The 60,948-nt window shown below is 40.4% G+C and overlaps 1 protein-coding gene across 2 annotated transcripts; it reads right to left on the bottom strand.

Annotated features, from left to right (window-relative positions):
- Positions 1 to 5,747: 5,747 nt before the first annotated feature.
- ZNF507 (zinc finger protein 507) lies at positions 5,748 to 41,653 on the bottom strand. Of its 2 annotated transcripts, none has more exons than XM_010989095.3 (6): positions 41,486 to 41,653; positions 32,318 to 34,452; positions 30,618 to 30,735; positions 26,914 to 27,028; positions 9,746 to 9,880; positions 5,748 to 9,612 (listed from the first exon to the last, which is right to left on the bottom strand). In XM_010989095.3, the coding sequence occupies exons 1-6, from the start codon at positions 41,619 to 41,621 to the stop codon at positions 9,231 to 9,233; spliced, it is 3,021 nt and encodes a 1,006-aa protein (XP_010987397.3). In that variant the 5' UTR covers positions 41,622 to 41,653; the 3' UTR covers positions 5,748 to 9,230. The 2 variants fall into 2 exon arrangements, with proteins under 2 accessions (XP_010987397.3, XP_064345276.1); XM_064489206.1 differs by lacking the exon at positions 41,486 to 41,653 and adding an exon at positions 39,935 to 40,157.
- Between the last annotated feature and the right edge of the window lie 19,295 nt (positions 41,654 to 60,948).

Genomic DNA, 60,948 nt, shown 5'->3' with positions numbered 1-60,948 from the left:
GATGACACCTGCACCCCAATGTTCATAGCAGCACTATTTACAATAGCCAAAACATGGAAACAGCCTAAATGTCCATCAACAGGTGACTGGATAAAGAAGAAGTGGTATATTTATACAATGGAATACTACTCAGCCATAAAAACCGACAACATAATGCCATTTGCAGCAACATGGATGCTCCTGGAGAATGTCATTCTAAGTGAAGTAAGCCAGAAAGAGAAAGAAAAATACCGTATGAGATCGCTCATACGTGGAATCTAAAAAATAAAAACAAAAACAAACAAACAAACAAAAACAAAGCGTAAATACAGGACAGAAATAGACTCACAGACAGAGAATACAGACTTGTGGTTGCCAGGGGGGTGGAGGGTGGGAAGGGATAGACTGGGATTTCAAAATTGTAGAATAGATAAACAAGATTACACTGTATAGCACAGAGAAATATACACAAAATGTTATGATAACTCACAGAGAAAAAAATGTGACAATGAGTGTGTATATGTCCATGAATGACTGAAAAATTGTGCTGAACACTGGAATTTGGCACAACATTGTAAAATGATTATAAATCAATAAAAAATGTTAAAAAAAAAGTACTTTCTTTTGAGGGTTGAGGTTGAATGTGTATTGTTTCATGTAGACTATTAGTCTTGTGTCTTTGATGATCACAATCTCTGTAAGCACAGGCAGTATGAGAATTCTTGTATAAAGCTAGTGTGTGGAAATGGCTTACGACTCAGAACAAGAGTAATTCATAGTTACTAGTATTAGTAAAGGGTCCAAAAATCAATCTAAAAGATATCTGATTATCTGATTGTCTACTAAATGCGGATTTCCTAGTTGTAATCCCCACCCTCATTATGGAAAAACACAATTTCTTTAAAACTGGAAGTTTAATTTTCTTGGATAGGTTTTTCTAGAAAAGCTCATTCGAGGGCATTTAGAAACTCAGTAAAAAGATGTTTATTAAGTATTTAAGTAAATCAGCTGACAAATGCTATGTAAAAGCCAGTCGCTGTGTAGGTAGGATCTGGTGTCTTCTTGAATTTCAAAAACAAACTCTTAGCATATCTAAAACTGGGTATGGGTGCAGCTACAGTTCAATTCTGGCACTTCTGTTTACAAAAAAAGAATGTAACTGTTTTAAGATTTTGTTTTGTTTTAATTAGAAATTATGTCCTTTGTATCTTACTTCCATACGTATCCTTTTTTGTTTTGTAAGGTGTGACTTATAGCTGGAAATATGGCTACTAAGCTCTCTTGTTCCAATCAGTCTTTGAAGAGTAAGTTGCATCAGTGGATGATGGTTAAACACAAGTGCTGACTTGGTTTTATCTTTGCCCCTTCTGACATTTTCCTACCTGATCGTAAGTCGGCTTGGTGGATCTAAGTCATTAGTCTGCTCTCCAGACCCACAGGACAGCATCCCACATGAAGAGGATGTTTTGGGGGCTGACCTGCAGATACACTTCAGAATTAGGACTGCCCTGAACCAGAGTCCTCTAGGTGAAACTGTCCTTGTGAGATGGTTGAAAGACTGACTTCTGTGTGAGAGGCTCGTGTGGTCTGAGACAGGCCATTTCTCACCTTCTCCTCTCCCTCGTAGCCCATTGGCTGTTTCACTGAGTGCATGCAATTCGAAGTACCATTCTCTCTCCTTCGGCCTAAGTTCTGCCAATGCTGCCAGCTCATCGGCTTCTTTAGGGAGAGGCCCATTCTCACACGGTGAGACCTAATGTCAGTTTATAGGTGTGAGAAAATGAGTGTAAGCACTTAACATGATGGTAACAGGGCAGTGTTCTAACACTTTCTCCCACCAAGTGTTATCTTTTTAGATGTGATGTGAATTGCATACAATATTCTAGGTACTAATGAACCAGGTTTGTCTTTTTTTATATCTTTTAAAGGATAGGGTATTTTGTTTGGTTTTGAGTATCCTTCCTGAGAACACAAACCAGCATGGTTCTTAGGTTCCTTGCCAAGGCTGTAACAAGAAGCTTTGATACCACGATTTATAAGAGCATTTGATTCCCCCCACCTCCACCCTACACATGCACACACACAGTGAACGCGCAAATCGTGACAGGAACTGCTGAACACCCAGATGGCCAGGCCCTTTAGACACACGGTTGCTGATCTTCACAACAACTCTGCAAGGTGTAAGTGTTACCGTCTGTTTTACTGATGAAGAAACTGAGGCTCCAAAAAAGGTTGAATGCCTTATTCAAGGGCACATGGCTTGGGACCAAGCACTGTTCAGAACTGTCAGAACTCGACCAAGTGTTTTATAGATGGTTTCATTTAATGCACATACCTCTCTGAAGTGGGTATTACACTGTCAACTTTACATTTCAGAAAACAGAAGAGGTTATAAGAGGTTAACAAAGGTAAAGCCAAACTATATTCCAAACCAGCTGAGGTAGCAATACCCACTCCGCGTGCAGGCTGGCGGGCGGTCCACCACACATGTCCTCCCCTCGCTTCGGAGGGGTCATGGTGACTGCTTTTCCATTAGGACAATGCATGCTTCCGTTTTTCCTGTGATTACAAGGCAAGTTTTAAAAAGTGTCACAGTACCCTGGAACCTTTTTCAGCACTTGTACACTGAGTACAGGGTTGCTCCAGCTGGGTGCAGATTCTAAAGAGCCTCATTTTGGAGTTTTTGACCTGAACAGTGACACCCTGCAAGGACTCCAGTCTCAGCATTGTGGAAAGGCACTGTGCCTCACCGACTGTGTCCTCATGCTTCATCTGGAGAAGGGCTTAGCAGGTGAAGACAACCTTGAAACCACTGGTTTCCTACAGTTACTTTTTTCAGCAGAACTATTTTTTGTAGAACGTTAGCTGTAGAGGATCAGAAATAAACACAGCTTAAGATACGAACCCTACCCTGCTGTACTCTTTCTCATAAACCTGAAATAGATTTTTCTAACACCTTTTGTGGTTGGAAATACAGAATTTAAATAGGATTGCAGATATAAACAAAAAGAGCAAGATGTAGATTGATGTGTCTATTTCAGTAAAACGCAGCCACATTTTTGCAGAAGTATGGATACTAAAATTAATAAAATGACAAGTAGAAAAACCAGAAATCTGGAGATGTGCTCAGTAGTGACAATAAGCCTTTAAATAACACTATTAGGTACTAATAAAAGACCTGAACAGTGAAAAACGTGGGTCTCTTCAGGTCACAGTTTTCTGTTATGTACGTATTTAGGATGACATACTTCATAATAATTAAAAAAAATTTTTTTTTACTATTTCTGATCTCAGTGGCAATGGATAGTTATTCCCTTTTACCTTTTAACAAAGGATAAAGCTGAGAAATCAGAAACATTGAAACAGTTGGGTCTGAGCTCATGGTCAAGGATTCATTATTTTCTGATATGTGTAAATGAAACTCCGTCCACCTAACTTGTAGTGTCCTTTCCAACAAAGGCCCCACGTACCTCAGAATTAATGACCTGCCTTTGCACTTAGTTTTGCAGACTTACTGAATGGCGCCTTTACTAGCTGGATTAAGTGGCACAACCGGCGTAAATGTGGCTGAGTCAGGAACCAGACCACCACCACCATCTGATGATTTTGTTCTATACTGATAGGAATTTATATTAGATGCCTAAAATTAAACTTGTTAATTCAGAGGAGAATCTACTATAGTCAACTTTTGTAAGACAAGCAGTTTAAACAGTAATTACTCATACAGGGAAAATAATTCCGTAGATAAAAAACCAAGTATGTCATAATCTTACACTTCATGATTGAAATGAGAAAACTAGATACAGTATATGTCTTAATGTACCAGCAGGAAAATGAGGTCTACAGTCCTTCAACACAACATACAAACTGGATTTTGCTGCCCGTGTCGGATTCTGGAAATGGTTTAAGTGTCTTACAGTCATTTGGATTCCAAGATATAAACCAAAATATACTACCTACTGTGTGGCACCAATTAAGAACAGAAAATTCTCTGAGAATTTATAGGGCCAAAAATGTTCATTTTACATCTTTGCTGCTTGATTTGGAAGAATCTATGTAGGCGAATGCTGTGACTTTCTCTTAGGCCTGCCCATTTGGTCAAGAGTTCTCCATCAAAGCCAACTACAGCCTCCACCCGACCCCTGAATTCAGGTTTAGACTCAGACAAGCTGTTCATCACGGAGAGGTGCATCTAAGACTCTTCTTTACATCCTGGATTAGGCCAGTCAAGTGTCACCGCAGTGGAGAGGATTAGCTGCCACGGTTACCTTCCACCACGGTTGGACATGCCCGTGGGGTGAGCACGTCTGCAGCTGTAGCGCCCACAGCACTGAAAGGGTGCAGGGTACCACCAACACTGGAGGGTTGTCAGGAGGAAAAAGCACCATCATTTAATCTAGTATATGTGTGTTGTTATTTTCAGCAAATTGTGTTTGGCTTTAAGGAGCAGAGGTGACGAAATAGCGAGTGAGGCTGAAGTCGTAAACGATGGATGGGGCTGTATAAAAATTACACAGGGAGAAATGTAATTTAGTTATAAAACAGCACGCTAGAAGTCGCTTCTTTGTAAGAAGTTTTTTTTTTTTCTTTCTGGGAATTTTACAGCACTGATCATACCACTGTTCTAGTTCAGAGGTCAGCAAACTTTTTCTATCAAACTATTTCCTTAAAGCAGTAAATGATTCGGGCTTTGCGGTCCTTGCGGTCTCTGTAACAACTACTCGGCGCTGCAGTTGGACCGTGAAGACAGCCATATGTGACACGAAAACAAATAGGCATGGCTGTGTTCTAGTAAGACTTCACATACAAAAATGGGTGGCAGCCCAGATTCGAGGGGCTGTAAGTTTACTAATCCCTCTTCTACTGTCAAACAGAAATACTACGTGAGCCATGTAGGCAACGAAAAATTTCCTAGTAGCTGCATTAAAAAATAAAAACAGGTAAAATTAATTTTAATAGTAGTGTATTTTATTTAACCTAAAATATCCCAAATGTCATCGTTTCAACAAGTAATCCATATAAAAAACTACCTAATGAGGTAGTTTACATTTTTTGAACTGTGTCTGCAGAGCTGCTGTGTGTTGCACACTTAGCATCCTAGTCATATTTCAGGTGCTGAATAACCAGCGGCTACCGAATTGCACCGTATGTTCTGTACAACTATCTGGAGTTTAGTGGGCACACAATGTTGGGATTTGGCTCTTGAAAGATAGGGGGTATAACTTTGTCGCCCTTAGGGAGACAGGACAAGGAATTGTAGCTTTTGGGAAGAAATATCTGGACTCGAGACACTTGCAGCTGAGGTAGCCCAGGATTCTGGGGCACAAATGTGCAAGCAGACCAGTGATAACAATCAAACGGTGGCAGCTTCGCTTGCCAGTGCAACAAGTCTGTGCAAGTACAGAATGCTAACTGTCATGAACAGAGCTGGTCTTTAGCACTATGACTGTATCAGAATTTAAAGCATTTAATATAAGGAGTGATTTGGAAGATAAAATGAAGAACTGTGGAGCAAGGAAAAAAAAACTTTAAAGTAGACTGAATTTTTAAAATGAGTAAAACAATTTAAATACTTTTAAAATTATCTTTGTGGAACACAGTTAAATGCTGGTCAGCAATAGTTTAATGCGTTACCAAACGTTAATCATAAGCCTGTTTAACCCTTGGGAAGTGCTTCATTATTTAAACCCAACTTTCTAAGTGATTAAATCACCATTTTCAAGGCAAGATGGATATGACTTTTTGTTAATAAAACTTAGAGGCAAGTGTTTTTAACAAAAAATTTATTACCAAAATACAATATTAAAGTCAATACATGACAAACTCCTGTAAAGCAAAATAAATTATTCTAACATTGTACAGTATTTCCAAAGGTAGTTAAAGAAGCGCTGTAGACCTGGCTTCACTGTTTGCTGAACAGATAAACTGTTCTACCATGAACACAATCCTAGAGTTTTAGGCTTTAAGGCATGCAGCTCGATGTGCAGGATAATTTTACAAAATGCAAATCATCCTATTTTAATGATACAGTGTCAGAATTAACTGTAGTCTTTACATGTCAGTGTTCCAGAAATTTTTAGACTTTGGCTATAGAAGCAATGCCATAGTGTTACACAATAGTTATTTCTTAAAAAAATACATGTATTCATGTCCATGAATATCAAACTCAAATTTCTATTAAATATATTTTATAGAATATTACTTAGAGCACCTTGCTGTACAATAAAAAAAGATTAAATAAGTGTCTATGAAAACTAAAAATATAGTAAGTCTCAATAGAGAAGCCTGCTTATCTTTGTCAAGCCAAGTACACTGCGGGAAGATACAATGTAAACATAGGTGCCCACCAGGTCGTTGTGAGAGACGACAAAGAAAATAGTAACGAAGCCACTGATAACTACCTCGAAGATGTTAAAGATCTAGAACAAAGGCTTCAGTCAGTGTCACGACATTGCACCAGCTGGACACAGAGCTTGAAGTCGACAGATCAACTGGAATATAGGCATGGTACTGTCAGAACACTGGGGATACCAACCATATTCTGGACTATTAGAGAAAGAGAGAAAATGATAGAGCCCTGAAAAGTATTACTTATAATGATCAGAAAGCATCATCTTCCCCCTCCCCACCTTTGCCTTTATCCAGTAAGTTTGTTTTAAAAATTATTTTCACTATCAAATCCTAGAATTGTTAAGTGTTCAGAATGGAAAAGAAATACTTTGAGCTCTGTATGGCAAAAGACCTAGTACCAGTAAGTAAAATGTTATTCCTATAAAGGGAATTTCTGCTGATTATTTTAATACCTATCTCTTCTATAATTCAAATTGCATATTTAGTCTTCATTATTATGTTTAGAAATACTCAATTTTCTTGGTAGAGACACTGTTAACTTAAGGCTTGCCACAAAACCACAATGGGAAGGTCCTTCGTATATGGTTCCTCCTGTGGACAGGATGAAGCTTTTGGAGATAACTTTGGCTAGAATTAGATGAACACTTAAAGACTTTTGAACTTCTGGGTTAACTTTTTCCCATGAGCTAGGGGAACTTTAAATTCATGATTCCAAATGGAAAATTTAAGTAACAATAGAAGTGGTTTAAGAAAACAAAGAAAAGTAACTTAAAAATTCACTGCTAAAATTTTGGGAATGTTTCCTGGTTATTAGTATTTTCCAAACGATTACATAAAATCAAAGCCAAGGAAAGTTTATAAAATGAATTTCTTCTAAGGTTGTTAATTTTCAGAACAATAGATTTTTATAAAGAGACATTGAGTCCCAGCTACCAGTAATGAAGAAATTGACTGGGTGGCAATAATTTAATAATAAAAATGGAACCATTTAAAATATTTTATTTGAATTTGAAATGAAATATAATTGTATTTTAATTCTGAGAAGGGGAGAAATGAGAAAATCCACTGCATGTGGATTTGGGAATATAGTTTAGTATATATAAATTCATTTTATCTTTTAAAAACCACATATCAGAAATGGATTAACTTTCACAAATAAATTAAAGCTACCTAAATTAAAGAGTTGCAAAGTTACAATCGTTTAAATAGCATCACCAAAATGAGACTAAAAAAACAAATCAGACAACGTTTCAAGATGCCTGGCCCCACTTAAATAGTTCTTAATGCAATCTTAAAAATGTTAATTCATTCAACACATACCTGGACTTTGGGAAGAGAACTGTTTGCTAAAATGTGTCTACAGAGTATCCTATTCAAAAAATTCTGTTTTTGATGTTTTCTAAGCTTTTGAGAGTCACAGCCTCAGCCCTACAGGATGTCAGAAGTCAAATTCAGAGAGAGCTCCACGAAGATGGCGCACTGCATGGCGCACCGGCTGCCTTTTGACTTTGTAGGCAGAATTTACATGAACAAAACAACACATAAATAAATGATCAGAACTATTAAAGCAAAATAAAAAATAAAAAACCCTGTTCTCTTCACCCTCTGAAATACATTATACAAAATGGGTAATTAATGAGATTGTATCTATTTGATGGTGAGTTTTAATGCAAAAGTACTGTTAGTTGGTTTTCCAAATGTCCCATTGCACACTAACAAAATGGAATTTCCTAGATAGGAGAAACCCTGTAGACTTGCCAAATGTTGTTTGTTGGTTATTAAAAGTTTTAGAAACAATCTGAAGTTTTACTACATTTTAGCCACGTTTGGTTACACCTCTGATGCTAAGTATAACTAGATAAACCCCAGGGAGTAACATCTCAATAGCAGTACTCATTTTAAGGGGCTTCTGAATTTCATGCCTCTTCCCCCAAATGATTTTTATTTAACAGCTCACACTAACCCTAAGGTCTGATGAGCAAATGCAAACTTTCCTTCTTTGCTATTTAATAGACTCTTTCAGGTAACAACCTTGGTTTAGTTCAGAAGAGAGCTTTAGAAGGCCTATATAACCATTAAGAAAATTGGGGTGCTCCATCAAACACTCTGAAAAGAACCTCTGAGAAGTGCACTGTGCTCAACCAGCACCATTTCCATGAACCTTGAGATTTGGTTTGAGGCTGGTGGGAATTCACTTCTTTCCTCCTTTGCCCACAAGACATTCACTGTAAATTGAAGATAATAATTTACTTTGTAAATGCCTATTTACAATCAAGATTTGGATTTAGAGGTCTCTTTTCTTTCTTTCTTTTTAAAGAGTAAAGCAATGTATCTCAGACTGAGTATATGATTTGTTCCTATCAGTCTGGGTAAAGGTTTTAGTTTGATCATCTCAAAGGCCTCTAGTGATGTTTTCCCTGTTGACACCGAGAAACTCTCCGACACCTGCTTCCCATTTCTCACAAGAGGCCTGTCATTCATGTCAAAACTGAAAATGAAGAAAACTAAGCTCCATCTAAGACTGTGACACTCTCGTAACAAAGTTTTAGAATAGTTCCTGGAAAGCCCTTTCTTAACTCTTTTGCTTGCATTTCTACACTATAATAAGCTTTTAATAAATACACTCAAACTAAGAAGAGGTAACAGAGGGTTATTGTAAGATTACATCTTTGTTGCCTCCTCAACCCACTTTCCCTCTCTCAAAATATTTAAATATTTTTACCCCCTTATCCATTCAGAATTCCTTTCATTACATTACAAATTTGGTTCCAAAGTCACAGCTGTCATTTCCTCAAAAATCACACCAACTGGTTCTTCTGTGTCTAGTAAGCTACTGGGCAGCGCAAAGGTGAAACTGTGGTTCCAAGGATTCCCCTTCCACCGTCTCCCTCGTCAGGTCATTACTGCATCTGATTTGTGGGCAGAGCTGAGTTGTGGTCCTTATTCAGGATGATGTTTACGATTTCACCCTCGTGCTCTTTCATATGATCCAAGAGATTTTCTTTGCTGGTAGATTCGAAACCACAAATACAACAACAGAAGAGTAAAACGCAATACTCCATACCAGGAGGGGCCAGACTGGAGTTTTTTTCTAAATTATATGAGGTATTACTTGTAGGGCTCAGTTTCCCATTCTCGTTGGGACCTACAACTTCGCTGGGAGCCTGGGAAATCAGCTCTGAGGATGAGGATGACACCAAATTTTCTGAGCTTCCGGTGAGAGAATCGGCGCTTTCTTCGCTGCTGTTTAATAGAGACTTTCCTGGGGATTTCCCCAGGACTCTTAAAAACAAAACAAAACACATCAAACCTTGAGTTGGTTATAATGTGGACTAGTAGATTTAATCCTAACGCTTTAATTTATATATAATTATAAATAGCAATAATTTATTTATATAACAGTAAGATCAAATACCTGCCGCTTTGTGAGATTGCATCATTAATCGCCTTGTTCACTTGTTCGTAGTTGTAATTTTGGTCACTGGCATGCTTCCACATGTGAGACTTCAAAGAAGGAGGATGGCTGCACACATACCCACACAAAGAGCATCTGAAAGGCAGACATGACGGAAATTGGGATGATCCCATAATATCACCTTCAGTAATTGCAACGATTCCGTAACAATGATTAAATATGTTTTCCTGAAGACTTACTAGACATCACATTTCACTGAGTCTAAGATGTCACTGATTATAAGAGACATATTGATTTCAGAGGCTCAAATGTCCTCGAATAGATATCCTAGAATCAGTGAAATAAAGTTATTTTATATTATAAAGAATTTATAAGAATCAAGACAAACATCCCATATTACTTTCAGCTATTATAGTATTTGGAAAGATTTCTAATATGCAAAATCTTTGCTCTAAATTATTTAACCACACACATGCAAAATCAATACTCTATACCACTCTGTATTTCTTAAGAAAGCAATAAGGAATTAATTTCAACATAAACTCTGGCTCATTTACAGAATCACAGAAAATGTAAGTAGTGTTGAAATGCTTCAACGATTTAGATTTCATAAGTAAAACACATAACAATCTTAACATTTTTATTCACAATAAAAATTATTTCACATAATCAAGTACACTTGAACTGAATGAAGTACTTATAAAAAATTAACAGACTAGTTTTTACAGCATGTTTAAGTTGACTCCCTCTCCCCATATCCAGTTCCTCCTATTATTAACATCTTGCATCAGTGGGGAACCTTTGCTAGAACTGATACATTATTACTAACTAGAGTCTACAGTTTACGTCAGGGCTCACTGTGTTGTACAGTTCTGTGTGTTTGGACAAATGCATGTCATGAAGCCATCATTATAATATCATACTGAGTAATTTCTCTGCCCTGAACATCCCCTGTGCTCCACCTATTCATCCCCTCCCCAGTCCCTGGCAACCACCGATTCTTTTATTGTCTCCAAAGTTTTGCCTTTTCTAGAATGTCACATAGTTGAAATTGTGTAGCACATAGCCTTTTCAGATCGGTTTCTTTCCCTTAGCCATATGCATTTGAAGTTCCTCCACATCTTTTCATGACTTGAAAGCTCTCTTTTTTTCTTTTCCTATCACTGAATAATATTCCATTGTTTGGATGTACCAGTTTGTTTATTCATTTCTCTACTGAAGGACATCTGGTTGTTCCCAAGTTTTGGCAATTATGCATAAAGTTTATAAAAGTTCACGTGCAGGTTTTTGTGCAGATACTAGTTTTCATCATTTGCATAAATACCTAAGAACAGGATCATGTTTATCTCTTTAGGAAACTGCAAATGTACTTTAAAAAAGTACCTATTTTTATTAATACTTAATTACAAACCTAACAAATCAGGTAAGTTGTCTGGACTCTTCCCCACAGCAGTAAGAGGCACAGTCAGCAGAGGGGTAAAAGAACCACTCTGAGGTAGGCCAGAGCATTCTGTTCTTAACAAGGTTTGCCCTCAGGAGAAACTATTTAACCAGAGCCTAACCCACTACAGTTTTATCAGTGCATGACTGACCTGAGGGAAGGGAAATACCCAGCTCCAGCCCACTCTAGCTATCTCGTCCTGCCAAGGGGTGGGAAGGGAGGGGGCTGAGAAGTGCATGTACACAAGTCAGAGACACAGGCTCACTAAAAAACTGAGACCTAATCACAGGACTACAGAACATTCCCTCTCCCCCACAGCTTACCATCACATTTCTAAAGGTTTATTTACAGCAGTGCCTTTTACCAGTACATCATGCCTGACTATCGAGAAGAAAATTACAAGACATACTAAAAGGCAAAAGCCAAAGTTGAAGAGACAGAGGACACAGGAACAAAGGAGTAAGAATCAGATAAGGCAGGATGTTGGAATTATCAGACTGGTGATTTAAAACAACTTTGGTTAATATCCAAGAGCTCTAATGAACAAAATACACAGCATGGGAAAATAGATGAGCGATGAAAGAAGAGATGGAAATTTTAAGAAAGAACCAAAAGAAAATCAGACAAAGAGATCAGAACCAAAAAGAGGTAAAAAACACGTAACAGAAACAAAGAATGTCTATGATGGGCTTATCTGTGGGCTGGATATGTCTAAGGAAAGAATCTCTGAGCTTGAGGATATCTCAATAGAAACCTCCAAAATTAGAAAGCAAACAAAAAAGGACTGGAAAAAAACAGAACAGAACATACACCTCTAAAAGGTATAAAATATGCATAATGGGAATACCAGAAGAAAGAGAGACAGGAATAGAAGACGTATTTTAAACAGTAATAACTAAGAATGGCCACAAATTAATGTCAGACATCAAACAACAGATACAAGGTCAGAAAACACCAAGCAGGGTAAACGGCAGAAAAGCTACACCTAGGCATATCATTTTTGAACTACAGAAAATGAAAAACTCCTGAAATAAGCCAGAGGGAAAAAGCACCTTCCCTATAAAGAAGCAAAGAATTACATCCAAGTTCTCCTCAGAAACAATGCAAGTAAGAGAGTGGAGTGAAATATTTAAAGTGTTGAGAGAAAAAGCAACCAATCTAGAATTCTGTACCATAAAATTATTCTTCATAAGTGAGTAGAAATAAAGATTTTCTCAGACAAACAAAAATTGAAGGAATTTGTTGCTGGTAGACCTGTCTTGCAAGAAATGTTAAAAGAAGTTCTTTAGAAAGAAGGAAAATAATTCAGGTCAGGAACGTGTATCTATACAAAAAAGGGACTTCCTAACTCATTCTATGAAGCGAACATTATTCTATACCAAAGACATTAGAAGGAAAAAAAAAAAAACCCTAAAGCCCAAATGTCTCTCATAAACATAGATGCAAAAATCCTCAACAAAGTATCAGTAAATTGAAACCAACAATGTATAAAAAGAATTATATACTGTAACTAAGTGGGCTTTATCCCAGGTATGCTGGTTTAACATTTGAAAATCAGTCAATGTAATTATTACATGAACAGGTAAATAAAAATCATATCAACATATCAATAGATGCAGAAAAAGCATCTGATGCAATTCAACACCCACTCATAACAAATTCTCAGCAAACTAAGAATAGAAGGGAACTTCCTCAAATGGATAAAGAATATCTACAGTAAAACTGTAGCCAACATGATACTTGATAAGAAAGTAGAAGCTTCCCTGGTAAGTTTAGGAACAAATCACACATGTCCTCTTTCACTATTCCCTTTCAACATCATAACTGAAGTCCTAGAAATGCTATTAGACTAAAAAAATAAATAAAAGATACATATCTTTGTTCACAGATGATATGATTGTCTACGTAGAAAATCTGAAAGAACAGACCAAAAAACTCCTGGAACTAATAAGCGATTACAGCAGGGTTGCAGGGTACAAGGTTAACATGTGTAAGTCAACTGCTTTCCTATATTCCAGCCATGAACGAGTGGCGTTTGAAATTAAAAACATAATACCATTTAATTAGCAGTCCTGAAAATGAAATACTTAGGTATAAAACTAACAAAATATGTACATGATCTACATGAGGAAAACTCTGATCAAAGAAATCAAAGAACTAAATAAATGCAGACAGATTCTATTCTTGGATAGGAAGACTCAATATTGTCAAGATGTCAGTTCTTTCCAACTTGATCTATAGATTTGGTGAGATTCCAATGAAAGTTCCAGCAAGTTATTTTGTGGATGTTGCCAAACTGATTCTGAACTTTACATGGATAGGCAAAAGATCCAGAATAGCCAAAACAATACTGAAAGAGAAGAACAAAGTTGAGCGTGTGGCACTATGCAACCATGCAGTCGGTAAAAGAGCAGTGGTCACCAGGGGTTTGGACCACCAGGGGGAATGAACAGGTGGAATTCAGGGGATTTTTAGGGCAGTGAAAGTACTCTGTATGATACTATAATACTGTAATGGTGGATACATGTCATCACAAATTTGTCCAAGCCCACACACTGTACAGCACCAAGAGTGCACCCCAGCATAAGTTACAGACTTAGGATGATAATGGTATGTCAATACTGGCTCATCAATTCCAACAAATGTACCCCTCTGGTGGGGAATGTTAATAATGGGGGACGCTGCGAATGTGTGGGGCAGAGTATATAAGAAATCTTTGTCCTTCTGCTCAATGTTGCAGTGAGCCTAACCTGCTCTAAAAAGGAGCCTATTAAACAAGGCTGACAGTCTGCATAAAGCTTTTGATAAAGTCACTGAGAATATAGCCCATAAGCTCTGATAGTTGCACCAAAATATGTTCATTTGTTTAGGAAACACTCAGAGGAAGGAGAAAATGAGGTATCAGTGTTCTTTACTAAAGATGCGCTATTTCCAACATCTAAAGTTAATAGAGAGTAGCCAGCTTCTTTGTATTTAAATTAGCTTGTATCTTTAAAGTTCCAGAGAGTTTTTTTTTTTTAAAAAAAAAGGCTTCCAAAGTCTTTTTATGAAGTTAGAATAACACTGATACTAAAATTTGGCAAGAGCAACAGAAAAAAGAAAACCACACAGCAGTCTCACTTATGAGTATCAATGCAGATATGCTGAATAAATGTTGGCAAACAGAATCCTGCAGTATATTAAAAGAATAATAATACCGTGAGGAAGGGAGACTTATTTTAGGAATACAGAGAATTTAATATTAGGAAATGTATTATTACAATTCACTATTTCAAAGGATCAGAAGAGAAAAGTCATATTTTCATTGTTGTCACTGAAACTTAATCTAGAGAAATTCAATATCCACTTTAATAAAACCCGTTATTATGGAAATCTTTAAGCAAAGACAAAAGTAGGCAAGTATAATGAATCTCCATCACCCAGCTCCAATAATTATTGACATTTTGTCAACCTTGTTTCATGTATCCCCCAACTTAAATTTCTCTGATTTTTACAGAAATGTCTTATTTGAATGAAGATTCAAACAAGATCTATACAGTTGTCCTGTTGTCCCTGGGTATCTGCAGGGAACTGGTTCCAGGACCCCCGACAGGTACCCAAGTTTCAGATGCTGAAGTCCCTTATATAAAATGGGTAGTACTATATTGTATTTGGTTGGCATCTCTTTTAATCTAATAATTCTTCTTTCTTTCCATTCTCCTCCTCATGCCATTCATATGTTGAAGAAACCAGGTCATTTGCCTTGTAGAATTTCTCATATTATGAACGGCACTGATTACCCTCTTGGTGATCTAGTGTTATGTTCCTATATCCCTGACATTTCTTGTAAACCAGTAATGAGATCTAGAAAAGGGTTTCCAAATCTCAGCACATGACATTTTGGGCTAGATAATTCTTTATTGTGGGGGTTGCTCTGGACATTTTAGGATGATTTTAGCAGCACCACTGGCACCCACTAGGCGCTAGTAACACCCTCTCTTCCTGTTGTGACAACCAATAATGTCTCCACACATTGCCAAATGTCTCACCTGGTGAGAACTACTGCTGTAGAGGTTTCATTAGATTCAGGGTTAATTTTTTTCATTTCTTTTTTTCCTTTTTCTTTCTTTGTTTTTGCAAATATACTTCATGGAGACTACTGTGTACTCCTTACCACATTTTAGGAGTAGCATTTATGTCAGGCTGATAACACCTAACTTAATATACATTCTTAATAAAATTTCTCACCAAAATGTGGTAGGTGAATAATTCTTCAGCATGATAAAATATATCTATCTCAACCCCAAAACTAGTGTAAAGCTTAATGAAAACGAACGTATGTATGTATATGCATGACTGAAACATTATGCTGTACACCAGAAATTGACACAGCATTGTAAACTGACTTTACTTCAGTAAAAAAGAATGCAACAACAGCAGCAAAAGTTTAATGAGGAAACACCAGAAGCATTCCCATCAAGCCCCAAAACAAGAAATAAGAAACAAGGATGTTCACTAGCCCCACTGTTCTCTAGTGTCGTGGAGGTACCAGCCAAGTACAATTAGATGACAGAAAGAAATGAGGTGTAAATATCATAAAGGAAAGAATGAGAAAATTATTTGCAGATAATACAATTACACAGCTAGGCAATCCAATAGGAATTGAAAACTTTTACAAGTAATAAGATAACTCAATAAGGGTATAAACCTAACGTTTTGTGTAGATCAACAGCCTTCCTACATAACAAAAATATTGAAAGCTAGGAAAGGAAGAAAAAACTCAAGTTATAAGAGCAACAGAAAAAAAAAAATACGTAGAAATAAGCATAATGTGTGTGTGCGCGCACGCAGGCAGTTCTTGCTTTGTATGGCTCTGATATGCGTGGAGTTTGGTGACTAGGGCTTAGCTAAATGAATCCCCCAACAACACTTGAAATTTCAGAGTACAGTAAGTGTGAGTAACGCGAGAGCACAAACTTCCGTAGGAGCTCTTCCGTCCAAAACCTCAAACAAGAAACTGAACTACCAACAAGATCCATGTACTTAACTTAATTTCCTTATCACCACTTCTCCCATAGAATTTAAATACTCTACATATACAATTGCAGAAAAATTTTGTGAAACTCATGTAAAAGAGTGGTGTAAGGTGTATATGCAATTTTAAAAAATGATGAACACTGTGAACATAATACCTGCTTAAGAGAGAATGTAACTTCTGTTTTAAGAGCTCATGGTGGGTTCATCCAAGATCTCATCTTTTCCTCCTCAAAAAAGGCACTACTTTTCCTGAATTCTGTATTGTATGATTTTCTTATTTTTTCTTAGTTTTACCTACATGTATCCCTAAAACATTGTTTACCTGCATATTTTTGAGCATATAAACAGAATCAAGCTTTATGTATTCTGTGTGACTTGCTCCCTTGTCTTGGCTCCATGTTTCTGAGATTCATTCGTGTTGATAGGTACCGCTCATTTACCTCACAGGCTTTACTTTGATTTTTACCTCTGCAGTTTCTCAATTTCCCTGATAGATGAGCTAGATGTGTAAACATTCTTTCCAATATTTACCCAGCATTTCAGTCATCTTCATTGGGAGAGTTGTTCATCACCTTATCTAGTTTGCTACGTTGTCTGAAATGCACCCTGCGTTTGGATGTTTATGTTAAACTGCTGAGCCATTTTCTGTCCTAACTCAACTGGTCAGCAAATGACGTCTTTATTTAAACATTTCCCTGATTATATAATCTATATTCCTCATACAAAAATGGAATATACAAGCAAATATTAAGTGCAAATTCTAAAAATGTACTTGCATAATTTCCCCATCTTTTTTAAGGTGCATACATAGATCTGAAGCAAAAGTGGAATCATGCTATACATTCTTAATCCTATTTTTGACAGTGTTCCAGAATTACTTTCTCAAGTTAAAAGTTACGCATTTTCAATGGGCTGTAATGTTTCATCCAATGAAAGTATCATCATTTAATCATTCTACTATTATTATAGATAGAATGTTTTTTGACCTTATTAAGATTATAAATAATTCTGTAACAAATATGTTTTATATTTACATATATTGATGATTATTCTGTAGGATAAAGTCCCTTCCCCATCCCTATGCCCTGAATCATTAAGAATAAAGGAAAAATGAACACTCATTGTTAAGACAGAGAATATTACCAATATACCTTTGAAACTTCCTGTGTGTCTTATCTTGACTGCCTCATCTTACTTTCCCAGAGGTAAGAATGTTCCTGAACTGTGGGGCTTAGCCATCTTGATCTGTCAGCATTTACTACCCCAAGGAGAAACCAGGTATGATGAAATAAGCACATTTAAATTAATAATGGCTATTTATACAAGTAGTGAGCCACATATTCCAGAAGTAAATGCTCAAATTATTTTTGGAATAGTTTGTGGAGGACAAGTACACCCTTAAAGAGTAAGAAAAGCTAAAACTTACAGTGAAATATTATTCAGTCAGAAATGCTCTCTTCTAACAATTCAGTGTAATCTATGACTGAGAGTCTATTACTTTCATTAGCTTTCCTGTGTAAACAATGCATGTAAGACGAAGCCTTTACTGTCTTGCTTTTCAAATTTCTCTCTCTCATTATATAGGACCAAGACTTATTTCTGTAAATTTTGCTATTAATCACTATCCTTTAATATGAAGTCCTAAAATCTGTTTTAAGAAGAGGAAAGGAGAGATAAAGCAAGGGCAGTGTGCTGAACAACTAAGCCCTAATTCTGTGAGTAGCTACTTCAGCCTGGTACAAAGGTTATTCTGAAGGGATGCTTACAATGGTCAGTGTTCATTAAAAGATCTAAGTATGAAAAAAAAAAAAAAAAAAGGAGGAGCAAGTTGATAAGGATAAGCACTTAACAAAATGATGTTTAACTGAATAGAGGAGAAGGGATACTAGAGAACCTCAACTTCAAAGTTAAGGTGGCTTAAATCTACTTTCATTCTCTTTTTAAGAATATTACTTCTATTTGCCAAATTGTTACTTCCTTCTTTTCATTCCCTCTTCACTTTCCTTATATTCCATGAAGCAAACCAAATTCTCTTAGTTAAAGCAATGACAATGAAGCACTATTATACTACCATCCTGTTATACTCACTTTATCACACTTACTTTCTAAAAGTATTTTTTCACTTTTTTATTAACCATACTCTTTCACAACTTCCATGACCATGTGTTTGGTAAATGAGAAAAAGAGCAGAAAGCCAGTGTAGAAACCTGTGATATTGTGATTTATAATAAGAAATGAATAATATATTTGGTCTTAGTCCCAGTTCTTGGCACAGAGCTCTTATGACCCCTGGAATTTCCTAAGCGAGGAGAGCAATAAAGTTCTATTGTTATAATGATATATGCTGGAGTGGGTGTGGAGAAAAGGGGACCCTCCTACACTGTTGGTGGGGATGTAGTTTGGTGCAGCCACTATGGAAAACAGTATGGAGATTCCTTAACAAACTGAAAACTGACATACTCTATGATCCAGCAATCTCATTCCTGGGCATATATCTGGAGGAGACTCTAATTTGAAATGATACATGCACCCCAATGTTCATAGCTGCATTATTTTATAATAGCTAAGACATGGAAGCAACCTAAATGTCCATTGACAGATGACTAGTTAAAGATGATGTGGTATATATATATGTGTGTGTGTATGTATCTGTGTACAGACACACACACACACACACACACACACACACACACACACACACACACACTGGACTACTACTCAGCCATAAAAAAGAATAAAACAATGCCATTTGCAGCAACATGGATGGACCTGGAGAACATCATACTAAGTGAAGTAAGCCAGAAAGAGAAAGAAAAATACCGTATGATATCACTTATATGTGAAACCTAAAAAACAGGACACAGATGAACTTATTTACAAAACAGAGACACACTCACAGACATAGAAAACAAACTTATGGTTACCAGGGGAAGGGGGAGATGGAGGGTTGGGATTTGCAGATAATAACTACTATATATAAACAGATGAACAACAAAGTCCTACTGTCTAGCACAGGAAGCTGTATTCAATACCCTGTAATGACGGCCTATAATGAAAAAGAAGATGAAAAGGAGTGTATGTATAAATGAATCACTATGCAGTTACACCAGAAACACACTGTAAATCAACTATACTTCAATTAAAAAAAAAAGGCATTTGAATCTTCAAAAAAAAAAAGGACCTATTGTATGTTAATAAGGTAACTTTTTGGAAAGCCCTTAGGTAACCTCAGGATGGGTGCTGGTTGCCAGGGGACCCAACCACATGATTAGAAGTTTGGAATTTTCAGTCCCATCACCCCTGAGGGGGAGAGACTGGAGATCAAGCTCAACTATTAAGGCCAATGATTTAACCAGTTGTGTCTTTGCAATGAAGCCTCCATAAAAACCTAAAAGGATGATTCAGAGAGCTTCCAGGTTGGTGAACACATGGAAGGTCTGGGACAGTGGCAGGCCCAGAGAGGGGATGGAAGCTCCACTCGTCCTGGACCTGCCCTACATACCTCTTCACCTGGCTGTTCATCTGTATCCTTTAAAAATTGGTAAATAAAAGGAAACTGGTTTCCTAAGTACTAGAAGCCTGAGAAAGGGGTTATTGGAACCTCATTTATAGCTGATTCAAAAACTACTTTATAGTCAGTCAGTCAGAAGCACATGTACCAACCTAGACTTATGACTGGCATCTGAAGTGGGGGCAGTCTTGTGGGACAGAGCCCTTAACAGGTGGGATCTGATGCTGTCTCCAGGTAGATAGTGACAGACTTGAGTTAAATCTGCAGGACACTCAGCTAATGTCTGCTGAGAACTGAGTTGCCTGGTGGTGTGGAAAACATTTGACATCAGAAAACCCAAGCCTTCTCAATCTGGCTGAAAAATGGACTGATTTTTTTTTTTTAATAGGCTTTCTCCCATTGTTAATGGGTCAGTTACTTTAGTCCTAGAACCCCACAGAGACAAGGATATGGTTAAAACACCCCACCTCCCTGGCCCAAAACGGTACTTGGACACTACTCCAGGTCTGATTCAATGAGGAACGACTGTCTTAAGGGGCTGGGCAAGAACCTGCATGTCCTACAATACTTGAGGTGGGATTTGAGCATACATAAAAAGGTTTCAATAGAAAATTTTAAATAGGGTTTGTCTTACCACATTTTGTTAGTTTTCTATGCTTTTAAAGGAATAACTAAGGCTCAGAGAAGCAGCCACTTGGGTTCATTTTGTGATGAACTCAAGAATTCTTTATGCCACTGTGAAAAACAAACTCCTTCAGTTCATTCCTTCCAAACAAAACATATTTTCCCCCTCCAAATTAAACTATCTGCTAAACTATTTTCCTTAAAATAAATTCAAGATTTTCAAAGACCTGTGTTTTTCCCCAAGCCAACATAGTTGACTAACAATTCAACATGCCTTCACACTAAAAGAGATTTAGGAAGTCTAAAGTACAGTGCAAGTGACAGTATAAGACTTCCAATGGTAGGTCATAGAAGGTAATACAGCTTCTGCCTGTTGTCGGTGGATGCAACCGGTTTTCCAGGTTCTTGTCCCGTCCCAGAAAGAATTCAGAGACAAGATGTAGTGGTTAAAAAAGGTAAAGTGAGGATTTATTAAAGGATGGATAGTACACTCTCAGGGGGAGAGCGGGCAGGCTCAGGTGAGCGGATGCCCTGAGTTTCTTTGGCAAATTAGCTACGTAGGGTGTAACAATGAATGGGCAGAATATTCATTGGGGAGGGAAGGGTTTGGTGTCATAGTCCCTGATTATCATCCCAACTCCACCTTCCCAAAGGGAGGAGGGATTTTTGTCCTTATTTAGTCTGGATCAGAAGTGTCACGGAGTCAATGCATGATGCGTACTTCTGGTCTGCAAGGCTAATTTTACTGAAATGAGGGCATAATGAGCAAAAGGTTACATTCGGACACTAGAAATTCCTGCCTTTTTTCACCTTTCTTTGTTCTTCTCCAGGCCACTTGTCACCCCCAAAAGCATGATCCCTTATCAGCCCAAAGGTTCCTGCTTTTCTTTCTCTGCCCAGGGACCCCTGCTGCTTACATGATGTGTGGTTTCCTGCATTTGGCTTGTGCCCCTCCTTTCTGCCCAATTCCTGCCATTTGGTCTGTGTCCCCCTTTCTCTGCTCATATCTAGCTATCTGCCTGCTCTAACATGCCTACTTCTTATCTAAGCATCACTTTTGGAACCAGCATAGCTGGAAAGTCCATGTGCAGAAATCATGTTATGTGTTCCAGATAAAGCCCCAGCTGAGGTCCCAGCCAACAGCCAGCATCGACTTCCAGACCGGGGAGGAGCCTTCAGATGACTGGAACCCCAGCCGTCTGAGTCACCTCTTCCCTCCTGAGACCCCAGATCTTATGGAACAGAGACAAGCCACCCCTGCAGTGCCCTTTCTGAATTCCGGACTCACAGAATCCCTGAGCAAAATAAAAGAGCTGCTGCTTCACACAAAGTTGGGGGTGGTTTGGCATGTAGTGGCAGTGCACCTCACGAAGAGTTCTCTCTGGCGCAGAGACAGGCAGAGTGGCACAGCTGACAGGAGCAAGGGTTCAAGCCTTGGCTCTGCCACTTGTGTGACCTGGGGACAATTGTTTAATCTATCCACCCTCTGTTTCCATATCTACAAATGAGGATTAAGTGAGCTGACACATACTGAGCACTCAGCACACTGTCTGGCCCATGAAAAATGTTCTAAAACATGTTAGCTATTATTATTTGTAATATATTTATATTTATATAAAGACCAGACTTTATACAACAACTGACCATACACAGGAGGCAACCCTGTCATTCCAAACATCATTCCCATTGCTTAAAACCTTTCTGGATTTTTTTTTTTTTGAGATGTTTCTTTTACTTTTTTGTGCCATATTAGAAAATCAGGGTCACATAAGCACACAGGGTCACATTAGCACACAGTATTTTTGACCCAGTTGATGTGAATCCTTGAAAATCAGGCTCATTATTTTATAAGCACACATTTTTACCTCTCCCTTCACCATCTACCTTACTCACAGTCGGCTTTTAAAAAATGAGCATCAGTTTCAGAGTATAAAGACACAGAAGCCCTAACCACAAAGATTAATAAGCCATAATTTAGGAGATATGTGCTATATGTAATAGACAAAACTTGTCTACTTGTATTCAGAATATATAAAGATCTGCTATAAATCAGGAAAAGTCAGACAATCCAATAAAGAAACAGGCAATTAACAAATGAAAATATGCTCAACCTCATAAATCATCAGGAAATGCAAATGAGAATCACAGTAAGATACACACTTACCAGAATGACCAAAATTCAAGACAGACAATACAAAGTCTGGATGAGGGTGTGAACTGGCACAACCACTGTAAACTGGTACAACCATTTTTGAGTAACTGTTGACAGTATCTACCAAAGCTGAACATAGAATGCTCTATTACCCGCTCCTATAGTAAGTGGAATTATTATCCCACTCATAGGTATAAACCCAGTGGAAATGGACTCATTTCATATACGCACAAAACATAAAAGAATGTTCAAAATGGCATTGTTCATATTGGGGGAAATCTGGCAATCATCCAAACAGCCATCAATAGTACAATAAATAAATTATGGCATGGGCTTACAATGGAATATTATATAGCAATGAAAAGGACTGCATTAGTTCTACATTGAATTATACACAACTATGTTGAGTGAAAGAAACTAGACATAAAAGAATGTGTACTGTATGATTTCATTTATATTAAGTACAGAAATAGGCAAAACTAACATGATGTTAGAAGTCAAGATAGTGTTTACCTGGTGGGGAAGAGGGAGTAGTTAGTGAGTGGAAGGCCCAAGAAGAGGGTGACACTGAGGAACTGGTAATGGTTTTATTTCCTGGTTTGAGGAGTTACAAGGACGGGTTTACATTGTGACCATTCATCAAGCCGTATGCTTTTAGTCTATAAAGGTTTCAGGATGTATACTGCATTAAATTATGAAATGTACTTAAAAATTTTAAAGAGAGAGACTTAAGAGACTTATCAATCAACTGCAATGTTTGGACCTCCTGATATAAACAAAATAACTCTAAAAGGATACTTCAAAACCATTTAAGGAAATACTGGGTATTTTTGGACTGGGTATTAAAATTGGATTGGCTATTAAAAAATCAACATACATATCTGAATAGCTCATCTATTTAAGAAAGAATACCACTATATTTTCAAAATATAATAAACTTATAGAATCAGAGCCATTTTATAGATCAGAAAAACTGAGGTATACAGATAACTATCAGTCACTTACTGAGCACCTGCTATGTGCCAGGTAGTGTGCTGAGTACTTCCCTCTGTCACCTTCCACCCTGCTGTGAATTTTTGTAACCTAAGCACCCATACAATCATGTTTCTAAGGAAAAATGGGCTCAGTGCCACACAGTCAGGAGGACACTTGGTAACCTGAGGAAAACATTTTGTTCTCCTTCTCTAGCTAGTAATTCACAAAGTGGTACTGGGAGATGTTAACCAGGGGGAATTCTAGCACTGCAATACGAAACACAAGAATGGAAAACCTGCAATGACGACAGGGTTTCTGAGATGACCTCATGACTTCACAAGCAGATGAAAGGAACTGCGCCCTTCAATGCTCCAAGTGACATGCCGGGTGTTAATCTGATTCAATCATCACAAAAATGTATGAGCTAGGCAGTACTCCCCCCAGTTTCATATGGGAAAGGAGGCCTAGCTTAGAACAGCACCCCAGGGTCACCCAGTGGGGAGAGGTGGTACACGGTCCAGGCCTGAGACTAAAGCACCAGTTCTCCCCAAGACACCAGGTTGCCTCCCAGTTGACCCAGCATGGGGACCTCAGCTTTGACAGTATTTATTTCTACCTGGGTCCAGCATCTCTCTTGTAAAAAAAAACAAAAACAAAATGAAACTAGTAAGCTACACCTGCCTATCCAGAAGGAGAATTATTCTTTGTTTCCCAAATGTCGAGAGGTCAACAGCTTTATTGTGTGTGTGGTTAGACAATGAATCAGTGAGAAAGGACAAGGATAAAAACTGGGCCCGATAACTACTGGTCAGCTACCATTTACAGGTGCTTATTATGTGCCAGGATCTTACATACAGTATTTAATCTAGTCCTTACAGCAGTCCTATACAGCAGGTGTCTTAATTATCTTCACTTTAGAAATGAGAAGACCAAGCACAGTGAAGTGAAACAGTCTGCCCAAGGTGATAAATGCCGATAAGTCAGAGAGCCCAGGCTCAATCCCAGGACTGCCTGCTCCCAGAGCCAGGGCTCTTACACGTGAAGCTGTACTCACACGAATGGGCTCAGTGAAGGACTGGAATGGCAACATAAAACAGAGAGGCACGAGAAATGAATAGTTACCAACACTGCAGAAAGTCTATTACATAACAGCCACGTTAAAACACACGATCCCTTGTGCAAAGATTAGAAGTGGTGCAACAAAGCACCTTGGTAAGAAACTTATCTGTAAGAAGCTCATTATTACTATCTGTGAGCACGTTTCTTAACAAAAAGTAGGGAATCAGAAATGCAGATGGCGTGGACTCTGAGAAAACAAGCCTGAATTCTGACCGTAAGTATACCAGGCAGCAAAATGGAATGAAGCATATTGAAACAATACTCTGATAACTTAGATTAAATTAGGTATCAAGATGGCTACGCTTACCAGCTAAGCTTAAGGCAAACAGTATGTAACAATGAAGAGAAAGTTCTAGAAACACATTGGAAGAGAACATGCTAATCCATGATGCTCTGTAGCCTGCAGATCCCATGAAGACAAAGAAAGATGTGAATGTAAAGTATTTAAAAAGGTTAAAAAAAGAGTCACAAGATCTGAAAGTTGGGAAGTCAGTCTTATGTAAAAAAGGTAATAATTACGTGGAGGGGGGTGGTATGACAACATTTTTTCTAAGATATAAACACTCAGGTCAAACCCAGTGAGAAAGTATAATCTGAATAAATTTGGAAAATAACACAGAGACTTCCCTGAGGTAACAGGAAGAAGATTCTCACAGGATGTTGCCCATTGGTACGAAGACCCTAGAACAACTGCCACCAATCCTATGAGTCTGTGAATATTTTAAGAACATAAGAAAACATAATCCCTAAGACAGCAAAAGCTATCAAATTGAGTCTTTAAGCTATAAGGCTAATCTATTTAGGTAGATGTGAAACTCTCCTCTGTGGAACCAGAATCAGTCATTAACCTCTTTCATAAACGTATCATAATTGTGTATTGGAGAGTTTACTTGTTTACTGTCTATAAACTTCATGATGGCAGGGATGGTACCTTTTTATTATGACTGTAGTCTAACAGCCTAACACGGCTCCTGGAACATAATATTTGCTCAGTAAATATTTTTTCAATGAATTTGAATAAACAGTCTAATTCTAGACCCAGACATTATTATTTTATTCTTGCCTGGATCACATTAATTTGGCATGTCATTAAATTTAAGAATAAAGACACCTGAAATATAAAGGCAAAGGTTTCTCCTCATGAGAACTAGTGTCCTCCATGTTCTTCTAAGTATTTCCTAGTGTGAATCTTAAATAATACACATTAAATACCACTCTTCATTTACAATTTATGGCACTGAGTTATTGTTAATAATGGTTAGTGGTCTTAATTATACTTGAAGGAAAAATCTTTCTTAGGGATCCCAGTTTTAAAAATATTTGAAATAAAAACAGATACAATGACACAAGGTCAAACACCTTCCATAGAGCTACAAAACTTTTTGCAAATAAATCACTATCTGAAGAGTGATTATAAAAAAGTTTGCTGATGAGCAAATTAAGCACATATTATATATTTAATATATAGAGAGAGCACACTATGGGATCAAACAATGGCATTTTAAGGCACAGTGTGTCAGGGTTTCATTTCAATATAGTAACATTTCCACATTCACCTGTGTCATACCTATAAAACTTGGGGAGACAGTTAAAACGTGAAAGAAGTTAGGTCAAGGGGTTAAAGAGTTCGTGCCAATGCCTAGTACTGTCATGGTGACCAGCTTAGCGCTGAGTAGAAACTTGATGTTCCCCATGGCTGCGGGTAGAACAAATTGCTCTATGACAGCTGGACAAATTTTGCAAAAACGTTTGTACCTTTACTATACATAAACAATGAGTATTTAGTTTATTTAAGAAATAATGATTTCTATTTATCAGTCTATCTTAATGCCTATGTTTTCTGACTACATGTTAGAATTGGCTTTTGTGAAAAATCAAGTAACAAAATTAAGTTAAATCACCTTACTCTACACATGATAGATTTATTTTCAAAAACAGAATCTTTCATAGGGAATGTTGCTGCTTAAGTTTTAAGAATCTTTTGTTAGAATACCGAGTATTTAACTGCTAAATTACTGAAATATACCCTAAGCACTGAAAATTGCTACGATAATTTATAGCCAAATGAAACCAAAAACATGAAATTGACAGTTATAGACGTCTTCTTATGTTGCAACTAGACAAAATAAATGCCTGTTGTCCTAAGAATCAAGGTTAAAATTCATATTCTTTAACAAACTAAACAATACTTGTGAAACCAGCAAGTGAAAGTTTCTTAGCACTTAATCTGTGTTTAAACAAGTGTTATGACTTTTTAACTACTTCTGCTTTTTTCTTTACTATAAAGTATTTTAATACAAATATTAAAACTCTAGGATCATCACACTTACCTGTAAGGCTTATCAGAGTTATGGATTCGTCTGTGGTTTCTGACACCAACATACGTTGTACTTGTATAATCACACACATCGCATCTATACCGTTTCTGGACCGAAGACTTGCTCCCTGGACAAGGTATTTCAGAGTTTTAGTGACATGTGTTGATTAGATTAAAATGACGGCATTTACATTCCATTGTAAGTGAGTATGTACACCACACAGTATAACTGTTTAATAAAGTTAACAAGTTTGAACGTAGCTTCACAGGTTCTCCTGCATGTGCACTATCAGTGGATATAAAGTAAATGTCATCTGATCTGTAAACACAGATACGCTGGGTTAGCCTCTACATAACCCTGTACAAAATTCTAAAACATAATGAACCTGATGCCAGCTGCCCTGCTGACTGTGTAGCAGCTGAATTAACCAGAGATACACTGTTAACTTGAAAAGTGTTAGTATAATCAATATTGGATATATTGTCTTAAGGAAACACTGATTTGCCAGCAAGTTGCAATACTATAATCCAATATTGTAAGTATGGCTACAAAGTATATGTAACAAACTCAATATAAAAAGCCTAAAGCTTTTTCACTCTGTGGGTTTTCTTTGTTTATAACTGTCAGCTATCAGTGCAACAATGGAAGGGAAAGCAACTACAGATTATTAAGTGTTACATGATGGAGTATAATTATATCCAGTAAACTGACAGTTTACAAGGGCTAATGTGAATATGCAGCTCTTTGAAATGCAGGAAACATAGATCCAGTGGAAATAGGCCATGTTACCAAACACACTGTGCAACAATAGGGCTGGGAAATTCAAATCAGAGTAAGCTGGAGGCAAAACGTGCAGAATGACTTGATCGCATGAAACTGTTCCTGAAGATATTCAACAGCTTATTTACTCTTTTGTCAGTACAAAGTCCACAGGCCAGTCACAGCCTGACTGCTTTATGTTCAGAAACCAAGCAAGCATAGAAGCTGAGGAATAAGGCAGAACAGGAAGAAAGCTTAGGTAGAACGCTAGCGCACAGTGCATGAAAGTAAAACTGGTGGCACAAAAGAAAACCCACACGGAAATTGTAACACAACAAAGAAAACCCTTAGGTTAAATTTAAGCTTTCTAAAATTGAAATTTTCTTTTGCTAATAACTACTTTTACCAGGCAGAACAAAATGTCCTAATTTCCTGGAATAAATCTGTAACATTAATATACACACTAATCATAATTATAATTTAAGTATTGCTCTTAATTGGTAGGTTAAAAACTTGCACTTGATTATAAGTGGCACTGTTCCAAATACAGTTTAAAAAAAAAACCCTGAAAAAATGAAGTGTGAAATATTGGATAATGGTTTTGTGTGAGAAATATTACAGATCAATGACAACTAATAAAAGTGACAGATGGAAAAACTTACTATAGCACAGGCTAGGAACAACTGTTTCCAATGGAAAGAACATTGGATTTAAAGTTCAAACACTTGGGCTTAGTCTGTGCTCTGTCACTTAGTACCAGTGTGATCACAGGGAAACTATTTTACGTCGTGAGGACTCAGTTTCCTCATCTACAAAATGAAAATACTAGGACCTTCCAGTCTGGTTCAGTAAGCCAGGAGCACTCTGTATTTCTTCATTCATGCCCTCTGTACCTGACCTGCGTGTCTGCGTCAAGTCTGACCTGTCACTAGCTGGAGACTCCCTGAGGGCAGGGGTCTGCCTACTCTGCTTACAAAGAATCCTCAGGGCTTGGCAGATTATAGGTTGACAATAAAGAACAGTTTAATTAAATTTCATGAAGAGACACCGAATCAAAGTGCTCTGCCCACAGCTCTCTCAGAGAACCCATGTTGTTTGCTGACATACCCATCAGTACAGTTCTGTCTTCCTCATTGTGCTGGGTACCTCGAAGGCAGTGACACCTCTACAGTACACCAAGCACCTAGCACAGAATCCAACTCAAGATGGGCACGCCATCCCTTCTGGCAGGACAGAACATCTGACGTACCAACACACTGGACCTCTGAGTCAAAAACGTGCCACAAGTTATCTGTGCTATCATGACGGACAGAGACCGGGAGCATACATCTCCCTCTTATTTAGTAAGTTTGTTAAACAGTTTAAGAAGTTTTGATAAAACATGAATTATTTTTACCTTCCTTGTGAGCTAAAAACCTGTCCTTTGGCCTGACAACCAAATTTTGAAAGATCTAATATTGAATCAATTAAGTAAGCAGGAAGTTATCAGTATCTTAATTGTTACAGTACCATGACAGGAAACAGAAAGTAGAGCTGAGCTGGGGTGGGCCTGGTACAGCTAGCAATTTAAAGCCCGTCTGTTGTGTATCCCTAAGAAACAAGAGGATGAGCCACAAAGAATAGATGCTACAAAATGGAATATATCAGATAGACAGACCCGAATGCTATGGAGCTCAAACTGGTTATTTTAATTTTGAGCTGATATTTCAATCTTTTAGATTCAAATTGTGAGTTTTAATTTGTTAACCCATTTGGACAGCTTTAAATTATTGCTTTTGGAGACGGTGCTAGAAAAGACATATTCCTCCACTGCTAGTAACCGCAGGTGGTGCCACTGAGTAGTACTTACTTTATTCCTTCATTAGGGATTTATGGCCCAAAGATATCAAATGTTTTAATGTCTCCTTTAAAGGCGATATGGAAACATAATGAATTAAAATAAAAGGAGGCAGTTAGGGCTATTTTGTGAAAAGGAAACAAAACTGTTTCAGCTCAGCCATCTATTGCAGAAACAGATGCTGTGTCATAAACTCCTTTTGTTTGGGATAGTTTTACGGGGATGACATCTGTTTGACAAGGGAATTTGGGTGCTACAGTGGTGTCAAAATCAGTTCTTTCAGAAACATTCTAGAATCAGTTATGCTTTCTGGGGTATAATTTAATGAAACATTATGGCAAAACATTTTACTCTGCAGTTGTTTCTAACTTTAATTCTTAGGAAATCTAAAAAAGAAAGTCACCCCAATATGTTTCATTTCCCATAAACACCATGTACCACACTTGAGACACTTAAAGTATATCAATTTAAGTGAGCTGATGCAAGGAAGCACAGCTTATTACACTTTATCCCCAATTCTCCGGATGTGGCATCCGCCTTTTCATGGAGCTCTAATTAAATCTTTTGATTCTAATATTCCTATTAGCAGAAACTCGGCCGACTGGTACCTAACCGGTACATAAAAAGAGCCTGTGCTGTTTTTTTAAATAATGCAGATGAAATCTGGCAGTCACACTTGGGTAAGAATAAGATCACAGCAGGAAGCCTCAGTTAAAGTTTGAGGTGGGGGCCCACCATCTGCAAAAGCTATGTTCTCCGTGGGTCAACTGGTACCACGAGAGGAGAGGAGGCTTGCTTTCTAGACTGCCACTTTCCTGGCTTGCTGGCATTGTGACCTCAGGGTTTATGCTGTACGTGGCTCTTACAGGATGGCATAAATTTCAACATATGTCTAGCTACACAGTTGCAGTGGAGTGCTCACTAATACAGTACTTCATTTAGTGCTCAAAATTTCCTCAGGAACAGAGGCAAGATTATTTCACACAATATAAAAATACGGGAGAATGTATACAGCTTTAATCCTGAAAATAACCCACATGACAACTAAGGGTGGTTTTTTTTTTTTTCTTCCTATGCTAGTCAATGTAGTCTATGTTAAAAAAATAAAATGCACAGATACCTTCCTGGACACCTTTTCCATCAGTTGTATCACTGGAAATTCTTGACTCATTAGAAGTTGCTATCGACAAGGTATCTGGAAGACTATGTTGCTCTCTCTCATGGTTCCTCAGCTGACTCTAAAAAATTGAGAGAAATTAGTAAGTAATTTTCAATAAATATACTTGCACAGTTACTGGAAGGCTGCAGGAGGAGTTAATTGCTTTCATGGCCTAGTACCTAGAACACTACCAATATTTTAAAATCAAATGTGCTAAAAGATTACTTGACACATTTGACAGCTTATGGAAAGAAATATAGTACGGAAAACACAATCTTATAAAAAAGGCAGGTCCTCTTTTCATGTTCTCTGAAAGGAAGCTACTGCTGTCTCTGGGAGCACTTATGCATGGTGTGTGTATGCTTCCTGAACCCCTGGCAGGCCCAGAGGAGGGTGGAGCAGAATGTTCAGAACAACTCAATACTTTCACAGAAATAAATCTAATCAGTTAAGTTCTGGACTTCTGCTAATTTCTGCTTTTAAGTATCAGCTAAACATGTAAAAGAGACTTTACTGGAACTGCTCCTCCAAGGACAGCTCCTTCCCCACCTCCACCACCAAGAATCAAGGGTGCAGTAGCAAGAGAAACTCCTGGAACTTGCCCCTGCAGCCCATTTGGATGGCTACCTGTCCATTGACCTGCAGCCATTTATGAATTTCATGAGGGCAATCTAAGCGGCAGTGAATCTCAGACTTAGAGGCTTTTATATTCCTGGGCACCTTTTTACTACCAGCTGGACTCTAGATGATCTGACAGAAAAAGTCTACATCTACAACCCAGTTAGCCTTTTAGGACGCACTTTTTTTCCCCCAAAGAGTCAACTGGCACACTGAAGAAAAGTTCTAAACCAATGATTCAATGAACATAAATTTCCTTTACAAAAGCAGTATTTCATAGGTAGCATATAACATGAAAATCACAAAGTAATCCTTGAAAGTCCCTTAAACTTCCCACTAAACATAACATACATGGGCTCTACTTCCACTGCACAGTCTTTCATTAAGTCTAATACAGTCCATTTTTCCTTCTGCAATGATATAAATCAGTTGGTTGGTTGTGTAGCAACAGAAGTAAATGACTTGCATTTTGGGACCATTTAAGATGAAAAATAGGTACTCTTTGCATTGAGGATGTAAGGTTCAATTAGTGTCAGTCAAATGTGTGTACAATGTCCCTCCACTGTACATGCCCTTGGAATTCTCTTGCACTTTAAAATCAACATATTTTTAAAAAGATATACACACTAGGGGAAGCTATAGCTCAGTGGTAAAGAGTGTGCTTAGCCTGTACGAGGTCCAGGGTTCAATCCCCAGGACCTCCTCTAAAAATAAACGAACCTAACCACCTCCCCCAAAATAAAAATTAAAAAGTTAAATAATAAAAAGATAGACACATTAAAGCACTAAAGCAGTAAACACAGGCCTGTTAAGAAGGTGGCAGGCAGGGGAAAGAATCCTACAACAGGCATTGTGATGACCCAGATTTCAGTCCCAACTTTAATACTAGTTAGTTGGGATCCCATGGACAGATTATCTGGGGTTTTTTTGTGGGCCTCAGTCTCCATATGTGTAAAATGAGGTGGGTGTACGCGATCTACAAAGTCCCCACCTTGTTCTAAAATTCCAACGTTCTCTGAATGATTTCACGAACTGACGCTCACCTTATAATGAAAAGATTCTTCGCACTGCTTGCACTGGTATATTCTCGTTTTACAGTGGTTGATCATGTGGTTCTCCAAGTCTTTGCTGTTGTCAGCTATGTGCTCACAGATAGGACACTGATATGGCTGTCTCTGTCGATGGACGCGTAAGTGCTGCTTGATGTAGCCCTTGTTACCGCTGGTGTAGTGACACAGACGGCAGCGGTAGGGCCGCTCAGCATCAGGGATGTATTCCACCACGCTGCTTCCTGACAAACTTGGGTCGCTGCTGGGCTGGCACTGGGCGTTGTCCTGCAGCTCTTTCAGAATGTCGTCATCAGAAGCATTTTGGTCTGTCCTTTCCCTTAATTTTTCAATCACGGTCAGCAAGGACATGCTGATGCCTGTCTTCACTTGCCCATCTGACAATTCCTGCCTACCCTCTGGGAGGGCTACTAAGGCAGAGTTGCTTTGGTTAAAACTAGTCAGCCCCTCTGAAGAGTTTTTAAGCGGTGGTATCATTTTAGAATATGCTGCCAACGTGCTATCTACTTGCCTTTGTCCAGTATCTGGATCTAAAAGGTTTATATTCCCGTAGTGCCCGAGGTTGGCTCGTGTGAGTTCTGCAGCTCTTATTGGCATTGTGACCAGGGCTTCTGCAGCTAACGAGTGTAGTCTAAGAGACTCAGAATTTGTCCTTCTTCGGCCCGGTGGGGCATTCTCATCAGGAGCCAGTCCTTTATTTATTAACCCGCTGTCTTTCTTCTCTGTATTGCTCCAGCCTATGATCAGCCCCCCAATATCGACAGTACACTTATCAGCACGATAAACTTCATCTCTTCCCTCACACCCAATCTTGGCCTCTGTCGGGCTCAGGTTTTTCCCCTCCTCAATGTCAGCATTCATGAGGAAATGTTTCTGCGGAAGAGTTTCTTCGGCACTTGGCAGACGCTCCACTATCACGTTAACGTGACCTTTTTTATTTGGGCTACTGCTAATGATTTTCTGTGCTGATGAAAGTAGGCTATCAGCGACCAGATTCTCCTCTGCATCAGAAATCACCTCTAGCATTTCTTCCTCATTAGGGTCAAGGGTGACTGACTGACTGAGGTGAACCCCTCCTTCCGCACTTGGTTCTAAAGGAGACGAAGATGTTAACGGTTCTGAGCTGCAAATCTGCACCTGTACTGATGGCCCATTATGGATGCTCAGTTCGTTATCTCCAATGGCAATGACGACTGCATCGACCCCACCAGGTGCAGCAGCCACTGAAGGGTCCAGCAAGCCCAGGGGCTCATTTTCGTTTTCAAAGATCGGATAGGAGCAGTCAACCTCCCCAGCGTGTTTCCAAGCATGTGTTTTCAACATTCTCTGCTGGCCGCAAGTATAACTACAAAACAAGCACCGATACATGCCGTACTGCTCATAGGCATACCATTTCCTCCTCCCCATTCCTGCCATGGGTGCCGTCTGGACAGTATGAGTCTGTGGGTTGTCCACACTTACTGGGACGTCAGGAGTGGCTTCATTATGCCTTTCTGTGGTTCTCTTACACAAGGAGCTGGTGGGGCTTACACACTGTTGGGCTTTGGATTGAATGTGACTGTTGGCATCGTTTTCGTGATCATTTACCACGTGAGCTTCAAGTTCCTCCTGGCTTTTCGATGTAATATGGCACTCTGAACACATTAGTATCACTTCATTCTGCTGTCCATGCTGCTTGATGTGATCTTTTAACACCGAAAAAGATGATGACAGAAACTTACAAAGGCTACACTGATAAGACATAGCCTTCCCATCATTCTGGGCAGGAGAGTCAGGGGTAAAATGCATTTGTGACATCTCAGCCTGTCTAATATCAGCAGCAGGTGACTGGGTTACTTTAGCTGGAATCTCGCAAGGTTCTTGACTTTCAAGAAAGCGGTTTGCAGCACTTGAACGTGACCGTTTTTTCCCAATTAAAAGACATTTTTGGGACTTTTCATGTTCCACTATCTTGCTTAACTTTTGGATAACATGGATTAATGGATCTGTTTTAGCTTTTCTTTGCTCATCGATTTCCAGTGATGAACTGATGACAGTTTCAGCAGTCAGTATAGCTTCTTGCTCCCCAATGTCTGGCACCAACATGGCGACACTGCTGCTTTCTTCCATATCTAAAAAGGAGAATATATGACAGAAAGAAACAACAGATTACAGCAGAACTACAGGCATGTAATTCAGGAAATCTAAATTAATCTTAGAGTTTAAGCTAATCTAAGTACTTTCCAACCTGGGAGTTCCATATCAATTGTTTTCAATAAAGATGTAAAATTGTTTAGAATTTTTCTTTGGAATGCTATCCCTTACCAAGACTGATGATTGAAATCTTTCCATCCTTCATTTTTTCCTTTGGAAATAACATTAACAATCTGCACTTCCTTTTTTCTTCACTTTCTTTCCCCTAGACAGCTAGCTGGACCCAATCAGTACTCCCTCTCTTCTGCACAATGCCAACAAACAACAACAACAACAACAACAAACTCCCAAAACCAAAACCCTGCTATTCCTTTATTAAAGGAATACAGCCATCCCCAGGGCATGTGGAACCACCTCAAATTATGATGAAATATTCCGTAAAGCCAACACATGAATGAGACAATTCTTGGTGGACAACTTCTCACACCAAATAAAACTGTGGTTTTATTACTAAAATCATACGTTTTTTTTCTCCCCAGATTTTTGGAATTGTGAAAATATGGGCAATTAACCTATTGGAAAGGGCATAGTGAATTTTGAGGCGTGCTATGCAAATGAAACTAAATAAAAGCAATGTCCCAGTTCCTTCTTTTACTTCCTTTGATTTATCTTCCTGAAGATAAACCACAAACAATGCTGTGGTTTTTTCCTAGAGGTCATATTAGTGGTCAGCTATTACTCTCACTCACACACACACACTCACACACACACACACACACACACACGTATTTTTTTTCTTTTCCTAAAAGGGAAAGGGACATCAGGGAGGGGAAAAAAAGTGATGTCCTAGTAGTGTTTAAGGTATGAAAAAGCACAGAGACCTCAGAAGGGGTTATCTGAAGGTTCTAGTAACGTGTTATGGCCAAGGAAGTCACTAAACATAAAATACGTATCTTTCATGCTAAATCTTGAATACTCTATTTCCTGGCAGTACTTTCATTTCAAGCATTTCCTTTGGCTTAAAGTGAGATTAATTTGTTGACTTGGATCACATTTTTAAGTTTAGGCTTTTTTCCAGCAACAAGTTTTGTTTTTCCACATTTTAGGTGCATTCTGGAATCTTACTCACAACATTCAGTAAATGCCAGCAAAATAGACCAGAGATCACACTATTCTAAATCTCAGTCACAGGCTCTGAATTCTTATTTGAAGGAGGTGAATCATGGCTCCTTTTCTCTTAGGTGGCTCAATCAACATACAGGGGCCCTTCAGCCCCTGCCAAGATAACACTTCCACTCCTGCCAGACCTCACCAGCGCTCTGACCAGCTTCAGGGCCGGTTCTCCCATATCAACTGACAGCAGTTTTGTTATGGCTTTTCCTCTCTTATTTTCTACTCTTTCTGGCATACTAACTTTCTATATCCAGGTCCATGTCATGCAAAAAGGCAAACATTTTATTCTCGGCTTCTTTAGTACCACTTCTTCCCTCCTTGTGAATACTCTGCCCTGTGGGATCAGCTTTTTTTTTTTCTCTTTTCCACTTCTATCTGCACTTGCAGCAGGGAATGCATCCCACAGCCACTGCAACAGTGACAGCCAGGCCAGCTCCCAAAGGCCAGTGGCCCTTTAGCCACTGTCTCCCTCAAATGACCTGATGGTATTACCTCTCAAAAAGACTGGTTCCTTTACATCTTTCTCAAGTAGGAAGAACAAAAGTGTTCTTGAACCTCTACACTCAACCTTAAGTCACTAAAGAAAGGGACCAGTTGGGGGAAATGATTTGTTTCTTTAGAAGAGCCCTTTGTGACTTCATAGGTCACTTTACTGCCTGAGATTTCCACATTTTTAGGCCAAAGGAAGCTTTGGCTCTTCATGTGACTACTGATTTCCCTTTAGGGTCATTCACTTAAGGCTTTATTTCTTTCAGTTCAACTGTTAAATGCAAATTACTTAAATACTAGTTAATAGGAATCCTTGAACATTAAATTTCTTGCACAAGATTTGGTGCCCCACTACAGATGGAAGGTCTCCTTCCCATGAAACGTGACATCCATGCAGGCTGATTGACAATCTGGAGGTTAGCAAGTGAATATTTGCTCAACAGACTTTGCACACCCACAGGGTTACAAAGGTGACTCATATTATCCTTCTTCTATTTAATGATATAATAGGAGGGAGACAGAGCAGTACAAATTGCTCCCTGTGGATATTTCAGCATGTACCTTAAAAAGAAAGTGAAATGAAGAAGAGGAGGAGTTCATCTTATCTTGAGAAAAAGACTAACACAAAAGAATCTGACAAAACATTCAGATTTTAAAGCTGTATCTGCTCAGGCATTAAGAGCTAATGGAAATTTGCAGCAGATGCTCCAATTTTCCCTGAACACTTATGTAAGTATCTCATTTTAGAGGCTGCATACATTTGGGGATAAGTACAGAAATGGCAGCTATAAAACAGAAATGACAACATAAAATACATCAAGAAACACCTGAAAAACCACTCTGCGTCCACATGGCAAAATCGATGCACAAGTTAAGCCGCATTGAAACAAAAGTCTCTACTAAAAAAGGTTAGACAAACAGCTCATAATAAAGTATACACTGAGAGGAAGTTAGGTTCATGCCAAAATTTTCACAAAAATTTCACTTAGGCTACCAATGTGTATGTGTGTGTGTGTATATATACATATATACACACACACACATACACACACACACCTACATACATACATATACACACACATGCATGATTGTATGTCGTGAAGTAAAATTTAATTGAATAATAAAAGAGATGAAAATGAGGAGTATAAATACAGTCCCACTGGCTCAAGAATGATGACAACCTGGATTATGATTATCCGCATACTGTCCATGGCCTCAGAGACCAGTGTAAATTCATCTTAAAAAAAAATTACCATGGTTGGGGGGAGGGCGAGTGGAGAAGGTGGGTACAAAGTAAGAATGACAAATTTTCTAACTGGAGTGACGAGTACCTAGCAGTTCATTATACTATTCTTTCTACTTTGTGTAAATGTTTAATATCTTTTAAAATAAAAAATTAGAAAAAAAAATTGTTACATGCAAGGCACCAAGCAAAATACCGGGAAGAATGGAAAAAAACTTAAACTCACAGAGTTTCAAACTGGGTTGAGTCGAAAGAAGTTAAAAAGAATTAACAGCTTTAAAACAACCCAACAGTACACACAGTGAAATAGTCAAGAGGCCACAGGCAATGACCAAATCCTAACAGAGACTGAAAAGAGCCCATTTTGGTCTAGGAAGGTGAGCCAAGCCTTCTCGAAGAGGTAAGATGCACACTGGATTCCAAAAGAAGAGCATGCCGGACCTCATCCACCTGCCCCTGTGGGCTCAGTGTCTCCTCTTGTCCACTCTGCTCTGTCTCAGGAGGGATTACATCATCAGGCTCCCAGGCTCTCTGCTTTCTGGTTGAGTTATGCCAATGGGAAGCCATGACAGGGGATCAGAAGGAGGCTGCAGAGGAACAGCAACATATTCATTTCCCTCGTTCCCTCCCTCGAGGTCACCCTGAACTGGCTGTGTTCCTCAACACAAGGCCATTCTCGCCAGGCCGGCTGTTCTACAAGGACTCTCCTGGTTCCGGTACCTCTGCCTTCTCCTGATGCTGCCAGCTCTGGATAACCAAACTGTTCCTGTGGTTGGCCTATACAAGTCCTACCCCTTTATTGTAAGTATCTTTGTAAATGCATCCTCCTTGAATTATCCTAATTTGAGTGTGCCATTTGCTTGCTTGGAATTCTGTTGACAAGAAAGCAGCCTTAACATTATTAAATTTTCAGAAGTGAGAATAAGCATGCGACCTGGGGATTACCGAGAAGACCATCATGGCTGAAAAGTAAGGTTTACCAGGAGGAGGAGGGGCTCTAGCTGTCAGCAAGCAGGGGATTGCTTGTTTGGAATCTTTAGACATAATATTAGACCAAGAATCTCATGTTATTACAAATAAATAAATACAAGCTGTATCCCAAACCAGAAAAGCTGTACAGCCTTTTCCACTGAATCTCAGATCTTCCTTAGACAACAGAATTCCACAGGCAAAAGCTTATAATTATGTCTTCCCCAAGAAAAGAGCCAAATTATTTCAGTTGTCTTTATTTCCTTATGATTTGCTATTTGGTTTATCTGTATATCTAATTAGTTCCTTTCAGTTACAGCAGTATGGTTATCATAAGCAAAATCAAGTTGAACAATTCATGTGGGTCTGGGTGGGACCGGAGAAAGGCTGTAATTTTCTGTGTCTGAACGAAGACAGTTCAGTATGTTATATAAAGAATGTTTTCTTTCAGACTAAAATGTGTTCTTTCCCAACTAGAAAAAAAAATTGTGTTAGAGAAGTGATGGCCAATTCCTCATTCTTCCAGATTATTGTAATTCTAAAATATAAAACATTTATTTTGCCCTAGCCAAAAGGCAGGGGACATGGCTCATGGGTTCACCTCCTAGAGGAACCTCAGTTAGCTGTGTGACCTTAGGCAAGTCGCTGTTGTGGGGGGTTTTACATTCTGCAGATGTAAAACAAGACTTGTGCTGGATGAACTTCCATGTTCCTGAGTTAAAAACTGCTTATGAAAAGTTCCCTGGAAACTGCTTATGTTACCTGTAGATTTACCTTGCTTTTTTTTCCTTTTTGAAAAAATTTACCTTACTAACATCAGCTATAATTTACTTGAACTAAAGCCTCCTTAGCTTAATGTAATTATTAATTGCCACCAAGAAAAAATTTGAGTATAAATTTCAAAGTATATGAATTTCATAGTTTAAGATTTCTCAGCTGGCCTCCAGCCTGGGAGAATATTTGAATTTGGCAGCTGCAGGTAAGACATGAGGTCTAACTAACGTTAACTAATACTCCGATTTAACATTTACTGAGCACGGTATCATGTGCCAAGCAATGTGCTGGAGACTACCAAACCGAGTAAGAGGGAATCCCTGTCCTTGAGGAGTTTACAGTCCACAGACTAGTGCCAGTGTAGATTCTGTGTACTACTTATGTACTTCTTGGTAATACTGGCCTCTTTTTTTGCAGAACTGGAATTCAGGTCTGATTCTAAATCCATCCTTTCTCAATATACAATGTTCTTAATTCTCAGTGTGAACAACAAAAGTGTACAAAGTATCAATGCTGAAAAGAACAGCAGCCCTTTACAGCTAGGCTGTATCAAACATGTTAGTGTGTTTGAGCCTCATAACTTTTTTTTTTTTTTGAGGGGGGAGGTAATTAGGTTCATTTATTTTTAAATTATTATTTTTTTTTAATTTAATGGAGGCACTGGGGATTGAACCCACGACCTCGTGCATGCCAAGCATGTGCTCCACCCACTGAGCTATACCCTCACCTCTTAACTCTTTTTGGGGGCAGGCTAGGTGCGGTTACACAACTTTACAAGTAAGGAAACACTCAGTGCAGTTTAAGTGACTTACCCAAGGTTACATGGCTGTTAAGTGGCAGAGCCAGTGTCTTTCATATCAATTCCTGAAATTTATACAGTCCCTTGGATCAATCTTCAAAATCCAGCTGTGGCCAAGAATTAAAGTATATAGTATCAAACATTTTCTTGGTGAAACAAAGATTTTTTTTTTTTCGGCAGTGCAATATTGCCCAATACTGCATGTCAGAAAGAAATTCAGAAGAATGTTCATGCAACTTGATTACATGATGCAAATTTACATAATTTACCTAACAAGCAGACTTCTGGATTGTGCACAAGTTAGGAAAAAAAAAAATAGCTCTGGAAACTTCTCCAATAATTGTGTATTTTATGTTTAAACTCAGAACTTATCTAATTGACTCAGAATAATATTGGTTTTACTGGTATCACTTTCTAATGAATAAGAAACAATAAACTGTATTTTGCCATTTAAATCTTAACCAAAATACAATCTAAAGAATGATTCTGAAAACTTACAACAGTTCTACAACTGAATGGCAACATAAAAAGATAAAACAGGGTGGACTGACCTATATACCGTCTAACGCTGTTTCCTACCCTGGCCCTCTATTTCTTTGCTTCTGTTTCTTATTCTTAAGCTAGAATGAATCTAAAAGATCAAAGACTTTGTATTCGTTTCACCTAGAATGCAACTTTATCGATTAGGGTTAAGTAAATAGCTCACTGCCACGGCAGAAGCTGTATTTGGCTTTCCCCTAAATTTAATTTTAAACGAGTTAGTGAGGTAAAGGAACGGAGGGTCAGGCTTTCTTTTGTAATCAATAATGCAACCCATACGCTGACTCAGAGCAGTGTACTGAATAAAGTACAAACTCAAAAGAAGTGACAAACCCAGTGATTGCCGGATAAGAGAGATGCAGACTGATTGCCAATTACAGCTCACTACAGTAACCAAAAAGATCGCCTACGGGTTACGATGGTGGCCGCCGCCTAATTAGTCATCCGGGCCTTCCACACACAAACCATTCACTCCGGATGCCCCCAGGTCTTACAAGGTGGGAGATTTCCCCAAGGATCTCAGTGATCTCTAGGGAGACTACTTCATCGAACAGGCTCTAAATATGGGCAGAAGGCTAGGATTGCTTTGATGTACTAGCTTTTTCCTACACCAAGCAGTGGCTAAAGGTCTGGGGCAATGCGGCTGAAGAAAAGTAATCAAGGGATGCGGTGAGGACACCGCTGTTCGCTCCATCCCGACTGGCCTAAACGGTTTCACAGATGCAGAGGGAAAGGAAGCGACGCCTCGGCGGGCCTGCCTGCAGACAAGGTTGGTGACAGTATGCGGGGAGCGGCAGGATCCCCCCACCCCCAGCTGCCGGGCTAGCCCGGGGTCTCCACAGGCCTTGCGGTAGGCGGCACAGAGGTCTGAAAAGGGACACGGAACTTGGGGCATGTGGCGAGCACCGGGCGGGTGTCGGCAGGCTGAGGAGGAAGCGGGCGCCGGTAGAGGCCTGAGGGGAGGAAACACATGGCCGGCGGCGGCGCTAACAGCGGGCTGAGGGGTGGCCCCGGGGCGCGGTACCTGCGGTCGGGCGGCAGCTGCTGCTTCCGCGAGCCTCCTTTGGCCGGCCAGGAGGCTGGCCGTACCCTCGCCCTCGTCCTTGCCCGCCTCTCTCCCGGCTCTTTTCCCTCTTTTCCCCCGCTTTTCCCCTCCTCATCCGGAGCTCCAAAATGGCGGCGCTGGGGCCGGATCACGTGAGCCTGGGGCCGGTCAGGTGACGCGAGTGGCGGGCGGTGGGGGCGGGGAGATGCTCAGGCCCCGCCCACGGGCGTCCCGGGGCGCTGGGCTGGGCGGGCGCGAAGACTGTACCCTGCCGGCGCACTGCCCCCCGCGGTTCCTGGGCGAGGTTTGGGGGCGGGGGTTGTCGGGCTCTGAAGGTACCGTGCGGTGCCTTCTCAGTGGTCGCTGGGTTTAGAAGTCAGTGTGTGTTCACTTTGGAGTCTCCTCACGTCGCCCAAACCTGCTGTGGGCTAGCTTCATTGCCCCGTCCTCCTCATGATTGGCTTCCAACAATGGGATGTCTTCCCAGCCCTGTGCTTCTAAATTTGTTCCTGCTTTTGGTTGGGTTATACTGTTTTGTTGTGTTCTTGGTTAAAATGTAGAGGTCCTAGGCTAGATCTATGGTTGGACTTCAGGTGTGTCTGGTGAGGGGCAGAGCTGGCAGGGGGAATCTATTTGCTGGAGAGATGGAGGATTTTCAGGGAAAGTAATCATCCTAGGGGTTGTAGGGTCAGACTTGGTAGCTTGCTTGACCCAGTAATACAGCCTCTAGTTCTCTGAGGGCACCATGGTGTTCTTCATTTGGATCTGTTTTATGGTGTACACATCAGGGTTATAAGCAGTCCTGTTCTAGTTCCCCTTTTGACAGAGTAAAATGCAGTGTGAGTGAAGCAATCTACCTTAAGGAATGCTGACAGTTTTGGTACATTAGGAACTACACAGCAGGGTGCTTGGATCTGGACTGAGTAAGTTGACCATGAACAGTAGGAAGGGAGTAAAACTGAAGATTCCAGTCATAGTAATGGACCCGTTCACTAAGATACAGGCATACCTGGGAGATATTGTGAATTCCATTCCAGACCATTGCAATAAAGTGAGTCATAAGAATTTTTTGTTTTCCCAGTGCATATAAAAGTTATGTTTACTCTGTACTGTAGTCTATTAAGTGTTCAACAGCATTATGTGCAAAAAACAATATGGATACCGTACTTAAAAATACTGTATTGCTAAAACATGCTAAACATCATCTGAGCCTTCATAGAGTCATAAAATCTTTTTGGAATAGTAACATCAAAGATCATAGATCACTATTACATAATAATAATGAAAAAGTTTGAAATATTGTGAGAATTAATGAAATGGGATACAGAGACATGAAATGAGCAAGTGCTGTTAGAAAAATGGGACTGATAGACTGGGTTGATGCAGGGTTGCCACAAACCTTCAATTTGCAAAAAATACAGTTTGAGCAAAGCTCAGGCTAAAAAAAAATGAAGTGCAATAGAATGAATTATGCCTATGACTCTTTGGGACTTTCAGATACACTTAGAGGCCTCTGTAGCAGGCTAGGCTCTCAATTATCAAGTGAGAGAAAGATCCAGCAAAACCGAGTCATTGTTCAGACAGGTTGGTAACTCCTGAGATACAGTAAATATCTCAGGATACAAATTCATCTGGATTTAGGGGCTTGGGAAACCAACAGAATTAGAATTCTGCAATCCCACAGAATTCTTTGTCGATTGGACCAAATAGCTAAGAAGAAGGAAAAATGAAGAGTTGAGTAATTTTTTTTTTTTGATAAAAGAGATTAAGCAGGAGACTGGCAAGAAAGAGAAGGAAAAAAATTGAGGAAAACCAGAAATACATAAAATGGAGAAAGTGAGAACAAATTGTGCAAATTTCTTTCCTTTCCTTTTCTTCTTGCACCACTGACATAAACAATCCTTGTTTGCAATTATCTGAAGAGAGGCTTTTCTTTAGAACTGTCTTAACTGCAGTGTCCATGAGCCTGAAAGTGGACAGAACAGGAATCAGAGAATTATTTGATCAGGGCAGAAAGCAAGTAGAGAAACTATGATCTGGGGAAAATAAGGGAATTCCAGAACAAGCAAAAGAAGGTTAAGGGTGCCTTTGAAGTTCCTGTGGTAATCTTTTCTGATATTCACCAGCCATTTCCCAATGTTCTCCTTCCAGCACCAGGTTAGACAAAACTTCCTGACCCTCTTCCTGGCTCAGAGGTGTGGCCTGTGATTGGTGTTGGCTAATGAATTGTATGTAAAAGTGAGGGCTACCACTTCCATCCTGGAGCATTTAGTTGCCAGGGCAGTTCCCTCCAGAGTGCCCTTTCCTTGCTGGCTTGATGACCAGGGATGTTTGAAATGGTGGCCACCCTGTCAGCCACATTTGAGAGTGGTGGTGATGAACAGAGCCCCCAACTGACCCACAGTGGATATGTAGAGTGAGGAAGTCACTGAGGTTTGGGGGCTGTTCGTTACTGCAGCATGACTAACTGACTGACATACCTCTTCCCTATATTGAGGAAACTGGAAGAGGCAGAGTCAATAGGAAGAAACCATTACAGGCAGATAGGAATTTTAATTCAAAAAAATTAGGACATTCATTCCTGAAGACAGAACATTGTACAAAACTCAGAATCCAACAGAAAAACCTAGGCGACTTCAAAAAGCCAGTGGAGCAAAACCTCAGTATTTTTCTTTCCTGTGAAAAATCTCTCCAGAAAATTGCAGTAAACATTTTTAAGTCAGGGGAGTACAAAGACATTCAGGTGTAGTTCTGTTGAACTTTCGATATCCCATAGAAACCCTCTGAAGCAACTTCCACTTGCCACAGAATGTCATTTATCATGATTTAATTAACCAATCATAGTAAGGTTTAGTGTTATAGATAGGAAACTTGCTTACTCAGTTATCTAGTAGCTTCTCAGTGGAATCCGATTTTGTCTCCAGATGAGAGATGACCCAGATAACTAAAATCCTTATCTCCACACATCTCATTATCCTACTTTGGGATCATTAATTAGTTGATGAGCTTAAAGTTTTCACTTCTGCAAGGGTCAGGGGTCTGTATTTTCTAAAGTGACCAAGTTATCTGATAATACATGGTGTGTGCCTGACAACTTAAACCAGAGGGCTGTTTACATTTGGGAAACACTCAGTGCAGTGAGTAAGTTGCTAAGGTGATGGCTAGTTATAACATGGAACCAATTGAAACTTGAGAAGACTGACTTGTTCCCAGCCATGATACTCACGAAGGACACCTTGTCTTTGGTGTAATAAGATTAGATTAGCTTTCTTTTGAAGGGATTAATCATGTAAGTCTGGTGCAGCACAGAGAATTGGAGGAGACACGTTAGCCTGCAGTTCTTTTAGTTGTAATTTTTATCATGACCTTTAAAAATATACTTCGGATATACAGCCTCAAAAAAAGGAAAGATTGTGGAAGGGTAAGAGAAGGCAGGAGGGCGAAAAGTGGGGAAAAAGGGGATGTGGTGGTATGAGCGGAGAAGAGGAACACAAAAATTTTTCCTGACTTTCTATTTAGCTCTTGTGGGACTGTAAGCAGAGGGGGCTGCATCTTTCTGATGTTTTTGTCCTGCCTATGAGGCAAGAAGTTCAATGTGTCCTTTTTTGGAGCTTCCAATATCTGATATATGGAAGTACAGAGTTTAATTATAGGAGTCCTCTGGGTTCAAAATGGGACTTCATCACTAAGAATAATGGCAAGGCTTGATTTTATTAATGAATGAAAAGATTGCTTGATGTAAGTCAGAAGGAATGTAAGATTAAAAGACATGATATATTATTATATATACAGCTGTCAGTAATAAATTAACATTAGCTCTAGCTTCCTTACACTTTGCATCCTGAATATACACCTAGAAACGCTTCATAATTATAGTTCAGATCTCAAGAATCATCATAAATTACCCATCTGTCATTCATTTCCTGCTAAAAGCCACAGACCTACATTATTTCAGCAGCACATTGAAATCTAAAATCTCTGGTGCTACGAGGCACACATATTAATTTGTTTCTAATTGAGGACCTGGACTAACTAGGGAGGATGCACAACAACTGATAACGACATGGAAGAAATGGAGAAAGAGCAGTGGACACCTATTGTGAGGGGTGGGGTTTGCTCCAGCTGACATTGGTCTTGTGTAATTTTCAGCTCAGCTGCTTTGGGTCCGAGCTGCCAGCTGGTTTTGGAGAGACCCACCAGGAGCTCAGACTGTCATTGCATCTAAAGCAAGTCTTACAGTCCAGTTGGTGTTGGAATTCTGTGTAGAGTTCCCTTAGCCCCCAGCACCTGGGAGTAAAGACAAGAATCAGTGGTGGTGACATCTAGTGGCTTACCTGGAATGCGCAGTCAAATCGCAGAGCACTCCGGTGAGAAGCGGGACATTTGCCTCCTCCAGCTAACCCAGTCCTGACCCCTGCATCCCTGAATCAGTCTCAGAGTTTGGTTTCTGGCAGAGCTGCTCTGAATTCATGTTGATTTGCGGTTCGGGTCCAGGAAGGGCACCGGCAGGCTGGGAGTGGAGGTGGAGAGGGGCTGCTCATGAGGATGCCAGGAGTCTCCCTTTGGTCTGGTCTGCATAAGTCATAGACCTGTGCAGCAGAAAGCAGGGCTGGGCGGAGCTGCGCCGGGGACCAAGGAGATGGCCTCAGCCAGACTGTCCCTCTGCTTCAATGCAGATTGGTTGTTGGAACACTCAAGCAATTTTCAGTCGTCTTTGTCCATAAAGTCCATCTCTTTTCCACCAGGGGAATGAAAATGAGATTTTGAGGCTGTCTCCTTTGGCCACTTTATCTGCCCAGAAGCCTCAGCTGAGTTGGGTAGCAGCGATTTGCTATGTTCAAAACCCTGGTGACAGGTAATACCACCTACTTCTGAACAAGACAATGTGATTCTAATAGGGTGGCGTGAAATTCTTCCCACAGAAGTGGTTTCCTTAACGCAGTGACCTTTATTGATGAGCGGAGCAGAGGAAGAAAATGAAAAGGAGAAGGAGAAGAAGATGAAGAAAGACGTGAAGAAGAAAAGTAACTGCTAATCAAACCAGGAGGGCCTGGCAAAAGGGTAATCCTGTGACCCACACGTGGGTCGTTTGCTATTTTGACAGCTCTTCTTGAGATGATAGACCAGGAGAAGCCACTAGCATCCTCGTCAGCTGGCTGGGAGTTCCACCTCTGGCTTCCTTAAGACATCAGTAAATGGAAAACCATGGACAGTTAAGTAGTCTCCCTTCTCGGGTCCTTCAGTCTGAGCTCTTCATACATTGTGGAAGACCAGACATAAGGAACACTGTTTAGTGTTTGATCTTCTGGGATGTTTCTTTCACTGGGAAAGAGACGTGAGTGAAAAAGGGAAGGAAAATGCATATGGCACCCGGAGGTGGTCCACACTGAAATCGTCAAGTCTTTTCTTGCCATAAGGCCAGAACTGGTTGTCATTGGCTCCAGCAAGCCATAAGGTCATTGCGGGGGTGGGGAGTGGCCAGCAGAAATCTATTGTGGGATGGAAGTGGCATAGCCAACATCAGCATGAGTAGGGCTGAAGGGCACATGTGAGCTTCATGAGCAGGTGGCCAGGCTCCCAAATCATCCAGCCCTCTTGTACCAGCACCGCTCCCTCAGCTCACACCTCCCATGGAGGGAGATCCTTGTCACCAGCTGATGGGAGGGGGAAAGCCTGAGCTCAGCTTTCCAGTAAATCGACTTGGTGTGTAGAAGGACACGGACCAACATGAATGGAGGTAAGAGGTGAGCGTGGACACAGGGCATCTGTCTGGATTGTGAAGACACCTCTGGCTGGCATGGAGGGCTTGGAGCAGGGAGTCCAGGGAGCTTTGGCCCGTGGCCCAGAAGGCACACTGGGGCTGGGGCTGGCCCCCACAGAGACAGGCAGGCAGCAAGCATCTGTTGAGGTGCCCTCGTGGTGCAGGACCCTGTGTTAGGGGCTCTGCTTGTCTTATTGCACACATCTTTGCAGACTCGGCTCTGTGATTGTTAGTTACCTGTGTAATCCCTGCCTCTTCACCTGTCTGCCCTGACGGAATGAGAGCTTAGAGCCCAGGGAGTTTGCCGGTCCTGTGCATCGATATTCCCCCAGCCTAGCATAGGGCCTGCAATATAGTTACACTACATGAATAAAAAAGCAATTTCATTAAGCAGATGTGCTCCCAGGCCTGGGCTTTATTTGAGGAGCTACTTGAAAGCAGTTTTGGGGAAGATGAAGCATTCAGTTGAGAGCTGGGGGCTTGGGAGAGAAAATAAAGGTGGTGTGTGGTTAGGGACATGGGAGTTCACCCCAGAGAGGCCCTAAGAATCCTGGCTGTGGACTGGGTCTCACCCTGAGCTTCCAGACCTATTAGTATTCACTAGCTGTGTGATCCGGGGTAAATTCCTTAACCTCTCTGTGCCTCTGCTACTTCGTCTGTAAAACAGGATCATGACACCTGTCTCGCAGAGCTGTTGAAAAGTTTAAAGAATGAAATGTCTACGAAGCACTGATAAACATCAAGTATTATTATTGCAAAAGTTCAGACTGGAATGATAAGAAATGGAAGGAAGAGATGGAGGTGAGGGACACTGAACAGAGAACACATAGCATTTGAGGCTAACTAGAAACAGGGTGTGAAGTGGAGACCCAGTGAGCACCTCTGTTCTTTCAGTGTGCCCTTGATGGGAAGGACAGACAGCTCTGGGCTCCAACACCCATGCCAGAGGCAAGCACCGAAGTCAGAGGACACATGGAAAAGAAGAGGCCAGAATCTCCCAGCTACTTCGCATTCAGCTCATCAGTCGTGGAATTTGAAGTGAGCCCGGTTACATATGACTGCATGGGTTTTCAGCCTGTTTTTCCCAAATGGGGATTTTGTTGGCAATGGAATGCGTGTGAACACTCTACGAGTTAGTTACACTTTGATTAAGAAGTCCAGAAGACTTTGGACTTGGCTTTGAAAAATTGAAAGTGAATTGAATTTGCATTATTTAAGTGGCTTATTCAGATGAACACTGCTATCTCTTCAGATTTAGAATTTTCAAGACTCACGATTTGATATTTCAGCAGCAACAATGACATCTAGGGGTAGGTGTTTTACAGGTTTAATCTTAGATCTATGTCCTCTACATTTTGAAAAATAGGGGTGCTAATACATTCATTCAACCCAAGTTGTCTGGACTGTGTGAACTTGGTTGGTGGCCAGGGCAACACTGATGGATCAACATAAGGAAAGTGTTGGTTTCTGCTGTCATCTAAGAAAGAGACTTTCCTTCTAAAATTGCAGCCCCTCTCAGTTTGTTGAATATACTCATCTTCCTCCTGACCTTTTAAACTCTCCTGTTTGTGCCTCGACCACTCTTTCTGTGAGTGACAGAACTGCCTTCCCTGCTTAGAGAGGGGCTGGGACCACGGGCTCTAGCTCCTTCCAGTTTTTTCCATTCTTTGATGAGCCAATGAGGGGAGTCTTTGACAGTGTACCTCTTCTCTACCCTGTGTTTTCTCCAGATTCTTTTATTTTATTTTATTTTATTTTTGGCTATAAATCCCAATCCCTTTGTTTTAAATTGAAGTATAGTCAATTACAATGTGTCAATCTCTGGTGTACAGCACAATGTCCCAATCATGCATATACATACATATATTCGTTTTCGTATTTTTCCATTAAAGGTTATTACAAGATATTGAACATAGTTCCCTATGCTATACAAAAGAAACTCTTTTTAAAATCTATTTTTATATATAGTGGCTAACATTTGTAAATCTCAAACTCCCAAATTTATCCCTTCCCACCCCCTTTCCCCAGTAACCATAAGATTGTTTACTAAGTCTGTGAGTCTGTTTCTGTTTTGTAGATGAGTTCATAGTGTCCTTTCTTCTTCTTTTTTTATTTTAGATTCCACATATGAGTGACGGTATTTTTCTTTCTCTTTCTGGCTTATTTCACTTAGAATGATGATCTCCAGGTCCATCCACGTTGCTGCAAATGGCATTATTTTATTCTTTTTTTATGGCAGAGTAGTATTCCATTGTATAAATATACTACAACTTCTTTATCCAGTCATTCCCAGATTCTTTTAAATGGATCATTCTCTTGACTTTATGGCTTTGACTGTAACACTTGGAGGGAACTTTTTGTCTGTTGTCAGAGTCAGTCAACTAACTATATTGACTGAGCACCTTCTGAGTATGGTTGTGTGCATGTGTGTGTGTGTGTCCCCCATGGGGTTCATGTGGAAGTGAGAGGGGCCCGAAAGGCAATCCACCTGGGTTAAGTCCATAAAAACCTAGTTTATTTAGAGGACACCAAACATACATGTTAATAGGAAATAAATTATGCATGAAAACATCTATGAACATACTGGGAAAATCCACAAATATTCAGATGATGTTTAAGGTTCCTCTCAGCATGGAAATTCTGTGATTTTTGTGCAGATTAAAATTAGTACTCTGTTACACTGATGCATAATCATGCTAGTAGCAGCACAAGAATTGTAGATACATATATTTTTTATGCTCTAGTGAGAGTGATGCAAAATGGGACCCATCTCCATGGGTGAGTAGGAGTTGACCCTCAGCATTAGTAAGCTGTGGGGCTCGTTCCTGGTTTGCAGAACTGTACAGAGTGAGCAGAGGGCACGGAGACCTGGCCCAAGTGTGCCAGTCTGGAAAGACACACCCTGATATACCCTGATCGTTTTCCTGTCTGATTATCTTAAGATGGGCCAGGAAATCCCTTTGTTCCAACCCTGACTGTTGACCTTCCCTTTTGTCTCTTTAGTGTGCTTGTCTGGTTTCCTCCCACAGCAAGCAGAGTGTACAGAACTGATGCATCACCAGGCAGTCAGCTTCACTGTCTAAATAGCTCTTAGATCTTTCTCTTTCTGATGGTGCCTGAAAGTCTCCAGTAGCTTTCTAAGAAAGATCCAGACCTTTATCCAGCCTTAAGTTCAGGCCTGATGTCCCAGCCACTGCCCCAGCCTCAGCCCCATCACCCCTGCCCATCCTCAGGTGTGCTTTTTGGTTTCCTATTTACACAAAGCGTGGTGTCTACTGCTCACCACTCGTCTTCATGTGGTCATCTCTTCCTCTTCCTCAGGTCTCAGCAAAGAGCCGCTTTTGTCAGGGAGGCCTTCCCTGACTTCCATGACCAGGTTAAATCCCTGTACCCTGTCTTAGAGCCTCGTGCCCTTTGGTCACAGCTCTTGTCACCTCTGTGGTTTCTCCGTGAGGTTGTTGCATCCATGTCAGCTCCCTTCCATAAACAGTGGATTCTGTGATGTCAGCCAACATGTTGTTTTAGCACAGTGCCTGGCGCTAGTAGATACTAATGAAGAAATAAACAATGAATGAATGAGTGAAGGAATGAGTGATCAATACAGTGGAGTTTGTCTTAGGTGCCTGAGATTCTTGTACTGCTTCAGATTCATCAACCCAATATCAAACCCTTCTGATTTAGTCCATTCAGGCTGCTGTAACACAAAAGCATAGACTGGGGACTTTTAAACAACAAAAATTTATTTCTCACAGTTCTGGCAGCTGGGAGGCCAAAGATCAAGCACTAGCAGATTTGGGTGTTCGGTGAGGGCCGGCTTCCTGGCTCAAAGACAGCCATCTACTTGCTGTGTCCTCATGTGGCAGAAGGGCTGAGGGAGCTCTCTGGGGTCTCTTTGATAAGGGCACTAATTCCATTCATGAGGGCTCCATCCACGTGATCTAAGTACCCCTCTAGGATCCCACCTCCAGGTACCATCACACTGGGGATAGGTTTCAACATATGAATTTTGGGAGGACACAACTTTGCCTATAGCACTCCATGTGATTGTGTAAATAGGGAATTAGATGGTAGACTATGTGGGTTAAAATTTATGTGGGTTCTAAGACCCACTGAGGAAATTTTGATTTAAATGAATACTTAGCATCCCTGGGTCTCAGTGTTGAGTATAGAAAAGTCCAGTTACTTGAGTGGCCTCGCTGATCAAAGGCCCTTCTGCGTATTAACACTGAGTTGTAGGTTAAAGAGCCACCTGGTATAGCCAGTTGTGCATTGATGAAGTCCTCCTGCATTAGTTGTGAACTGTAATCCAAACCCAACAACAGGGAGTTGCATTCTCATAGCTCCAGGGAAGTACCACGTTCCACTCTCTCATGGAAAGAATTCTCTAAAAATCATTTGCCTCACTAATCTCTGCTTGGTATTGTCTTGGTGTTTTATCTATAAAGGAAAGGCGATCAGGTGACATCTGAATTTGGAGCAAAGATTTGTAATTTGTAATCTACTTTGACAGAAAAATAGGAGTAGACTCAAGGGGACAGAGTGGTAGTGCCCAAAGGCCTCTCTCGGAACATTTTCCTAATTGTTTTTGTGTTTATCTTAGATTTCAAAGTCAAGAAAAAATGGCATAGCATAGAAGTTGAGGGCACAGATTCCGGGCCGTGCCTGGGTCAGATTCCTGGCTCCATCATTTACTACCTGTGTGACCTTGGGCACACCACTTTTGCCTCACTGTGTCCAACTTTCTCACCTTTAACATGCAGAGAGAATAACGTTCCGGATCTCACAGTCTTGTCGTGTGGGTTTTATGAATGAGTACCCTGGAGAGCGCTTCGAACAGTGCCCCTGTAGAAAGCACCATTTCAGCCTTAGCTGTTACTACTCCTGGAGACGTGGAGGGAGGTGTGCTTTTGCCTATCCCAACGAATTTGTGGTTTGCAACCTCTTTCACCCCCTTATTTTGTTTTAATTGCTTGTTCCATACTGGGGAGACCAAGAAGTGGACAGATCCTGGGCTGAGCTACATCAGGTGTAGGAAGGCCAAGAGGCAATCCAGAGAGTCTGGAAGAAAATGATGGGTGTGGACCAGCAGAGCGAAGGAGGAAGGCAATTCTCTACTCCGTGGGTGGGACCCGGAGAAGAGGTATCAGTAGGAGCGGTGCTGGTCCTCCCTCACTTGTGTGAAGCGTGTTGTTGGGACTCTGTGAGGTTCCTGCAGCTCACGCCCCAGCACCCAGCACTTGCCATTCTCTGCAGCTGGTGCCACGTCAAGCTAAACCCCTCGTCCTCTCCCTCCCAGTATTGGGAAGCTGAAGCAGGTGCAGGGACGCCAGCCGGGAGCCCAAGAGCAAATGGGATTTTAAAGTTGTTAGGGCATCTTGGCATCCAGTTCCCTGAGATGAACAAAGTGTCTTGTCTGGTAATTGCAATTAATGGCTCCGCTATTCAAGCATATCCGTCAATAAATCTCCTCTAATAACCGATTGGGCACAGTCGTTACCATAGTTATGTCTCTAAATTGAGCCCAGGGTAGTTGGCCACGACACTGACCTTACTGGGGTCAGGCCTGCTTCCTGACTGTATGACTCCATATCCCAGGAATTAAAGTTACCCTCCGAACGATTGGCTCGGAGCCAGCTGAGAGACAAGCTCAGCCCCTCGCCTTAACGGCCTGGAGATTTCCTGTAAATCTCTTCGATGCGGAATAAAAAAATCTTCGAAACCCTGTAACATCAACAGCTGTAGTAATTAATGCTGTCTGATCCACTTTTATACAATGCTGGGGGTGGGGGTTGTCAGCGGGAGACCGCCCGTCAGATCTGTGATCACCCATGTTGTTCACGGCAGACCTCACCTCGGACTCCCGGCCTGACAAAGTCAGTACCTCATCGTGGAGTCCTTGCCTGCAGTTCCTCTCTTCTAGAGAATTCCTTCTCCCAACCCCAGGTTCTGCCTTCAGGAGCCTTTCCCTTCTCCCATGGGCCATTATACTGCGCCCACCACACTGGTTTGTTTGGTTAATGGCTCAGATTCCTGAGGCTCCAGCCACTACTTCAGAGACCAGATCTGTCCTTTTCCTCCTTGCCTCGTGGCACTTCTCGTGTCTCCAGGAGATCTTGGATTTCCAGGGTGTCATCTCAAAACCGAGTTGGGAACACCTAATGAGGTGGGGGTATTTTTAAATGTATCTATTTATACGTTTGAAATGATTGCAGGTAATTGCACAGAAGGTAGAAGCGGGGGTCTGGAGGCAAAAATACTTTAAAAATAGTCCCTTGATTCCTATCTGTGTAAAGCCCTGGGTGGGCGGGGGAGGAAAGACATCGAAATCTTACTTCCTGACTCTGGCTGTGCCCAAGGCTTGATTCAAGTTTTCCAAACTCCAGGTTCATTGCTCTCCATTTTTGCTTCCCTTCTCTCCTTTCACCATGTATATTAGAATGAAGGTTACAGGATTTTAGGGCTGGAAGGGATCTCGGGGATGGAAAGAGCGGTGAGGTTGTGCGACCTTGGGGCCCACAGAGCGGAGGTGAGGACCCGGCAGTCCTGCCAGGGGGCCGAGTTTCTGCACCACACCCTTCCTGGAGGACCCCCCTCACAAGGTGGGGTTGGGCTTAGTGCGTTTACCTTCCCTTGGTGCCTCTCTGTGAGAAAAAAGGGAGAGGAATTTACATACGCCAGAAATCTACAAAGCCATCCCTCTAAGACAAAATCACCCCAGTTTATTGTTTGGCCTCTAACTTTTCAATCACCTCCAAATATAACAAAAATGATGGTGTCTGTTTTCAAAATGGAGAAAGTTTGTACAATTCCCTGGGTCTGTAGAGAAACACTCCTAATCTTTTGAACTGGCACATTTGAAATTAATAACCAAAAGAAAACCAGCCAGCCCATGGGTGGGTTCGATGGGAAATGCATATGCTTTAAAATGCTGCCTATCAGTGGCTTTGCATTTTGGTGGATGTTTGATGGCATTTGAATTATTAAGCAATGTCAAACAGAATCTTGGCTTCTCTGTTAATGATGTGTCATTGAAAGGAGTTATAAAAATAGCAAGAGATTTGTTTTAATAAAAAGGAAAAGGGAAAGGCAAGTTAAATCCAATAAAGGCATGAAGCTGAGCAGTTGGAGGCATGCACCACCTTTCTTCACCTCCCCTTTCTGTCTGCTGGGCACTCCTCCCCACCTCTGATGGAGGCATTCCACACAGACAGCCAGTGAGTGCTGGGTGACCCTGGTCTGTATCCAAGAAATGGCGGGTGGACTTCCCACCCCATTGCCTTCTCTGAGACTGTGGAATATTTCTAGGTTTTTAGACTCTCTTCCAAGTGCATTTCTTCTGCATCCTGGCCAGTGTGGTTCCGTGGGCAGCTAGAGTGGTCATCCTTGTGGTATCTGGGCTTAGAGAAGAAGCGAAATGCACATGATCTCTGCTGGTAACTTTGAGTTCCAGTCGAGGGCAGCTGGCTGCTGGTCTGTCCACCGCCTTACTACTTCTTCATGCTGTGCAAGCCCAGAGTGCACACGATGTGTACCTGGCCCTCATGGCCACATACAGGCACCAGGAACAAGAGGGCTGGCTCTCGTCCTCCTCAGGTTGGGGGCTAGAAGGACTGAGGATCTCTACAGAGAGACAGACACAAGGAACTGCAGAGAAATTGAAATGAGAATTGACAGCTAGAAGAATCAGAGGAGAATGAGAGGACTGAAAAGACTAGGAAAGAAAGGCAAGTTTGGGCTGGATCAGAGCAGAAGAACCATCCAGGGGGTGGCAGTGCCTCCAGCAAGCCCCTGGCCCCCAGGGCACCTTCCCTTGACCACAGTCCTTTCTCTGACCCTCCTCCCTCCTCAACTTAGGACCTCCTTTATCTTTTCTTCATAATTTTGGCTTTGCCCTTGAATTACAATAGAATGTTTTATTTTTATCGACACATTTCAAGTAGTTAACATATATCTATAGTATAAAATTCAAGACAAAAATGGGTATACTGTGAAAATTGTCTCCTCCACCTCTGTTACTAGTCCCCCCTCCCCAATTCTTCTACAAAGGACTGACTGTTAATGGCTTATTGTATTTTTTACAAAGAGATTCTATGCAAATGCATACATGCAAAGCATACTATACACACTGCTCTGCACATTGCTTTTTTTCTCTACTTCACCACGTGATCTTGGAAACTGTGCCATATTGGTACATATAGAACTGCCTTGTTGATTTCAAAGGCTGCACAGTATTCCATTTTATGCGTTTGTATCCTTTACTTTACAAGTCTTCTGTTGATGGACATTTAGTTTGTTTCCCGTCTTTGGCTGTAATAAATTTCCTCGTACAGACGTCTTTGGGCACATGTATGTATATATCTGAAAAACAAATCTTTAGAAATGGGGTTGCTGGTCAGAGGGTATACGCATTTTAAAATTTGAAAAATATCACCACATTTCCCTCTTTTCTAATTTACAGTAGCACCTTGCCAAACCAGTGGGATCAAAAGTTGATCTTTGACAATCTGTTAGGCACAACATGTATCTCTTTGAGTGAGTCGGCTCCTTGGCACTTCCTTCTCTGTAAACTGTTCGTTCATGTTAAGGGTAGTTTTGATAAATCCATTTGGAAGAGAGTCAGGTTCAGAGAGGTCACCAACTGGGGAAGATTTAAGGAGAGGAAAAGAGCCAAGTGAGCTTTATGAGAGAAAAATAAACGCAAGGACTATTTCTTTTTCTACAGAAACCACTGTAGCTGGATTATGCCCTGTCAATATGCCAGTTATGCACAGATGGTTCTTCAGTTTGATGGATTGACATTTCTTCCCCTGGACTGTGATGTAAGAGCCTTTCCTCTCAGAGCCCTGGTACTCACAGTGCCGTCCCAGCATTGCTGGAGTAGGTTTTCATTGCAAATTGCATATAAAACCCATTGTTTCATTGCAAATAAAAGTTTAGATTTACTGTGACGTGACCACAATGTGATATTTTCATCCATAAAGCCCTCAGTTACTTACTCGCTGTAGTGCATTAGACCGAAGTGAGCCGTCTCATTTGCAGCGAGTGACCTTGAGATGGCAGCAACATCACATTCCATTCTGTGAGGCACCGAGTCCATTACAAAGTGAAAGTAAAAATTGCAATAAATCAGAATAATACTGATTGTTATAATTTTATTATCAGAGCATTAAGTCAATAAAACTTATCTGAAATGTCATTTGCATTGTATACAATTTTTACTAGTTATCCGGTATGTCTTAAAAGCATGTTTAAAACAACAAAAGGAAGAAATCGGTGATAAATTGTGCAAAAGCTGGGGTTTGTCTCATGCTGTAGGAAAACGAAATTCTCTTTTGATTCTTTGCATTGTAAAATATTCTTTCTGCAGACTTTTAACTACACCATCATGCCTTATGTCTGCCCAACTGTATTTAGTGCCCTATTGTCTGATTACTTATTTTCCTGCAGGTTGTCTGGCCCTTTTTCATTTATGATTTTATATAAGAGGGTCATCTAATACATGGTATCCTTTCAGGAAAGGAGAACGTGGTTGTTTTCTTTTTTTAATAATGAGGAATAATGAAACTTATTTATGAAGGAAGTCAGAAAAATTTATTGAAGAATCACTATAAGAGAAACATGCAAATTGAAAAAAAAAAAAACCAACCCTGCTTAATAGCATATTCATTACCAGGGAGCTTCCAAGTAATGAAATAGTTGTGTAAAAGGCAGGATATTAGGTGATGTAATGTTGCTTATATCAGGTACAATACATGATTACTATGCATTTTTGTCTTGTCAATTACTATTAGATTATCATAGTATTACTGTGTAATTACTTAAAATGCAAGACACTAAAAATGTTTAGGCCCGTATTTTTGCAACTTTTTGTTTTCACTTTATGCGATGGATTGCTGACATGTAAGTTATAGGATATTGGGAAATAGATTCTAAATGTGTCCCTAGTTTGATAATATTAATGATGTTCTGGTCACCACTTTGATCTTGGTGTTTGATTAAACCTTTTTAAGACAAGGCAAAGTTGAGGCACTCTGCTGTGGTGTGTAGATGCTGGGCTGGAAGTCAAGAAGCTTGAATCCGCCTTCCAGCCCTGCCACCATCCGGTTCTGTGGCCTCAGTTAGTGGCTTCGACTCTCTGAGCTTCAGTTATTTTGTCTGTACAGTGAGCTGGCCTTGGGGTAAGTGTGTATAGGCAATCATTTAGTCACTCAACAGACATTCATGGGTGCCAGCTATGGGTTGGGAACTGTGTGGGGGCTGGGGATCCTCAGCTGAATGAACACAGCCTAGGCCACGAGGGACTCACAGTGCAGTGGAGAAGGAAGGTATACAAACAAAGCCTCATTGCAGGCACCATGCAGGGTGTGGTGGGGGTGGTCCTGGCAGGTGATCATGGCTCATATAACAGAACTGAATGCTTACAACCTAAATGTCCATTGATGGATGATTGGATAAAGACGATGTGGTGTGTACACACACACACACACACACACACACACACACACACAATGGAATACTACTCAGCCATAAAAAAGAATAAAACAATGCCATTTGCAGCAACATGGATGGACCTGGAAATCACCATACTAAGTGAAGTAAGCCAGAAAGAGAAAGAAAAATACCATGTGATATCACTTGTATGTGGAATCTAAAAAAATGACACAAATGAACTTATTTCCAAAACAGAAACAGATTCACAGACATAGAAAACAAACTTGTGGTTACCAGGCGGGAAAGGGGGAATGGAGGAATAAATTGGGAGTTTGGGATTTGTGGATTTACTACATATAAAATAGATAAACAGCAAGGTCCTCCTGTAGAGCACAGCGAGCTCTCTTCAAAACCTTGTAATAGCCTATAACGAAAAAGAATATGAAAGATATATATGGAACTGAAACACTATGCTCTCCACCAGAAATTAACACAATATTGTAAACTGACTATATTATATAATAAAAAAATTAAAAAAAAAAGAATTAAATGCTTACTCTGTACCAGGCACATGTTGAATGCTTTAATGTGCTGTTTCTCTCCCCCTAACCTCATGCTGCAGAGGAATTATGCCCATTCTCATGTTACAGATGAAAACGCTGAGGTGCAGAGAATTGATCCTTACCAGGAACACAGAGTTAATAGATGATGAACTGGGATTTTCACACAGACACTCTTCATCCACATGCCATACACATCCACATGTGTATTTCCTTCCCTTTTATTCTCAGAAAATACCCTTGGTCTGAAGAATGTAATGGACAGCTGTTCCCACTCCTAGAGAAGGGGTGAATATCTGAGACAGAAAGAAACCAAAGCACAGAGAAGAGTAAACTGAAGTGACTGACTTTATTCAGAGGGGAAAGAAAAGAAAGAAAGAGGAGGCGGGGGTATAGCTCACTCGTAGAGCGCGTGCTTAGCACGCACGAGGTCCTGAGTTCCATCCCCACTACCTCCATTAAAAAAACAAACAAACAAATAAACCTAATTACCTCCCCCAACAAAAAAATTTTTTAAAAAAGAAAGAGGAGAAAGATAAAAATATGGAAAATTACACCCAGCCCAAGGCCAAGAAGAAGAGAGAACAAGTGGAGTGGCAGCTGGGAGTCCCTTGATGGAACGAGAATTAGGATGCTTCTGCTGAGGATGGAGAGGACTGTGTGGGGCCATGTGAGGACCAGGACTTCCCCTTGAAGATCAAAAAGAGGAAAGCAAGGAAAAAGGTACAAAAGCAAGTCTAGGAAGCAGTGGATGGGCTGCTAGATGAAACACCAGGGAAACAGAAGAAGACAAAGAAGAAAGTCTCCAAGTAAATTCCCTGAGCCAGCACCTCCCGACTCCTCAGCTGCTGGGCACCGCAGGTGCAGGCTCCCAGGGCCCGGAGCCAGAGCCGGTTCACGCAGGGAGCTTGTGCGTGTCCCTTAACATGCCTGGCGACTGCTGAGTCTCGCCCTCATTCCATATTTCCCCCAAATCGTATTCCCAGAACTTTTTAATGTTCCAAATCATGGCTCTCATAAACAAATTTCTTCTTAGACTCTCAAAAAAAAAAATGCAACTAACAGATGCCCCTGTTATCAGATTGTCATCTTTAGTTGCATGACACTGCATGGCCCTCTGATTATCTGCCGTCCCAGAGTGGAAAGGAGTCTTGGGCATCTCCTTTGGGAATTACGCATCCCACTAAGCAGTGCAGTGGTTGGGAGCAGGCCTCTCAAGCTGGACAGCCTGGGTCAGATCCCAAGGAATAAGACATTTAAGGTCTCAGCCCCAGTTCCTCAGTCCTAAAATGGAAATACCAATCATGGCTTCCTTGTAGACTTGCCTGAAGATTAAAGTAGACAGCCCCGGTGATGGCTCGAGCCCAGAGTCTGCATGTTAGAAGTACTCAGTAAGTATTTTCCGTAACTGTTATCATTACATGGTCTTTTCCTCCTGGGCAATTGGCATAAATAGATATGTCATAGGAAATCCAAAACAAAATTAAATTAGAAGCTCACATTTTATCTGAATGCAGCTGATATTAAGATCAAAGGAATGTACAGTTAAATGTAAATAATCGAGAAATGCCCTTTGGTAATAGGGACCAGCATTGTGAATCTCAAATAAGTTGATTATTAGATAAGATACTTACTCCTTTCTCACAAGAAGTATTGATTGAATTTGGGTGACCGTGTCAATTTGAGGGGGCTGACTGAGTATGTTGGAAAATATTTGTATAAAATGGTCTGACAAGACAAGTTCTTTGAATTGCGCTAACAACGGCATGTATTTATATAGTTTAGAATGGACCTGCCTTCTGGCTGGTCCTTTGTGCGCTGATAAATGCATCATCCTCTTGGAGCTGAGAGTTCGGCCATAACCCAGTCCTCTGTCTCTATTGGATTCTAGAGCAATGACCTTGATAAAGCTTATTTACTTGTTATGGAACCATCTTGCAAACACATCACCAAACAAAACATTGCTCCCAACTGGTTTGCTAACATTGGGTTCTTTGGGAGAGGCACAGGAGAAATACCCTTTTTTGGAAAGTGACTGTGTTTGCCTGAAATATTAGATCACAAATATTAGAATACAAAACATGTGAAAACAATTCATGGTGCTTCAGGGCACAACTTTTCAATGAGCCTGCACTGGTGTAAACCAATGAGCCCTGGGCGGGAGGGTGTAGCTCAGAGGTGGAGCACATACTTTGCTCCTGGGTTCAATACCTCTATTAAAAAACAAAGGAACAAACCTAATTACTCCCTCCACCCTCCCCCTCCGCAAACAAATGAAAACAATTAATTAATTTAATTAAAAACAAACAAATAAACAAACAAACAATCCAGTGAGCCCTGCAACTTCGGGGCTTGCCCTGCAGGCCACAGTGCTGGGAGCAGAAATTCCACTAAAGTCAGTTACCAGTGTGAGATGAATAAGGTGCTCAGGGTTGCCTGGTGCACACTTACTTCCTGAGCTTCCTGACAGTGTTTGTCTGCTCATGGTCATCTTTCTGTTTTTGGTAGTTGAAAGGGACCATGCAACTTGTCAGAAAATCAATGGACGGTTTGGCTTTTGGTACGCTGAGGGACTCTCTCTTGCACCACCACACACAGCCACACACACACTCATGTACACTTACGCACATAGCACTCACAAACACACAGGCATGTATGTGTTTTCACTTTCTTCCCTGACTTCCTCTCTA

The sequence above is a fragment of the Camelus dromedarius genome, chromosome 9 (genome assembly GCF_036321535.1).
Source record: "Camelus dromedarius isolate mCamDro1 chromosome 9, mCamDro1.pat, whole genome shotgun sequence".
Classification (NCBI taxonomy): Eukaryota; Metazoa; Chordata; class Mammalia; order Artiodactyla; family Camelidae; genus Camelus; species Camelus dromedarius.
The sequence above is the reverse complement of the archived record's forward strand: the minus strand, read 5'-3'. Positions and strand labels throughout refer to the sequence as shown.

Excerpts from the sequence above, each read along its gene's own strand:
- ZNF507 (XM_010989095.3), bottom strand. The coding sequence starts at position 41,621 with ATGAGGAGGGGAAAAGCGGGGGAAAAGAGGGAAAAGAGCCGGGAGAGA. Across the intron at positions 30,736-32,317 it reads AAGAATCTTTTCATTATAAG|AGTCAGCTGAGGAACCATGA; the intron begins GTGAGCGTCAGT and ends TCAATTTTTTAG. Across the intron at positions 27,029-30,617 it reads TGGAAAAGGTGTCCAGGAAG|GGAGCAAGTCTTCGGTCCAG; the intron begins GTATCTGTGCAT and ends TACCTTGTCCAG.